General features: G+C 44.0%; 2 protein-coding genes and 1 pseudogene across 4 annotated transcripts; 1 reads left to right on the top strand and 2 right to left on the bottom strand.

Moving 5' to 3' along the window:
• Positions 1-9362: 9362 nt before the first annotated feature.
• On the bottom strand, positions 9363-52262 carry SPATA6L (spermatogenesis associated 6 like). 3 transcript variants are annotated; one of them, XM_044920404.1, is made up of 12 exons: positions 52224-52262; positions 47680-47817; positions 44889-44937; positions 41189-41230; positions 30114-30238; positions 25116-25193; positions 21556-21798; positions 18434-18536; positions 15627-15661; positions 14675-14874; positions 10685-10778; positions 9363-9452 (listed from the first exon to the last, which is right to left on the bottom strand). In XM_044920404.1, exons 1-12 carry the CDS (start codon positions 52260-52262, stop codon positions 9363-9365), a joined length of 1236 nt encoding a protein of 411 aa, XP_044776339.1. The 3 variants fall into 3 exon arrangements, with proteins under 3 accessions (XP_044776339.1, XP_044776340.1, XP_021550026.1); XM_044920405.1 differs by lacking the exon at positions 41189-41230; XM_021694351.1 differs by lacking the exons at positions 30114-30238; positions 41189-41230; positions 44889-44937.
• Positions 48066-51572, top strand: PLPP6 (phospholipid phosphatase 6). Its single transcript, XM_021694352.2, has one exon. The coding sequence runs from the start codon at positions 48129-48131 to the stop codon at positions 49020-49022; it is 894 nt and encodes a 297-aa protein (XP_021550027.1). The 5' UTR covers positions 48066-48128; the 3' UTR covers positions 49023-51572.
• An 8177-nt stretch (positions 52263-60439) lies between the features above and the next one.
• LOC110584383 overlaps positions 60440-60948 on the bottom strand; it is a 652-nt pseudogene continuing 143 nt past the window's right edge.

Below are 60948 nucleotides of genomic sequence, written 5' to 3'. Positions count from 1 at the left end.
AGCAAGGGGGTGGCAGAAAGTGGTAGAATGAGGTTGAGAGACAAAACAGACCAGGGTTTGGAAATTGAATCTGACACTCATTAGCTTTTCTGAGCCTCGGTGTCCTTAGCAAAAAAAAAGAAAAAAGTGGGCAGGAGGCCAAATGCCTTCCCCAAATAATGAAATGAGATGCAGATAATAACAGCCGGTACTTACCGAGACTTCCTTTGTGCCAGGCACTGACATAAAGTGCTTGCAATGTGCTAACTTCCCTCCGCTCAGGACAGTAACGTTACAAAGCAGATACCGTAACTGCCTCCGATACACAGACGGACAGACACACAAAGGGGCTCTAAGTCGTTTTGTCCCAGTCACTCACCCATTAGATGGCAGAACCAGGATTCAAATCCAGGTGTTCTCACTCCAGAGCCCTCACTATGGTGCCCTGGGAAGCACCTGATGCAGCGCTGGCAAACTGAGCACTCAACAAAGGAATGAAAAAATGAGGGAGCCCAGGCAGCAAGAAGGAAAAAATGCTTTATTCCACTTCTCTACTGGGATCCCAAGTCTCCTAAAGTTAGATGGTAAGGTCTTTACAAGGCTGTAGCTCTCCCTCAATGTTGCCCTTGTCCTGGCCTCCTCTGTGGAAGAACCTAGAATAAATCACCCGCCACACCCGTTCACGCTAAGCAGGACCGGCAGAAACACAGCCCCGCTGGTTCAGAAGCTTCCCAACCAATCACAACCCAACACGTGTCCTTCAACTCTTAACCTTAGCGCAAACACTCTACCTTGCCGGAGGTCTCTCTTCTCCCTCTTCCCTTTAAAGTCCTAATTCTGGGGGCGTCTAGGTGGTGCAGTGGGTTAAGCGTCCAACTCTTGCTTTCGGCTCAGGTCGTGATATCAGGGTTGTGAGATCGAGCCCTGCGTCAGGCTCCGCGCTGAGCACCGAGTCCACTTGAGATTCTCTCTCTCCCTCTCTCTGCCCCTCCCACTCATGCTCTTTCTCTCTAAAATAAATCTTTTAAAAAATAATAAAGTCCTAATTCTGGTAACTCGGCAGTCTGGCAGCCCCCAAATCCCCTTCACCATATCCGGGGCAGGCCCTGGTGGCCTTCAGTGCTGTCACCCTGGAGTTCCTGGTGTTGAAATGAAGGTTCCCTGACCCCCCGGCTCATGTGGCCCTCCCACACAGACAAAGCAAATCCAGCCCATACATTATGCTTACTGCCTGTCTCATGAGAGGCAAAGCTGTGGTCCCCCCAGAGCCACAGAGAGCAGCAAACAAACCCCAGCAGGTGATTCTTACAGGTAGATGAGGAGGGCTGATAGTAAACCATGGGCAACAGGGCACTTTTAAAATAAAGCTAAGAAAAATACATACTTAGGGGAGTGCTGGAGGATCACTCTAAAAGATACAGAATCCCCAGGGGAAAATTTCAGACTGGGATCTCCTTACTCTGCTCAAGAAGCTTGGACAACCCACCCACCCTGAAAATGACCCATTTGCACCAAGGAAAAGCTCTGGTCCTAGGCATGACGCTGTTTATGCCAAGTTTCCTAGCTCTGAAGGTGAAACTTAGCATAGGCTTTTCGCTCTAACGAACAAATCAGCTCCAGCTGCCCCGGGCCCAGCGTGCAGGGGCCGGTGGGAGCAGACCCAAGCAGCCGCGGGGTGAAGCACTTCTCATTGCCCACCAGGTTCCCAGTACCTGGGAGCTCCAAACCTGCATGTCCCCGAGGAGTGCGGGTATGGGTCACCTACTCAGAGGACAGCAGCACCAGTGGGACCACTGGTCACCCATGGACAGGAAGGCGTGCCCTTTCCTCAGGCTGCCCCCCGAACAGGCCAGAGGGCTGGAACTGATGGAGTAGTCGTGGCCATTATTAAGAGCAGCCGGGCACTCGGGAGCTAGGCTGAGCTTGCACACGTAACGCATCAATCCTTCAGTTATGCATTTAAAATCAACCACCTTCTTTTATGTTAAAAGTATTGTGTGCACTCTCATTTTTTAAATCTTATTTAGAATGCGGGGTCTGTAGGTTTCAGCGAACTTTGGGTCAGTCAAGCGACTTCAGGAAAATGGCCTTTTTGTACAGTGGCTTTTGCGTGGAGGGCCCAGGAGATTTTCCCAGAGCCTCTGCAAACCCAGACCCCTATCACACCTGCTTGGAAAATATGCTCCAGGCTTTGACAGATCTGCAACTGTGCAAGTCAAAAAAGGATAATAAACCAAAGCCAGACAGGTGGGAATATTTTATCATGTTTAAAGACACAGATCTTCCCAAAGAAATCCCAATCCATCACAAAATTATTCACATTCTTATATACCCCAAAAGCAAAATACCTCAACTGCAATCCTGGCCCCAAGGTGATTCCTCAAAATGGAAATAATTCCTTGAGACATAAGAAGGTAAAATAAGAATAAACAATAGCATTAGCGGATCAGAAAGTGAAAAAAAGACTGATTTGCAAAACAGAAACAAAAAAACAGAAAAGACTTTAAATAAGAATGGGCATTTAAGATCTTACACCTCAACTGAATCAAGGAGTTATGTTCAAACCATTTCAGAAAAACTGAACAGCGACTGTCCCGGCGTATATTTGAGCGGTAACTGACATGACATGGGATACCAATCCACTAGAACGGGATTCCTCGAGCGGCTTACGTCCTTTGTAAGTGGTTCTTTTCTGAGCCTTGTGTCACAGCCTTCATGTAACACAGTATTTTTTATTTTTAATGAGTACTCAACATCAAAATAACTGGCTATAGTCTCAGACACATCGGAAAGAGATAAGCAGGTGTAATCAAACATTTGTCTGTTTTCCGAATTGGATGAACTGCTTGTTGTAACATGCACACCTTTACTTGGCTGAAAGTCTGAGAAGAGAATAAATGAACTTTGTTTTATTGTTTTTGTAAGGTTTTTCTTCTCCTTTATTAATGTTGTTTTCCTAATTTACCTCCCAAACCAATTCCTGGGGTCATAATGAGAGAAGGAAATTTAACTCTCACTGAATCCTTTAAACACTAAAAGGGATTTAGGGCATGGTAGAGGAAGATGCCAAGTGAAGGAAAGACCAAGGCTCTCGTTTTCAGGCCCCTCGCTCTGGGCCTGTCCCTGCCAAGACAAATGCGCTTCCAGCCCCACATCATCCAGGCCCATCCTCCCCCTCCTCCTGCTCCCTCAGTCTGTGCGAGCATTTCACCAGGGTGCCCTTCTAACTCATTTTAAATCTGGTTTTGGCAGTCATATTTGCAGAGTGTATTTACTTAAAGTAGCTCTTTCAGAGAAATATTTGAGGAAGGTTTTGTTCCTCGTATAAATTTATTAAGCACTGCTGGAAAAAAGGTGGGAGGCAGGTAGGTGACAGAAGGAGTGGTTTTAAACTGTAGTCCAAAGAAACTAGTCTCCTCTTACAAATGTATCCTAGAAAGTGAGCCTTTGGAGCAAGATCTGAATTCTCCAGACATAAGGCTCCCTCTTCCTAAGTTTCCAGTGGACTTAGTGTAAATCAAGCCTAACACTAAAAAACAAACAACAAAAAACAAATTTACCAAAAAGAAAATCAGGTTGACAGTCTTTTTCTGGAGGATTTATCAGGTTATTCCTCTAAATAGCAGCTTCCTCTAGTTCGTGTAAAATCTCAGTTGAGGAAGGAAGGATGGAAGGAGGGAGGGAGGGAGGAATGGGGCGAGGGAGGAATGGGGCGAGGGAGGGCAGGAGGAGGGGGAAAGGAGGGAAGGCAGGGGATAGGGGGAGGGAAAGAGGGCAGGGGAAGGGGGGAGGGAGAGGAGGATGGAAGGAAAAATTTTAAAACTTTTCAAGAACACACCCAGTGGGGCGCCTTCGTGGCTCAGTTGATTATGCGTCTGCCTTCAGCTCAGGTCATGATCCCAGGGTCCTGGGATCGAGCCCCACATCGGGTTCCCTGCTCAGCGGAGATTCTGCTTCTCCCTCTGCCCCTCCACCCACTTGTGCTTCCTCTCTATCTCTCAAATAAAGTAAAATCTTAAAAAAAAAATCACCCAGTGCCACAAATGGGGAAGCACCTGAAAAGGCGTCCTGACACTTTCATTAGAATTCTAAAAAGTGCTTTCTAAATGAAAAAGCACCTGCCACCCAACTATGGTTATTTTCTAGTTGGAGCTCAAAACAAACACATCAACCAACTATAACACAAATTCTCCGACTTGACAAGAAAATATGAGCCCCACACAGGAAACACTTTAATCAACGACTCTTACCTGGGCACAAAAGACTGAGTACAGGGTTTGATTTGACAAAACAACAAAAACTGTTGTTCATTTCTCTAAGGACGTGTCAGTTGGCTCCATGAGTGAGTTCTCCGTGACGTTCCTCCAGCTTTCCTTCAGTTCCCCTTGTGAAATTGGAAATTTCACACACTACACGTGGTACAGAGAAAAAGGCAAACCATCAGCACCCAGGAGAAGGTGATGTCACTCTAGCTACTTGGCACGTAGCCCTACCTGGGATCCCTCGGGGTCTGAGCCTGCTCTACAGCCCCAGGGCAGGAGGAGGCGACCTTGGGGAGCAGGACAGAGCAGCTCCGTGACCTTGGGCAAGTTACCAGCCTCTTTGCATCATATCAGGATGAGGATAAGCCGAGTATCCACCTCTTAGTGTCCTGAGGACTTCACACAGTCCTCGGGTCGTAGTGAATGCACAGAAACTGCGCTGAGCTGTTAAGCATGCCCCCATCCTATTCTATGGAACAGGAACATATTTTTGAGCACAGAGAGAGTCAGTATAGGATTGGGGGGCTGTTCCAAGTCCCCCATCGCAAGGTGCTTGCAGCCGTCTGCAAGATTCTCAATCCTAAATGTGTATCGGAATCTTCCGAAGAACATCTATAAAAATACCCTTTCCAGGCACCACCCAAAGAGATTCCAATTAAATTGGTCCAGAGTGAGGCCCAGGATGAGAATTTTGCAGAGCCCCCCAGGTGATTCTAATATTCAGAGGCCCGCTGACCCCGGAATGTGCCTCGTGATCTGGGTGCACGGCCACCACCTGTGTGGTCTGTCGGCCTGGCAAGACCAGAGGTCCTGGGATGAAGGGAGGTGTGTCATTATCCACTGTATCCATCCCCCTAAGCCACCAAATAACAGGCCCCTCAGAAGCTGTGACTGAATCAGAGAGCCAGGGTCCCTGAGGTCGGAGCTGGGCATCTGTAGGCTGGTTTGCTTTTTGCTTTGGTTGTAACACAGATGAAGGGACCCCTGGGAGACGGGGTACCATGGCTCTTGCCTGCCCACTGGGGACAAGTGAGGGTGGAAGCCGTACCAGCCACTGTCTTAGGACCTGGAGGCCTTAATGAGCTGTGACAGAGCAGAAACCAACATTCTAATTATTTTTATCCTTTTCTGGTTTCTTTCTTGGTTTATTTCCATTTTGCTCCTCGTTGATTTGAGAGAGGTTTCTGTGCTACAATTCTTGTCTGCGTCTGAGGACATGAGGCCTGAGTTCCTTGGCCACCCTCCGGCTGGGGGCATGCCCAGGGGAGCGGCTCCTGCTGCAGGCCAGCCACGGTGGTGGGACACTCAGTGGGTCAGAGCTGGGGCCATCTGGTCAGTCTCTGTCCCCTTCTTGGGAGGGTTATCATAAGGAAAACCAACTACAATACAACGTTGGAGGAATAAGGTGCTAAGTGGAGGCAGGCTTGGGAGCAGAGGGCAGAGGGCCTGGGTCTGCCTGAGGGACCAGGAGGTGTCACAGAGGGGGGGTCCCTGCAAGCCCGTCCTTGAAAGCAGAGTCTCAGTGAGCTCATGCCAGACATGGGCAGTCAGCCCCCACCCTTGGTAAGGACCGTGACACAGAGACAATCCTTCCTTCCAGAACTAGGAATAATTCCGGTGGGGGGGGGGGGCAGGTAGGAAGTGGTTTATGGGATTTTTTTTTTTTGGTGGCAAAATTCACCTAACACAAAATTTTGTTTATGTTCATAAAATTTTAACCATTTTAAAGTATACACGGGATCATCTATTTTATACCAAAAGTACCAAGTCCCAAATCATCCAGAATAAGGAGAAATAGACGCATTCCAAAGGCCCCTCCCCCCATTCTTCCACCCATTCCCTTGTCAGACAATTAGATTCACTGTTTTGGGCTCAAGAATCACTGGCCCTTCTGGGGTAAGAATCTACTGTTTCATTTCCCCCAGTCTTGAGATCACTAGGAATCCAGGAGAGGGATGCCTGCTCAACAGCAAAAGAGCAGAAGTGGAAAAGGCAAGGGATAAGAACTAGAGCTGCAAGCAGGAGGGAGTCTTTGAGAAAAGCAGGGCCGGGGACAAGTAGTGGGAGCCCACTGGGTCTTCTGCAGATGCTCCTCTCCAGGGCTGTCTTCCTGACCTGTGGGGGGACCCTAGCCGTCCCATTTTGGCAGCTCGATCTTGCTGGTTTGGATCCTCCCTGGATTCACTAAGATACTCAGCATCCTTCTAATAAATGCCCTGTTTGCTTAAGACGAACCAAAGTCACCTGTGTTTCTTTTTTTTTTTTAAAGATTTTATTTATTTGACAGAGAGAGACACAGCGAGAGAGGGAACACAGGCAGGGGGAGTGGGAGAGGGAGAAGCAGGCTTCCCGCCGAGCAGGGAGCCCGATGCGGGGCTCGATCCCAGGACCCTGGGATCATGACCCGAGCTGAAGGCAGACACTTAACGACTGAGCCACCCAGGAGCACCCCACCTGTGTTTCTTTACAACCACCAACACTTCCACTAACACGGCCCTCTAGCACCCCTGCCTCACCATGAATGCATGACCCAAAATGGGAGGGGGGTGGGGGTGGTATGGAGAGCTTCCAGAGAAGGCCTACGAGCACATTCCAAACCACCGGGTGGGAACTAGTGTCATGAAGGAAACCCATTTTCTTTTTTTGCTTTGTTTTTTTTAAGTAAACTCCACCCCCAACATGGGGCTTGAACTCATGACTCTGAGATCAAGAGTTGCACGCTCCACTGACTGAGCCTATCAGGAGCCCCAAAGAAACCCACTTTCTAAGAGAGAAGTTACTCATTTTTTTTCTTCCCTTCTCTCTGTCCCCTCCCATCAGCATCCACGTATCAGCTGGTTTTATGTAACTTGATGTCCCCCATGCTGAAAGTCAACACAATTTGGCATTTGGCCATTATGTTGGCCATGTTCCCATTGTGGTCATTATGTGGGCTATGTTCCGTAAAACCGCCTAATAAATACCTAGATTACTGTTTTGGCAACTGGAGATTAAGTGGCCCAGAATCCATCCTTTCATCAACCAAGCAGAACGTCCTGAGGTAGAAGCCTACAGAATGGGCTGTTACGGAGCTGTCCTCCACATTCCTCGGTGCTGATGGCGGGGAGTCCTGGCCAGCCTGGGGGCAAGGCGGCTTGTGCCCTGAGGCATGAACAGCCCTTGAGCCAGACTTTCAGGAGCCTGACTGCATGAACACCTAGCATATCATCCCACACTCCTTCATGGCTTAAAAAGATTCGTGATGGTTGTGATGTTGCTAGGATGATGTTGCTCCATATACAACAGCATGGGATCCTCACGGGAGATGATCAAGGTCCACAGACCCTGCTCGGATCCAAAGGGCTCTGCTCTTTCTCCCCAGGGCTCCCCTATCACACCCTCTAGGTTTGGGGAGGCAATGGGATGTAATCGTTTAATAGCATGGTTGCTGGGGCGCCTGGGTGGCTCAGTCAGTTAAGCGGCTGCCTTCGGCTCAGATCCTGATCCCAGGGTCCTGGAATCGAGCCCCACATCGCGCTCCCTGCTCAGCGGGGAGCCTGCTTCTCCCTCTCCCACTCCCCCAGCTTATGTTCCCTCTCTCACTGTGTCTCTCTTTGTCGAATAAATAAATAAAATCTTAAAAAAAAAAAAATCACTCATGGAAGGGGCACCTGGGTGGCTCAGTCGTTAAGCGTCTGGTCATGATCCCAGGGTCCTGGGATCGAGTCCCGCATCAGGGCTCCATGCTCAGCGGGGTGCCTGCTTCTCCCTCTCCCTCTGCGTTTTCCCCGTTTGTGCTCTTGCTTGCGCATGCGCGCTCTCTCTCTCTCAAATAAATATAAATATAAATCCTTAGAAAAAATTAAAATAAATATAAATATAAATAAAATTATATTTATATTTATATAAATTATATATATAAATATTATATTTATATAATAATAATTTATATAATATATAATATATAATAATTTATATAATAAAAATTATATATATAAATATAAATTAAATTAAAATAAATATAAATCCTTAAAAAATTTTTTAATAAACAAAAAATAAAAGCAGGGTTGCTGAAGCCAGACCACCCAGATTCATATTCCTAGACATGCCATTCACTGGCCACGTGACCTTGAGCAAGGCACCTAAACCTCCCCATGCCTCAGTTTCCCTATCTGTGAAACGGAACTAATGATAGAACCTACTTCATAGGGGTGTTGTGAGAATTAGATATGAACTCATCTAATGCATGTGAAGTGTTTGCACCAGTTCCTGGCGCTCCGGAAGCACTTCATAAGGAAGAGCTATCATAATTCCAGGCCTGGGTAGAAAGGGACAAGAAGAGAACACCTCAGGAGTGACGTCACCCCACAGTATGGCCGACTGCTGACCACAGACCCGAATTCTACAGCTGCCTCGTCACCCCATTCCACACTCACTCACGAAAAAATATCTACTCGGCGCCAACCACAGTGGCAGGTCACGTGCTACAAGGGTGGTTGCAGGGTGGCAGGAGGGGGAGTTAGGTTCTCGCTCAGGGCACACTCCTGGCATATGGAGTTGACTTCATCTACGTTAAATGGGATTCCACTGCTGGGTGCCAAAGCTGGCTATAAACTAGTGAGCACGAGAGAGTCCCTGACCTTGAGAAGGTTTCATTAGTAGAAGGGGCAATCAACCCCTTATAAAACCATCAACCCATATACAAATATAAAAACAAATGGTGTCTGCTTTAGGAAAGAAAAGGGCAGGGCGCTAAAAAGGTATACCATGGAGGGGAAGGAAGTGTCCTGCAAAGTCATGAGACCAGAGGATAAAGAGAAGTGATCCAAGTAGGACCAGGAAGCAGTATTCCAGATAGAGAGCGTAACAGGTGCAAAGGCCCTGTGGCAGGAAAAAGCCTGTGTTCCAGGAGCTAGAAGAGGTATCATGACAGAAGAGGGGAGGCAAGGAGGGGAGAGACAGAGACTGGCCTGGCAGACCACAGACACATGTGCTATCGTTCTCCTGTGTGGTTTTTGGGGTCTCCGCCCCATCTCCTGCCCACCACATTTTCTAGTTACTTCATCCTGACAGCAGGAAATTATTTAAGCAAATCAACATAAGAAGCAGCACTTAAGCTGCTTACTTACATAAGACAGCAGCTTAAAAATATCTCTGTTCATGCACTGGGTATTCCTTCAGCGGGTAGCTTGGTCTTTCAGTGATATACTTTGCTTCAGAGACAGAATATTCCTATAACAAAAGCCAAGCCAGCAACTGTGTTACTCATAGTGTCACATAAATCAATGCTACTCAGATGCGTGGTTTTGCATTTAAAAGGCCCATGGACCCCATGCGTGCCGTACACGGGGTGTTTACTATACGCGTGTGCATGCAGATACTTTCTTCTTTCTTGTTCTTCTCCCTCCCTCCCTTCTTTTCCTTCTTTTTACATTTTAAAGGGATTCCCTTACTTGATTGGAAATTAACAAAGCAAAGCCAACGACTTTGCCAAGAGGAAGCAGAGTAATTTACAACCCCGACCCGTGAAAATCAATATTCATTCATAAGTGTCATCCTATAAATCTGGGCTATGCCTGTGTTTAAATAAGTCAAGACCAAGACGACCCCTTTGACCATGACACAGTATCCTTAAACCCAACCTAGCCGGCGCACCTGGGTGGCTCAGTTGGTTAAGCGACTGCCTTCGGCTCAGGTCATGATCCTGGAGTCCCGGGATCGAGTCCCGCATTGGGCTCCCTGCTCAGCAGGGAGCCTGCTTCTCCCTCTGACCCTCCCCCCTCTCATGTGCTCTCTGTCTCTCTCATTCTCTCTGTCTCAAATAAATAAATAAAATCTTAAAAAATAAAATAAAAATAAAATAAAATAAAATAAAAAAACCCAACCTAACCTTTGCTAACCTTTCATGGAATTCTTTTGAAATGATGACCGGTCCCTTGGCTAATGGCTACACATCCACAGTAGACAAAGTACTGGGTGTATCTATCTATGGGTTAGAAACCACACCCCACACGTCAAACAGCCAAAACACCTTATCCACTTTTAACATTTTCTTCCACATTGTAGCCTCACACAGACCACAACTTCTGGGGACCAGGATTCCTGTGCACAGTGCAAGGGGTTGGGCTTCGGGCCAGGGAGACTGTCTTCTCTCCTTGAAAGGATGGAGCTCCCTCTTGCTGCAGGACCTCTGCCTAAACTCGCTAGGACTCATCGCTCAGACGGAAGCTCCCTTGTGTCTTCCTCAGGGAAACCTGCCCTGATTCCCCACCGAGTCAAATACCCCCTCTCAGACACTCTCAGGACACCAGGCACCCTCCTTGGGAAGTGTCACAATTTTACATTTATCTCTGGGGTTACTTGATTAATGTCTGTCTCCTCACCCCACCCCCCAGCCCCAGACCAGACGTCCCAGTTCCCCTATGATTTTGTCAGCAGAGATTCCGTCGTCTCAGAAGCCCTACCTTGTGTAGGTGTTGCTGAGCTCTGTGGGGTGTCAGGAGACTGCACACCCTTTCGTGGGTCTTCCTCCACGAGGACTGAAAGCAAGGGTGGAACCTGCCCAACACAGGAAACCAGGGTTGAGTATTATGCAGCTGCTAAAAAGGATCCTTCAAGTACACTGTGGGTTGATATTTATAACTTAATAGCAAGAAGCAGCAGTAACATGCAAAATAGGATACATAGTGCACTGTCAGGGTCTTCATTAACCCTACGCATAAGATACACACTGACAATAAAAGCAACCACAATGTGAAGAATGGCTTGTGTTTGCCTGTGTGGCTGTGAGTGATTCTTCTTTGTACTTTACTGAGCATTTCAGATACTTCTCTCAAGAATCAATCCTGCTTTTATGCTTAGAAATTTAATCCACAAATGTTTAACACAAAACGTAACCCCGACTGTTTTCCACCGCAAGCATTGTATGTTTCATCTCATTTACTTCAGGCTGCTCAGACCCAAACTTAACCACAGATCATACCAGTGCCCTCTGGTTCCTCAGACGGGAGGCATCTACTCCCTTCCACAGCTCCCCCTGCCTGGAATGCTGCCACCCCAACCCCGACTCCCCACTCGTGTGAACCCCTACCCACCTTCAGAGCTCAGTCCAATCACTGACTGCTCACCAAAGTCCTTCCCAAGCCCCTTCCGGAAGAGGAAGTTGGCTACCCTGCTACCTGCACTTGGAGTCCATTTCCCCCTCGTTCACGGCACTTCACCAGTGACCCCTGGTCAGTATTTGCTTAATGTCTGTGGATGCCCCTAGACTGAAGCTGGCATGGGGAATCCTAGGTGAACGGCTCATCCCAGGGCCTCGTAGGTACTGAATACCACTGTAGGTATTTGATATTTCTTGAGTGACTGGATTCATCCCTTCATTCATTCATCTTTGGGAGGGGAGTGGGTACCAAGGCCTAAACTCTGAGACAGAATTGGCCATTTGATTATGAAAAACACAAATACCATTTTCCAAAGATTCCTAAAGAATTTTAGCAATGTGGATACAATCATTCTCTTTAGTTAATGTACGATAAACATTGGACAGTCCTGGGCAAGCCAGATGGCCTTTCCGTGACTGTGTTTTCCCTTGTCACAGTTGATCATGGCCTTATTTACAAATTCATGGTCAAATTAGTTCCAAAGCTCTCCATTTAGAGTGACTTTGGGCACACAGAATTTGCTGATTCATCAGAGGTAGAAGATACAAATCTGCTCTGCAGCCAGAGTTACCATCCTCCAGTCAAATGTGCTAACTCCTGAGAATGAACTTGCAAAAGCTCCCCACTGCCTTCCAACAAAACCCAAACTCCTTAGCTTGGCTTCCACAGTCCCTCAGACCCTCAGCCTTGGCACTCACTATTCCCCCAAGCTGGTCTAACTTCTAGAAGCTGCCAGTGCTCCGTGCCTTCTCACCTCCCATCCCTCCCCTCCCTCCCCTCCATTAACTCTATCAAAATCCAATCCGCATCCCTCAAGGCCCACATGGAAATACCACCTCCTTCATGATGCATTCCAGAAGTGCCTTCCTTCCTCCTCCTTTCTACTCTGATAACATTTGGTCCATACTATTCTTTTTTTTTTTTTTTTTTTTTAAAGATTTTATTTATTTATTTGACAGCGAGAGACACAGAGAGAGAGACACAAGCAGGGGGAGTGGGAGAGGGAGAAGCAGGCTTCCTGCCGAGCAGGGAGCCCGATGTGGGGCTCGATCCCAGGACCCTGTGATCATGACCTGAGCCGTAGGCAGACGCTTAACGACTGAGCCACCCAGGCGCCCCTGGTCCATACTATTCTTAAAGTTCCGCCTGGTAGAAAGCTCTCCATGCACATGTTTTTACATCCTCTGCTAAGCTGCAAGTTCCCAGAGATCAGGAGAAATGCCTTCAATGTTAGGGTTTCCATTCCAGGCTAGTGGCCTGGCTATCAATCCTGTTCTCCTCCGAGGCACTCTTCTACCCACAGAGATGCTACACGCCCACCACACACCCAGTTCCAACCCCAGGGATTCTGACTCAGTGGATAGCAGGCGAGTCCTTAGTGGGCCACAGCTGAAAATCACTGGCCGGCTGCATAAAGACACTCAAGAAAGGCTGGCCGCATGAATGCGTAAGCCGTCGCAGAAATTTATTTTAGAAAAAAAAATGAGGCCTTCTTTGATCTCCCTCTTGAGGAAGGGCCCCACCTCCTGCTCTGTCTCTCACCCACTTTTGGACCGTACTCCTGTGAACTGCATCTCACCAGCTGCCTCACATTCAGTGGCACGAGGGTGTGCCAGCCTCCCGGTCTAGTGCGCGAACCTCTGGCAAGCTGGGACGCGTCATGACCCCCATGACATTCCACCTAATAGGTGCTCAAGAGACGCAGCCCCAATTCAGTCCCTCAGAAATGCTCGCTAGGCTGATTATAAGGAGGAGTTTGGGTGATGTATAAAAACAAGGTACGTGGACAAAAGCCACGAGCTATCTCTGCTTCTGGCAGCAGAGAACCATTTTGTACCTGTAAGAGAATGGCTATTTGATCATCACACCCATTTTACAGAGGGGGGGGCTAAGGTCTACAAGGCTGAGTATTTCTGTGAGATCACAGAGTAGTTAGAGACAGATGAGCACTAGAGCCCAAGTCCCCTGACTACCACCAGCTGAAGGTCCTTTCCCGTCTCTGTTTAAAATCTTTACATCCAGAGGATAAGCCAGGAGAAGATGAAGACCAGGTAGAGAGAGGGATGTAAATGTCTTTAACCTCCTGACTCAGAGTGACAGGGCTGATTTTTAAAAATCTATTTCATGTTATTTTCCTCTAAAAAAGTAACTAATCAGGAATTCTCCATTCTTTAATAGATTTTACTAAAATATTTGATTTGGTTTCCTCAAGTCCATGATACAACATTTTAATATAAAGGTATTCTATCATTTCTACAAAACACTAAGAATTCACTGCCACTTTCTTAGTCTTAGTCAAACTTAATATAATTTGTATTAAAACTGCAGGGCTTTCATTGCATTCTGACTTTCATTCTGGGATATTTAGTCCCTTTGTGAGCAATCACGTCACTCTGACATGGGGCTTTCTCTTATTCTCATCACTAACAGTGCAGAGAAGAGCAGACTGGCATATCCTTCATTCAGAACAACTGTCTTAAGGAAGACAAAAACCATATGATCTCACTTATATGTGGAACCTAAGGAAGAACACAAACGAACAAGCTCACAGATACAGAGACCAGACTGGTGGTTCCCGGACTCAGAGGGTGAGGGGAGTCAAAGTGTACAAGCTTCCTATTATAAAAGAAATAACGGGGACATAATGGGCAGCATGGAGACTACGGTTAACACCATAATGCACATTTAAAAGCTGCTGAGAGAATAAATCTTAAGAGTTCTCATCACAAGAAAAAAATTTCTGTAGCTATGCATGGTGACCCGATGTAAACTGGATTTACTGTGATGGTCATTTTGCAATATACACAAATATTGAATCATTATGTTGTATGCCTGAAACTAGTATGTCAACTATCCATTTTTAACAACTGTCTTAAAAATACTATCTTCAGTGCCATTTTCCTGGAGTTAAGGTGACCAAGAAACCAAGAAAACATGTCTAGAAAAAGAGAAAAGACACCTACATGTTAATAATCTTTGGCTTTGGGTGGCAGGACTATGGGTGATTTCTTTTTCACTCCATTTGTTTTTTATGAAAGACAAAATGGATAGATAAATAGCATCTATGCCAAGTGAGCTGACTGTCCCACTTTCAACAAACATTCTGAGATACGCTTTCCACAGGCAAGAGAAAAGGCTCAACTCTTCCTTCCAGGAAGATTTAAAAACGAATAGTGATTTTTCATATCCCCAGCTGAATATCCCTAAGGAAGCAAAGGGATGAAGTGACCAGGATTTCCTCCTGCTAGACCACATCACACTCTTCAAGCAAATAAATGGGGGCTTGCCGCTGACCTTTCATCGCAGAGAAGGGGCTGATCCAGAAGAGGGCTAGGAGATCTGGAATGCTGGGAGGCAGCAAACGAAGCTTCCCCATGGAAATCGGCATCCCCTTGGTTACTGCAAATGGGCGAGGGTTTTCCGAACTTACTAGAATCTAAAGGTGATGATGATTCTTTCCTTAAAACAATCCGTTCATCTGGCTCTTTGATGACCTAAGTGACAATGTGCATTATTCTTTAGTTGTGATTTTGTTTTCGTATGCTGAATTTAGAGCGTAGGGGGTGGGTGGGATGAGGAAGGGGACGAGCTGATAGAAGGCCTGCCCCCCAGGGAAGCTCCCACTTTTGTCCTGCTGAGACAAAATGCTCAGAAGCTCAAGATCAAGCAAAGATAAGCAAAATTCTGCACATTTGGCATATATTAACAAGCCAAAATAAACTCATGCTCTGAGCTTTGATTTGTGAGCATAAGGGATTATCCGGTTTGGCAAAGATATAATTTTTTAAAATAAACTATTTAAATGCCACGGCATAAAAAGCACCATATACCCCATTTCTTTGCCTATATCTATTTTCATGTTGTAACATAGAAGTTTGAGCCTTCACCTTGACAAACCAATCAAACTTCAAGAGCAAGTGGTTTACCACCTCTATGTATTATGGAAGTATTCGTTTAGGAAAAAAAGCAGTAAGAATACCTACTCATAAAGTAGGTGTTGGGGCCATATACATGGGGGATTCATTCTACAGATGGAAAGAGCTTACGTGAGGGGAAACAAACCAACTAATGCAAAGCATTCAGCGGAGCCTGGGCATCTCTCAAACTCTGGTGAACCTACAGCAACTCCATTTCCATAAGCAGCACTTGCTAGAAATATACTTTCCACCACCCGTTGGGGAATGCACAATAACCGGCATTAGAAGCTGAAAATAAATCATTTTACAAATGCTACTTCTACAATTACCTTTACGTTAGCGGCAAGGCTGTCAAGAGAAGAAGCTAGAAGAAAGAGGAAGAGGTGTTTCAGTGACTCATTACTACAAATTACCCCTAAAACCACTGTTACATTTGTTCCACAGAGCACAGAAATATTACGCAGGGATGAATTATTAAAGAACTTAAATGCTCCCTCGTAAGTTACACTGTCAACTCTTACAAGTCCCTTGAGTCACAGCGATCCTATCTAGGAGTGTTTCTGTCCTCTTGAGGCCCAGTGAAGTTACATTATTAATGACAGCACACAGGGACGTGGGAAGGGCAAAGGAGAGTTTAAGGGAAGCCATAAATTCGGTAATCCTCACACAGCCTGGAAAACAAAACTCATACTGGCCCAGGTGCCCAGAGCCTGAAAGAAAACCGCGTGGCTCTCATAGAAACAAAATTCACCCACTCTGCCTCTTCTGCCATTCCCTTTCTATCTGCTTTACATGGATTCCTATTTAGGCAGGAAATCTCGAGCCTACTTGTCCAAGATAGAGACACATGTTAGGTGGAGACCATGAACAGACAAGAGCTGGGGAGAGCATAATGCAGGAAAAGTGCACATCATGATGAGTACCCTAAACAATCATAAGTAAGTAGACCTAAAGCCAGAGAGTGGTAAGAATGATTAGGAAGTGAAGTGATAAACACACACAGGCAAAATCAAGATTAAATTGGGTTTTTCCAAATTCGGAAAAAAAATAATGCTTCTGGAATGAGTTTTCGCAAGGTTATGTGGAGGCCACCGTGCCTGCCCCCTCTATGCTTGGGGCTTAGGCAGTGACAAGGGGCTTTTTGTGGATTGCTGATTCCCCCATGCCACTGGCAGTAAGAAGGAAGATACGGAAAGGGCTTTTTTAAAGCCTGGCAGTCATCGCATCCTCCAGGCATGCACGTGTGTGTGTGTGCGTGTGTGTCTGTGTCTTGTCCCAGAAGCTGTCTTCTTCCCAACGCCCAGCTGAGCAGGGCACTGGCAGTGCTAAGGCCCTCTTCAGCTATAACCACAAACCTGCCCGTTGCCTAGAAACCCCCTCGCCACCGTACGCAGCACTCCCTTTCACAGGGGGCTAGTCCTTGTTCTCTTGCTTCTCAAAGTGCAGTCCATGGACCAGCCACGTCATCACCTGGAAGCTTGTCAGAAAAGAGGGCTACCAGGCCCCACCCCAGCCCTGCTGAATCCGAATCTACAGCCGAACAAGATCCCCAGGTGATTCAAATGCACATTCAAGTTTGAGAAGCACTGTTTTATTCTACCTTAGGCCTGGATGAATGAACGGACAGGTGACCTAAGCAAAGGTCTGGCTTGGAAGCTACGGGGACTCCAGGGATCTGAGAAACCAGAGGTCTGAATGTCTTCTCTAAATGTAGGTATGCCAAAAAATGGGAGTGTGACCAGTGCACACTCTGTAAGCTCTCTGGAGCCTCACTTCTCCACCTGCCCAGATTAAGAAAAGACAAAGAGGCTGAGACCAATGTGATGCATGAGAGTCTCATCGTAACCGAGCCAGCATTAAGCCCGATGTGTCATCCCCGGAAAGGACATTTGCCATTGCTTGATTTCACCGTAATAGGGAAGGCAGTACTTTTATAGGCTACGTGGGTGATTTTTAACCCAAAGGACTTAAATTAAATGTCAGAGGTGATAAAGCACTTTCTGCTTCAAACCTGCACTCTGTCCTTAGCTGGCTACTAACAGTCACCATAACCAAGAGCACTGGTCTGAGTTACCAAAAGAGACCCTGCAGCCCCTTAAAAGTACAAGACTTTAAGCCTAACATAGGGAACCTGTTGTCAGGGATGGTCTAGGTCCAGTTCCACCAGGAGTCAAGAAAACGGGCCAGCATTTTGATCAAGTTCAGGAATGGATGAACTTCACTGCCATGACCTTCAGAGCTGACATGGTGCAGGGGGTTCAATCATAAGGTCAATGCCACCAAGGGATGCATTAACTCAGTGACTCTCAACATATGGTGCACCCAGGGATCTCCCCAGGGTCACCAAGAACTTTCAGGAGATCTGCAAGGTGAAGACTCTTGTAATAACACTAAGACATGAATTCTCTTTTTCTCATTATCTCACAACCATACAATGGAATTTTCCAAAAGCTACATGATGTGTCATGACATCACCACTCAGAATGGCTAACAGAATGTGTGCTTGTGTACTCCTGTATTTTACAAATTTCTCAGCTTCCATTTCTAATATGCTAAATATTAATAGATCTCATCCACATAAACAAAAGTGCTCTGGGGTCCTCAATAATATTTAAGAATGCAAAAGGGTCCTGACGCCTCCACGGTTGGGATTCCCTGCCTTAGCCACACTGAATCTCCCTTCAGGGAGCGTTGGCTCCTCTCCTCCCTGACCCGGAATCTTGTAAAGCAAATGTTACACCTCCTGATCTCCACCAAGCTCCCACTCTTTCCCGTCTAGAGAAACAGCAAGCCTCATCTGTGAGCTCTCAGTGTTCCCTGAGGGCGTTCACACCAGGACAAGCTGCCCCCTGCGTGTCCAGCCCAGCCAGGGCGCACCTGCAGCAGAGCACATGGGTGGTAGCATTACTCAGAGCACACTCCTTCAATGGTTAGGGAAACTGGGCAAGGGACAGCTTCTCATCTGGCTCTGCTCCGGGGGAGCTCCCATCCTGCAAACTCCACAGCTGGACGCTACTTGAGAATTAGGCCTCTGGTTTCCAGAGAAACTCAGGATGCCCCAGAATGAAAGAAGATTTAGAAGGATGCATTCGTTCCCACTGGGGAATGTACGGGGGGTAACGAGAAACTTAAGTACCTCTTCTCCCCGGAAAAGGCAAGTTTGAAAACTTAAGTTTTCTTCTCGACTTCCGGGACTGATACTCTGAAATATTCTCACCAAAAGGCTTTGCACTGTCCACCTGAAAGAAAGGGAAGAAATAAGATTTGAACCCACCATCGCTTGCGTTACCCTCTCCTCATTACCTGTAATGCCTTTTTCCCCCTCAACTGTGGGCCATGCAGGTAAGAAGAGGCTAGGAACAAATTAAATCACAGTCTCCATGCACGTTAAATGTTATCCCAACAAGGGAAGCTGTTTGTCCCTATTTCACTGAGGCTTAAACACGTAGGTATGGGCTAAATGTTAGCATAAAGTCGGACACAAATTATATTCTAACCACAGGTTCAGGGTCGAGCTCAGAAAAGAGCAAGTGAAGTTTATTTCAAAATACTTCAAAACAGGACAGAGGTTTCATGTTCCTAAACAGTGAGCAGTGCCGGCCTAAGTGGGGTCCTCTCTGAAGACAAGTGATTATCACCAGCTGACATTTCACCCATCCACACTCCCTTCCAATCTGAGTGTCTAGAACCTTGAAAAAAAAGAATAGTGGCAACTGCATTATTTTAATGAATGTGACCTTATTTTCCTGAATCGGATAACACGATCTGTAAGCAGGTCCAAACACTTGAAATAGGGACTCCTCCAGAATATTTATGACATAGAGTTGCTGGATTTTTTTTTTAACTTGTTTCTTTTCTTTTCTTTTTTTTTAATTTCAAGAAGGCAAGTGATAATGTTATTCTTCATCCTACTTTCAGAAACATATTGATTAGAATGTCTAGTCTTCACGACATTAGGCCCTCTAAATTTTAATGCTTCTACTTAAAGAAACATCACATACGATCAGGAAATCTGGCTAAATAAAAGAGTTAATATGTATAAAGCATTTAGAGAAGAGCATGGTACATAGTAGAGGTTGTACAAGAATTTGTTAAATAAAATAAATATCAAGCCAGTTTTATTCCCTACAAAGTCTACCAAGATTTTAAGATTATTTAGCCCAAGGGGCCTCGACTACAGTGTACTTCACAAAAATCTATTTCAAATGGAATGAAGCAGACTGTCCAACAAATTCAATTCAACAATATTTTTATAAAGCCATGTTTAAAGACTGGTTGCTAGACTTTTGCCATTTTTACCCAGGTGACCACAAGGAAAACAGCTGTTCTATGGTTTCTAGCCAAGTAACATCTGTTGTACCTACAAACCAGCTCTGCATACCGTCGTCCCAATCAACAGCACCCTCACTTCGGGGCTGACCATGCTTCATATCTTATGTCCAATGCATAAACATCACCACCGGTGACTTTCAGCCAAGTTATCAACTTGGCAAGAATATCCACAGTTAACTACTGGAGTTATAAGAACTCTTAGAGAATAAGTCATTAACCACAACGTGCTATAGGAAATGCTTTTAATGTAATAGTAACCATATACATATTGAGAAACTAATCTGTATATCCAGCATAATTACAACTTTGTGGGGTAAAAAAACTTATGAAATTGTAAAAAGTGAAAGGAAATGCACTAAATGAAATAAAATTTTTTAAATTTTTTTTTTTTAAGATTTTATTTATTTGCGGGAGAGACAGTGAGAGAGAGACAGAGAGCATGAGAGGGAGGAGGGTCAGAGGGAGGCTCATGACCTGAGCCGAAGGCAGTCGCTTAACCAACTGAGCCACCCAGGCGCCCCGAAATAAAATTTTTATTCATATTATGCTGGTAAGCCAATAGGTAATTTTTTTTAATTTTTCTCTATTTTCCATTACTTTCACAGGCAACACAATGTCAGGAGGCTAGTGTGATTACAGTTACCCGCTACTTCCTGGGGGCTAAATCTAAGATAGCTTTAAGGAAGGGCTTTGAGTAGGCACACCATTGCTTCTTCCTGCAGACACATTTGTCCTGACAATGAACAACAACCTCATTTTAAAAACTCAAGCAGTTTTCTTTAAAACGGAGGAAGCTGTCATTTTCTATTGCTACAGAGCACATGCCGGCCTTTGTTATGTGTGTCTTCTACCCGTCAGTTCGCTGATCCTTCTGGATAAAAAAACGGCAGGTTGTCACAATCAGGCATCACACTCTATTAATAATTTGCAAAAATTAAAAATAGGGAGGACTGACATTTACTGAGCAAGTCCTCTGCACGAGACATCTTTGTATGACTTTCCTGACAATGACTCTAGGCAGCGAACTTCATCTAATCATAGTTATTATTCAATTTGAATTCCCTCTTTAGGGGCACCTGGGTGGCTCAGTCGGTTAAGCATTTGCCTTTGGCTCATGATCTCAGGGTCCTGGGATCGAGCCCCGCATCGGGCTCCCTGCTCAGCGGGGAGTCTGCTTCTCCCTCTGCCTCTGCCCCTCCTCCATGCTTGTGCTCTCTCTCTCCCTCTGATAAATAAATAAATAAATAAATAAATAATAAATAAATAAAATCTTTTAAAAAAATGAACAGACGAATGGATAAAGAAGATGTGGTTCATATATACAATGGACTGTTACTCAGCCATCAGAAAGGATGAATACCCACCATCTGCATCAACATGGATGGAACTGGAGGGGATTATGCTAAGTAAAATAAGTCAGGCAGAGAAAGACCATTATCATATGGTTTTACTTATATGCAGAACATAAGGAATAATACAGAGGACCACAGGGGAAGGGAGGGAAAACTGAATGGGAAGAAATCTGAGAGGGAGACAAACCATGAGAGACTCTGGACTCCGGGAAACAAACTGAGGGTTTCAGAGGGGAGGGGTGGTGGGGGGACAGGGTAACTGGGTAACTGGGTGATGGGTATTGAGGAGGGCACGTGTGGTGATGAGCACTGGGTGTTGTTATAAGCGACTAAGGAATCGTTGAACACTACATCCAAAACTAATGACGTACTCTATGTTGGCTAATTGAACATAATACAAAAATATATAAAAAAAGTAATAGATAAAAAAATAAAATGTTTCTAGCTCAAAAAAAAAAATGAATTCCCTCTTTATTTAATATCACCCATTTGTTTTTATGGCCCAACCTTCTTGGATTTTATCCTCATTCGCACCTTCACCCTTCCAGACTCTGAAAAAAAATTTTAGGCTCACGTGTCTAACTACAAATGGAGGTTTGCTTCCCCCGGAGATTCTGATGTTATTTCCAAGGTTCAGCTGAGCTGGCTGGTCGTGAAAGCAGCGCCAGGGGGAAACGGGAGAGGGAGCATGGGACTGCATGCTTTGGGGCAGTCTGTTGAGATTACTCTCCTTTGGCGTCGTCTTCATATTATTTATGGGGCGTTTGGGTCCATCTGTTGCACATAAAGGCCTTCTTGACTTATTATATCTTTCTTCCTGAAACCAAAACAAGAAACACTGTTTTTAAAAATGGGAAATGGAGAAAAAAGAAAAATTCAATCAGAATATAACAGAATATAACTATATTGAACTGAACTTTATTTAACTAAGGAAGAAGACTGAACATCTCAGATTTGCCAAACACGAACTTAAAAAAGGTTATTCTCTCCTTAGTTTTTGTTCAGCTCAGCTTAACATCACTAGTAGTTATAACTCGCTGGCGTAATATATTTCAACCAGAAACAGTGAAAATTATTTGCAGTAGGAGAAAGTTGGAAGGTATCAGACACTCCTCCCTCATCATGATGATTGATGGGGGGGCGAATCTGGCCCACATCCGGGTCCAGCAATTTTTCAAGGAATTTATTATAAGGAAATAATTATGTATGTGTATAGCTACATTCTTTTTCTTTTTAAAAAAAGATTTTATTTTATTTATTTGAGAGAGAGAACACTAGCAGGGGCAGAGGGAGAGGGAGAAGCAGGCTTCCCGCTGAGCAGGGAGCCCGATGCGGGACTGGATCCCAGGACCCTGAGATCATGACCTGAGCCGAAGGCAGATGCTTAACCAACTGAGCCACCCAGGCGCCCCAGCTACAGACATTCTTATAACCATTCAAAAAATGAGAAATCAGCTCTACTGGTGAGTAAGCAGTTCCCACTCCGCTCCAAACCCACCTTGCTCTAATATTCAGCTTTAGGGTACTGGGGCAATCCCTTCTGCTCTTTTCAGGTGTTCAGTAGAGGCTCCACCACTAGGAGGCGCTAGAAGGAGGCTGCAAGCCGGGAGGAGGAAGCCAGGACTCCCACTCCCAGTTCTGCCTTCTATTCCCGCCAGCGTCACCCCAGCAACCAGGCTTCACCTTGAGAGAGGCACACGGTGCCGGTGTATAGTTTTCCCCCCATAACCCCAGACCGAGCCTCACCGTGCCCCCCTCAGACTTCCCAGCACCAGCCAGCCAGAGTACCCCCGCCCCAGAGCTTTGAGTCCTGCCCCACAGGACCCGCCCTCCAAGCTCCAGAGGCACCAGCAGTGAGCACTGTCCCTCACAGAGGTCTGAGTCCCATTCATCAGGGCCCCGCCTCTGAACCCCCAAGGAAGCGCCAAGCAGCCCCTCCCCACAGGTCTGGTCCCACCTGTGTGGGGTCTCTTCCTCAGGCTCCTACGTCCATGATGACCCCACCTCTTCCCCTGGTTCCCCAGCCCTAGGGATGGAAGCTGCTTCCTCTAGTTACTATGTCTGTCACTTCAGTGACCCTTTTACCCTTCAGTCCTTCAACCCCTGTTTGGCCTTTTTTTTTTTTTTAAAGACTTTATTTATTTATTTGAGAGAGAGAGAATGAGAGACAGAGAGCACGAGAGGGAAGAGGGCAGAGGGAGAAGCAGACCCCCTGCCGAGCAGGGAGCCCGATGCGGGACTCGATCCCGGGACTCCAGGATCATGACCCGAGCCGAAGGCAGTCGCTTAACCGACTGAGCCACCCAGGCACCCTGGCCTTTTTTTTTTTTTTTAAACATTTAATTAAATCTTTTTACTAAAAGAACAGGTGTGGTTTGTTTCCCTGACTGGACTCTGACTACTGTCTCAGTGAAGTGCCCAACAACAGGAAAACCACTGACCAAATCATGGTACGTCCATACAACAGCTAGCTATGAAGCCATGAAAAACTGCCTGGCGTAAGAATACTTAAGGATGTGAGAAACGGGGCGCCTGGGTGGCTCAGTCGGTTAAGCATCCGACTCTTGATTTTGGCTCAGGTCATGATTTCAGGGCTGTGAGATGGAGCCCCGCATCAGGCTCCACCCACAGTGTGGAGTGTGCTTGAGATTCTCTCTCTCCATCTCCTACTGACCCTCCCCCTGCTCGTGCTCTCTTTCTCTCTCTAAAATAAATAAATAAATCTTAAAAAAAGATGAGAACCATGTCCATAGCATATTAAATGAAAAGGAAAGATACCAAATTATACGCAGTATTGCATGATCCTAGTCTTTTAAAATTAAAATAATGTGTGTGTGTGTGTGTGTGTACTGAAGAATATACTCAAAAAAATGAGTCATGCCCATCCCTACATAATAAGAATGACAGGCAATTTTATTTTTATTTTGTCCTGTTTGCTTATCTGTATTTTCTAGTTTTCTAAATTAAATACTTTTGTTATAAGAAAAAAAAATGGTAAGAGCTATTACTTTAAAAAGTTAACACTTAATGGAAGACCTATATTAAGAGGCCAAAACAAGATTAAAATGGCGGAGTGGAAGAGAGAGACAGACTGAAAGATCACTGTGCACCCATATCAGACTGGAGAAAATAGTGGGTAAATAGGGAAAAACTAAAAAGCAAACAGTGCAGGGGCGTCTGGGTGGCTCAGTCAGTTAGCAACCAGCTCTTGATTTCAGTTCAGGTTGTGATCTCAGGGTCATGAGATCAAGCCCCATGTCCGGCTGTGTGCTCAGCGTAGAGTCTGCTTGGGATTCTCTCTCCATCTCCCTCTGCCCCTCCTGCTCATGCTCTCTCTCTCTCTCTTTCTAAGATAAATAAATCAATTTTTAAAATGTTTAAAAAAATAAAAAGCAGCCAATGCCTTCCTTAAAATTAATCATTTGCCTTCTATTATGAGTTATGATGCCCAGAGGATTGATGGCTTTGCACAGATTAGTGGCCCTTTGCATTCAGTACGCCTAACCCACAGCCTACACTTCCAAGGATTTTCCAAGACACCAAGCAAGATTTGGGATGACAAGCAAAGTACCTGAAGAAGCTTTACAAATTACATTCATTCATTTTCCATATTGTTCTACAAAGGATTTTAAATCATTAAAAATTATGTACAACAAGATAAAAAGAAAGGCCAAAAGCAATCAGAGTGACGGGGAAATTAGGGCTGAACATGACAGTGAAATGGAGGGGGTGCTCAAGGATGCCCCAAGGCCTAGAGGACCCACAAATACAACTCTCAGCTGCGGCCTCAGCAAAAGAAAGAAGGAACACCGTTACTCAAAAGATCAAGAGTAAAAGTCGTGAAACAATAACAAGAAAGCTAACCAGCCTACTTATGTCAAACTTGTGATTTTAGCTTTTATATCCCCTGTTCCACCAACTATACCATGATGAATACATGTCAAACACACTCACTCTAATGTGATAGGCTGAACAAATAGTCTGAATATAGAAATTCAAACCTAGTGATAAATCTCCAGGTTTCTATTCATCCAGTTGCCATCTAAACTTGGTAACCAAGTTTGCGCTGAAATTCTTTAAATCTGTGGAGAAAATTCATGACAGTCCTATCACTGGCTTCTTGGTTATACTTACAGAAAATCTGTTTCTTTGCAGAAACACTCGTTCTCTGATGGCTGTCCTTGTAGAAAACTCTATTTTGGGAGCAATGCCCTAAAAATAAAACAGCATAAAAGCAGCAAATAAAATTACTAGAAATAGATTCTTAGCCCACCCCATCTAACTTGAAAGCATGTAAGAACCTAATTACTTTTTTGTGCAGTTGGCATAATCCACACATATTACCTAAAATATATACGTAACAAATATATATATGATGGAATACTATTCAGCCTTTAAAAAGAAGGAATTCTGCCTTTTATGACAACATAAAAGAATCTAGAGGACATTATGCTAAGTGAAATAAGCCAGACACAGAGAGACAAATATGGTGTGCCTTACTTATGTGTGGGATCTGAAACAGCCAAACTCATAGAAGCAGAGAGTGCTGTTTGCCAGGGGCTGGAGGATGGGGGAAATGGGGAGATGGTGGTCAAGGGCACAAATTATGCAAGATGACTAAGTTCTAGAGGTCTATCTGATGTATAGCAATGTGACTATAGTTAATAATACTATAGTGTAAATTTGAAATTTTCTATAAGGGTAGATCTTAAGCATCGAAGGAAGGAAAGAAGGAAAGAAGGAAAGAAGGAAAGAAAGAAAGAAAGAAAGAAAGAAAGAAAGAAAGAAAGAAAGAAGGAAGGAAGGAAGGAAGGAAAGAAAGAAAGAAAGAAAGAAAGAAAGAAAAAGAGAAAGAGAGGGAAGGAGGGAGGGAAGGAGGGAAGAGAAAAAAAAGAAAAAGGAAAAGGCTAAACGAGTAATAATAAGTGATGGATAAGTTAATTAGCTTGATTGTGGCAATTCTTTCACATTGTATATCAAAACATCAAGTTGTACACCTTAAATGTATACAATATTTATTTGTTGATTATACATCAGTAAAGCTGAAAAATAAAACATATACACACAGCCTGGGTAGCACACAATTATGTCCCCATTTTTTGTCTGTCTGGTGTCACAAAGCTAGGGATCGGGAGAGCCAGGAGTTAGCTTGTTTCCTGCCTATTTATTCCTTCCTCTGCACGTTCATTCCTGTGCATTCATCTGGTCTGCAAAACAAGTTCTTACAGGCACAGCCTAGATCCTCAGCGCCTTTTTTTTTTTTTTCTTGGCCTCTAGAATGCAGTATGCCCATACACGTGGTAGGCCTGGACTGGGGTGACTCAAGATTTCTGGGCTTGCAAACACATGAGCCCTGTTGCTGCAGAGCCCGATGATGCAGGGGGGCATATGTCAAACAATGTACAAGACATATGGCCAGAGCAGCTTGACCTCCAGTTAGGAGACTGCACACGAAGAGGAGGGCGGGGGAGCTCCAAGGTCCACAGCGCGACCGGTGCAATCACGAGACCTCTTGCGTGGACCAAACCTCGGGTCCCCCGCGGCCCAGCTGTCCGAGCCTGAACAAGTCACCACGTGAGGCACAGACTGGTGCTGCTGTCTCATCGCCTCGCGGGGAGGCCATGTTAAGCCCTGAATGACAGTACGACAAACTGTAACTGTTCACATCGTGTGCTTGACTATATGCCAGATAGCGTGCTAAACACGACACATAGATTTCACCCTCGTGTGATGGGGGAAGTACTATTATCAGTGCACTTTACAGCTGAGGAAACTGAGGTACACAGAGACTAAGTAATTTACCCAAAGTCACAGTCACTGAGTGACCCAAGTGGGACTGAACCCAGACAGTCGGGGCCCACACTTAACCTCTGCACATGTGGCTGCCTGGCCAGCCTTCAAACCCCGCTCCAGTTTGCCTGGGGACGAAGAGGAGGAGGAGGGTGCTCTACCTGCAAGGAATCCACACCCTGTAACACATTCTTGTTCGCCTCCCATAACCTCCACTCCTGACAATGACTTCAGACCATAAGGGGGGATGTACTTCCTTTTTCACAGCAGTACTGATTTTAGTATAATAGATGAGAGCTGAAATTTACAGGCTCTCTCTTGCCCAGTTTCCTTAGCAACAGGAGGAGGGTGATGATGGTTAGGCCAACAAATGGATTTAACGGTACAATTTTTCTAGAATCACAGCACTAAAGGAAAAATGAAATTATTAACTAAAAGTTAATAATTAAGAAATAATAATATTCTTTCTGCTTACTTTACAGAGTCAGTCTTGACCTAACAGGAAAACAAATTACATTAAAAAGAAAATTCTTGGGGGGCGCCTGGGTGGCTCAGTCGTTAAACGTCTGCCTTCGGCTCAGGTCATGATCCCAGGGTCCTGGGATCGAGCCCCGCATCGGGCTCCCTGCTCCGCGGGAAGCCTGCTTCTCCCTCTCCCACGCCCCCTGCTTGTGTTCCCTCTCTCACTGTGTCTCTCTCTCTGTCAAATAAATAAATAAAATCTTAAAAAAAAAAAAAGAAAGAAAGAAAATTCTTGGGGCGCCTGGCTGGCTCAGTCGGTAGAGCATGCGACTCTTGATCTCGGGGTCGTGAGTTCGAGCCCCACGTTTGGCATAAGGTCAGTTTTTAAAAAAAAAAAAAAATTAAAATTAAGCAAAAAGCCCAAACAGAACAAAACAAAACAAAACAAAATTCTTGACCTTGCCAAGAAAAGGAGGGAGAAAAAGCTGTCAAGGTATCAAGTGAAATAAAATGAAATACGGAAATACCAAGAAAAAGTCACATTCTTGTGGAGGAAATAAATCTAATTCTTAATGAATTAATAACTTAAGAGAAAATAATGAAGTGAATGATCTGCCTCACCGGCACCTGTAATCCATGAGAGAGTCAGCCTCTTGCAGTGACCAAGCCCGACAAGAAAGCATGAGAACCCTGCTCCATCACTCACCAGCCCTGTGGCTTTGAGCACATTTCTTAAACTCCCTCTGCCAGCTTCCCCAACCATAAGACAGGAAAAGAATAGCAGCCACCTTGCAGGGTTAAGGAGGATGGAACAAGATAAGTCACGTATCAAACTCAGCATGATACCTGGCATCTAGGGAGAACGCAGCGAATGTCAGCCGTCATTAAAACTGTGGCGACTGGTTTTGTTTTACTTTCTAGAACATTTGAGAGAAATTGAGTTCCGCTTTCTTTTTACAAATGGTTTAAAACATAGTTTTCATAACTTCACTGACACTTTACCTCTAATATGTGAGGATCTTTCCTTGCGGTTTAAAGCCCTTTCTCTGATAACTACCTTCGTTTATGAATAACTATAAACACAACTTCCTATACGTTCTTCTTCCTATTTATGCTCATGAAGTTAAACAGAGACAACATTTGGGAGAAGACAAGAACGTGTGTTTCTCCTCGTCGTGATACCCAGCTGCATACCAGCCCCGTGTTTGCAGATGGCTTTGACTACACAGAAAACTCAGGCAAACCAAAGTTAATATAAAGAGTATCCCCTACTTGATTCTCACCAGTTTTTGTCCTTTTAGCGTCTGAAGAGCAATATACCAATAACTCAAGATAATAAAGGCAAGCCTTCTCACGAGTACCACGGATATAAGTGACAGACAAAGAGTATCTCTGAGGGGAAAAAATGGTGTCAGCGATCTTCACCAAACCGTCAAAGATTATGAAGGGTTTTAAGTTATGCTCATTAGCAATTCTGATGAGGCCAACTTTGGATGCATGTTTGCTGCTTGAAATATTAGAACTAGAAGTTCTGTCATCATAAACATCACAGAAACAAGGGTCCTCATGTTACATATTCTGCACTTACTCTCAACAAAACGGGAAGCGGTAACATTTTACGAAATTATAACAATAACGATTCATGGGGGAGTAAGAGAAAAGGTGATCGCCTATTAAATAGGCTTTTTAAATTCATAAAGCTGTGGGGGCATCTGGGTGGCTCAGTCATTAAGCGTCTGCCTTCGGCTCAGGTCATGATCCCAGGGTCCTGGGATGGAGCCCCGCATCGGGCTCCCTGCTCCATGGGAAGCCTGCTTCTCCCTCTCCCACTCCCCCTGCTTGTGTTCCCTCTCGCGCTGTGTCTCTCTCTGTCAAATAAATAAATAAAATCTTAAAAAAAAAAAATTCATAAAGCTGTGGCCCTTCCAACAGAGACCATCCAAGTAAGGTTGAGAAAATTGTCAGAGCTGCTGTGGGGTTAGAAACCATCACAGATACCAGCAAAATGAATGTCCTGAATTTGGGTTCAGGTAATGCCCGCAAAACAGATTGTTATCTGAATAACTACTGTGTCTTTTAAGATCCTTTAGTAGTATCTCTGTGAACCTCTGTCCCTTTCCTTGCCATTATGTGAAGACTCTTGACATCTGCCTTGGCTGACGAGAGCCATCACGAAAATAACATACCATAGGAAAACCCAAAACCTCGGGGCGCCTGGGTGGCTCAGTCATTAAGCATCTGCCTTCGGCTCAGGTCATGATCCCAGGGTCCTGGGATCAAGCCCCACGTCGGGCTCCCTGCTCCACGGGAAGCCTGCTTCTCCCTCTCCCACTCCCCCTGCTTGTGTTCCCTCTCTCGCTGTGTCTCTCTCTGTCAAATAAATAAATAAAATCTTAAAAAAAAAAAAAAAAGGAAAACCCGAAGGCTCAAAATAAATGAGAGGCGGCATTATTACTCTCACGATTCTATTTGCTTTCATTATTACTACTAAAAAATCGCTTCTCGGCCTTTTGGCTAAGATCAAGTGCATTATTACTACTAAAACAATAGCTACAATTAAATAAACTGGTATTAAATTTTTCCATTAGTCTACATTAAGAGGAGATGGAAAAGCATCCTTGTAAGTATGTGACAGTGTGAATAAGGCAATGATTTGGCCTGATTAGGTTAAGACCCCGCCCCCACCACCACCTCTCAGATCAGCAGTGGGGGGAATCAGTATAATTTGGTTTTTGAATGGGGCATCTAAACAGGGCTGCTACACAGGGGTACTAACCGAGATGAAGTGATCAGCCCAAGAACAAGCCCTGTCAGAAATAAAATGTCCAAGTCCCAAGAATCTCTCCCCACAGAAGTCCAGGCTGGGCACGAACCACTTACTGGAAACCCTGCAATCGTCTTCATGAGCACCTCCCTGCACATCCCAGGGAGCGAAGGTGTCAGCTTGGGTTCAGGGAAAAGAAAATCCCGTGTGTTTTCTTCATAGCAGGCCAACTCCTCCCACACTAGAAAGAAAGGAGAAAAGCCATAAGTAGATTTACATTCTCAAAATGATCTACATTCCTGAGTTTAACAAAATAAAAGCTTAGACAGGTGACAGCCGAGATGGCATTCAGATAAAAGTAGACATTTTGATCAAAGCACCTGTTATTCAAGAGGTGGAGTAGAAGAGATTTCTACTACTTCTTATCGCATGGATCATTTTTAAAAGCCTTCCCAAGTCATAACAGAGAAGAAGAAAACAAACTAAAGGATTGCTCCACAAAACAGAACAAAGAGAAAAATCTCTTTTCATCCCTCTGTCTGTCCATCCATCGATGCATCCACCCATCCTTTCCTTCAACCATGTTTTCTAAGGACACACCTTGGGCCAAGTCCTAGGGATAGAACAGGAACAAGGCAGACAATGCCCCGTCCACACAAAGGTTACAGCACAGACTGGGAGATGGGGGGTCAACATGTCCTCTGATGCAGGGATATCAGCATCCCCATGGCCCACAGAACAGCCAAAGCTGTGGTTCTTAGCAGGACTGGTACCAGCCACAGGGACATTCCCAAAAATTTGGGGGGACATTTCATGGGCAGGAACCAGAGGTGCTAAGATGTCTCGCAATGCTCAAGACACTCCCGCACAACATTCTAATGTCATAACAACATTCTTTCAGGTGAGAAGCTGTTTTATAATTGGCTGAGCCTGGAACCTCACTGTTACATACAAACACGGAGCACTTTCTTTGCATGATCTTAAAATACACTGAATTTTCAGCAATGCAGCTACCATGTAAATTAAGGAACAAATGTGTTCAGATCTCTACTGAGACCCTACTGCCTATTTTGAAAATCATGCCACATCTAAATACTTCCTTATGCTCAACGTTTGTGTACTGATACGCGTATTTTGTTTTAAACCATTTTCCTTTTATTTCTCCTTTGTTACAGCTGAAATATTACATTGTTTGCAGCGATTTGTGTAAGCTGGTTATAGTAACCATGAATGTTATTTCAGTATGGCAAAAGGGATGCTACAAAACACTCATTACCAAAAGAAGATCTCGGGTCTAAGAGGACTGAGAAGCTACCAGCAGGGCCCTCCTTGTCTACACAGCAGGTGCTACACCAGAGATTCCGACCGAGAGTGGACCCTGTACAGAGCACCGCCAAAAAAGAAACCATAGTCAATGAGGTAGCTTTACCATTTGGTGACCGCCATTTGATTTTTTTTTTTTAAAGATTTTATTTATTTTTTTGAGAGAGAGAGAGCAAGCACATGAGAGGGGGGAGGGTCAGAGGGAGAGGCAGACTCCCCGCCGAGCAGGGAGCCCGATGCGGGACTCGATCCCGGGACTCCAGGACCATGACCTGAGCCGAAGGCAGTCGCTTAACCAACTGAGCCACCCGGGCGCCCCCCGCCATTTGATTTTGAGAAGAACTCTGATAGGTGTATTTCTGGCACATCAGCGGGACAAAACACCTGACATTATCAAATGTGACGGGTTAATATCGTCCTACTTATCCCAGTCAACACAAATGCTTGGGTTCTCATAAGGATCGAAGTGCAAAAAGAACGCATTCTCTCTTTTTCATCACGATATCATGTCTTTCCACTCCTCTCCTCTCATCTCAGACATGCACCAGCCACACGGACTGATGATCTATCTTCCCCTCCTCCGCTACGTACGGACTTCCTCAGCCCACGCTGTTCCTTCCAAAACGTCCTTTCTTCCTTCCCATTCCAGGTGAAATCCCGTTCGTCTTTCAAGTCTCACTTTAAACGTCTCCTCATGTCTCCGAGATAACAGGTCCAAAACAGAACTCTTGAATTTTTCCCACAAGTAAGGTCTCCCTTAGCCTCCCATCAGAAGAACCAGTACCACATGCTTGAGCCAAAAATCTAGGATTTATCCTTGATTCCACTCTTTCGCTCCTCACATGAACCCATCAGCTAAGTCCTGTTGACTCCATCTCCAAAATAAATCTAAAATCTGTGTCCTCTCTCCACCCTTACGGCCACCAGGCTGGTCCCAGCCCCACCACCTGTCTCCCCGACCACTGCCACGGCCTCCGAGCTGGTCTCCCTGCTTCCACTGTCCTGCACTCAAACCTGTCCTCCACACACTGCCATGTTATAAATACATCACATTGTACCTTTCCATCTCCTTAAAACCTTCCAACGGGCTCCCCATCCTGCTAGAATAAAACCTAAGCATCTTATCCTGGCCTTCAAGACTCCGTGTAATCAGCCTCACCTAACCCCTCCTCCATCATCTGTTACCACTCTCCTCCTTGCTCATGCCACGTCCGCCCTGCTGCCCTTCCTGCTGTCCCTCAAACACACCAAGCTCGCCTCTACCTTAGATGCTTGCCCTGCGTTCTCCCTGTCGTCTTCCTTCCCCGGATCTCTGCATGGCTGGCTCCCTCCTATCCAATGAGGGGCCTCGGCTGAAATGTCATCTCATCAGAAGGAGGTACCCCAACCTAAAGGAGCCCGGTGCTCCCCACCACATTACCCTATTTCACTTTCTTCTTCTTTTTTTTTAAAGATTTATTTATTTATTTATTTGACAGAGAGAGACACAAGTAGGGGGGAGTAGGAGAGGGAGAAGCAGACTCCCCACTGAGCAGGGAGCCCGACGCAGGGCTCGATCCCAGGACCCCGGGATCATGAACTGAGCTGAAGGCAGACACTTAACCGACTGAGCCACCCAGGCGCCCCAGCCTATTTCACTTTCTACCCAAAACATACCGCGAACCAAGACTGGCGTCACACATGCGTTTGTGACCTGCTCCCGTCAGTGCTGGGAGTGTTACGTTTACTACTCCATCCCTGGCAGGGATGTCCCTAGAGGGTGTGAGTGCGGGGCAGTTACCAGCACGGGCCCCAGCCAAGACCGCCTCACCTGGAAGGGGGCCATTCTGCCAGTGTCTCTCACAGGTCCCTGGAGAGATCATTAAGGATGGACATTTTAAAGATTTTTTTTTAAAGATTTTATTTATTTATTTGAGAGAGAATGAGAGAGAGAGAAAGCACATGAGAGGGGGTAGGGTCAGAGGGAGAAGCAGACTCCCTGCCGAGCAGGGAGCCCGATGCAGGACTAGATCCAGGGACTCCAGGATCATGACCTGAGCCGAAGGCAGTCGCTTAACCAACTGAGCCACCCAGGCGCCCCATTTTAAAGATTTTTTAAAATTTGTTTATTTAGAGAGAGAGAGAGAGTGGGGTGGGGAGGGGCAGAGGGAGAGGGAAAGAAGCCAACTCAGTGGGGTGGGGCTCAATGCGGGGCTCGATCCCAGGACCTCAAGACCACGACCGGAGCTGAAACCAAGAGTCGGACACTCAACCGACTGAGCCACCCAGGCGCCCTTTTACAACCGCATTTCAGAGGCGGTCAGAAAAGAGAGGTGTCGTGCAGCCTCCTGGAGCTGCTTCCGAGCAGATGATGTGAGAGAACTTAAGGCTCTGCTTACATCAGGTGCTCAGTTAGCATTCGTTACCCTCTTTGAGACTCAGTTTCCACCACCGTGAGAGAAGGAGACGGACGAAAAGTCCTCTAAAATCTTTCCAACTCCTACCCTTCATTCATTTCTCAATCACTTCTTTTCCATCTTTTCAATCTCTTTTCATTCATACGTTCAAGAAATATGCACTGAGGACCTACCGTGTGCCGGCAATTCTAGATCCTGGGTGTTTAACAGGAAACACCATGGGTATAATTCCTGCCTTCCTGGAGCTTACAGTCCACAAGTGAGGAACAATTACACAAATGAATATACAATGTACATTGATGATAAAGAGGAAGGCGGGGAGGCAGTGGGAAGGTGGGGGGAGTTCTAAGATGGATCTTCTGCTTCATCCCAGCCTCCTTTTCATCAGTGCTCCTTTGACAGGCTCCCTCTGTAATGGGCATGACATCCCAACTCTGCTGGCCAGGGACTTCCTCCACTCAGAGACCTCACAAGTGCAACCTGAAAACGGGCGGTGATGTGACAATCTCCTCACCCATCACTAGCAACGAAACACAGCTTTCTACTGAGGCATGTGGTTCGGTGGTTAAGAACTGTTTCTAGGTTGAGACAGAGCTGGTTCAAACCCCTGCTCCACCATTTACCAGCTCTGCGACCAGGAGCAAATGACATAATCTCCTAGTTTCAGCTTCCTCTTCAGGAAAACATAAAAGTCATAATAGTACCTGCCCCCTGGGGCTACTGTGAGGGCACATGACATATATAAAGTGCCGAGCACACTGCCTAACATCACCTGCCATCATCGGACCGCTCCACGACACCAACCCAGCAGAGGTCCCAGCACCACACTGGTCTCTGGACATCATGTGTTTTCGATCATATGCTCCTACTCCAATAAACCCCTACATGCACGGTGTGATGTTCTTCACGCTGGGCTTCTCCTTTCTCCTTCCATAGGTTTTTGGCCAGCTCTTCTCACTGCGTCCAACATGACAGCTACCAAATCACGATGCGTGTATTTAGCAAGAATTAAAATAAAAATAAAGAGGCCAGAGAATCGGAGGCAGGCTCATCTCCTATCTTTGGAATCACAGGAATAAAGAGACTGAAATTGGAGAAGAGAAATAAAAGGCTAATGTGTCTCATTTCTCTCTCTCTCTCTCTCCCTCTCTCTCTCTCTCTCTGCTTTGGTCGTGTTCTGGAGTCCAACCTGCCACCCAGTGTAAAAATGTCTGCACAGCAAGGGGACGCTACAGGAGCCTCGGTTATAAATAATGAGCATATACACAGGCTGAGCGATTCTCAGAGGCCAAGGGAAATGTCTGAAAGAAATCACATTCTTACAGGCTCAGACTGGGACATCATCAATGCCGTCAGTGAAAAACTTTTCCCCCGAAAAAAGGAAAACAAATGAGCCTTCGAGAAAAACAGTCATTTTCGTAACAATGTTGTTTTGAAAAATCTACCGTTTACGGAGCATACCAGAACTGACAGCTTGCCCCGTGACGGAGTCTCATGTGGCGCCTTCTGTACAGAGAAGGAAACCGGCTCTGCGGGCAGGACGCACGTAGGATGCCACGCGGCAAAGCGGGATTTCAAACCCCTGTTATCTGGGGCAGGAGTTCTTCCACTCTCGATGCCTCGTGAACACCACTACGAAGCATCAAACGAAGTCTGACTGAGGGAATGGTGCCCACTGAGTTAGCAGTTTACAGCTGGATGGAACCCACGAGTCTCCCAGGCGAGAGGCTTTCATCTAAGAGATGGGTAGGAAGAAAGCTAAGCGCCCACTCAGACAGGATCAGCTGCTGCCCCCCTGTGTCCGTTCGCTTTTTTCCAGCTTTTGTAAACAGGAACCAGAGGAGTCTTCATGGCTTCTGAGCCGAATCCTTGGACATCACTAGCGGTAAAGCCATAGGCACATCGAAGGGACTCATGCCATTAACACAACGGTCATAACATGTCTTTTGACTATAGGTGTGTTGGAAAGCGATGTGAATAAACATCAAACAATAAAATAGTATCTGCAGCAAAATGAAAAGTGAAGGATTTCAGCCACGTGAAGGACGGGTCCCTGCGAACCTAAATGTAGCCCCTGTGACCCCACGGTGCTGCCTACATGAGACAAATCATTTTTGCTTAATTATCAAGCATCGAGGACCAGCACAGCAAGAGGGCTCACCACCACCGTCCTGCCTGGTGCCATGGATGTGATACCAAGAGCACAGTGTGGGGCATGTTCTGAGCACACCCTCAATACGCAGGCGTTGGACCCATTAGCGGACCGACCTGTAATGCATCTGAAGCTGAGCGAAATTATTTTGAGCAATTCTAATCTAATGCTACTAAAAATGACAATCCGCAATACAAGGACTGAAGACAAGAGGAAAATAAGTATCATACAGTCTCCATTTCATATCTGAGTAGCTTCTGAGTTATAACCTGTAGGCATGCACCCAGCCTTAAAGTTCTCCAATCATCATGGCATTGAACTACTCTCGCAACCTTCTCACAGGTGGATTTCTGGTCACATGAAAAACATATGGTAATCTAAGATATATCAAATATTAAAAAGCAAGTTGCAGACTATGTATATTCAACCAATATGTATACTAAACACACATATATTAAATACTAGATATATAGAGTACATTCATGTATACATACGTGTGTACATATAAATGTATTTTAAAGATTTTTTTTTTTTATTTGAGAGAGAGAATGAGAGAGAGAGAGAGCACATGAGAGGGGGGAAGGTCAGAGGGAGAAGCAGACTCCCTGCTGAGCAGGAAGCCCGATGTGGGACTCGATCCCGGGACTCCAGGACCATGACCTGAGCCGAAGGCAGTTGCTCAACCAACTGAGCCACCCAGGCACCCATAAATGTATTTTAGATTTCATTGAATACACCAAATGCATTATATATACATATATCTGAAAATACCTAAAAAGAAACACAACAAATTATTAGTAGTAATTATTGTCAGAGGTTGTTGACGAATGTGGTTTTTAACTTTTTATTTTATATAACTTTGTGGTAAATTTTTACAGTAGGAGTATTTAGGTATTGGGTTATTTTTTTTTAAGATTTTATTTTTTTTATTTGTCAGAGAGAGAGAGAGAGAGCACAAGCAGGGGGAGGGGCAGAGGGGGACGGAGAAGCAAGCTCCCCACTGAGCAGGGAGCCCGATGCGGGGCTCGATCCCAGGACCCTGAGATCATGACCTGAGCCGAAGGCAGACACTTAACCGACTGAGCCACCCAGGCGCCCCAGGTATTGGGTCATTTTTTAAAACTTCATGTAGAACTAAATAAGATCAAAATGGGCCTGCTTCTACTTCATTAACACCGAAATAGAACTTGTCAATTTGCATTGATATATGTTTGAACATAAAATAAGGCCAAATAAGAAAAAAAAAAAAACTATGGAAAAAAATTCAATACCTTGATTTCAGCCTATCACTTTTAGGCTGAAAAAAATTCAGTAAGAATTTCTGAAAAGCAGGTAGGAAGCATCTCTGATCTTCCCTCTGTTCTACCTAAGACAGCCCTGATACATACAAGAGTTCCTATCCTTAGATCCACAGAAAGTGGGGTTCTTCTCTGTTTTCAGGGTCTGCTTCTGCCAGTAGGCCGAGAGGCAGAAGAAAGAGCTACAGAATTCCAGGTCCCCTCAACTCCTCGGGGCCCGTGTCTTGTTCTAGGTACAGCCCCAGCTGGCAAAACTATGATCCTCATAAAAGCCTCCACGGCCACCTCTGCTTTAGCTCAGGAAGCTGCCAGACTCACTTTCCTTCTCCCATGTTCTTAAGAAAACGAAAGATTCAAACAATAAAATATCAAAAGAATACAACAAAACAGGAGACATACATATGCATTAAGCATAACTTATTAAAAACTTTGGTAAAAACATCAGGAATATATACCAAAGGGCAATGTTAACATCCAGACATCACTCTGCAAGTAATTAAAGGACACTGAAAATCACGTTATACAGAAGAAAAGAAAGAAAACAAATTATGGGAAAATGGAAATTTTTAAGAAGTAAATTTTATATTTTAGGTTGTCACAAATCATATCTAAAAAGGGGCCAACACATATAGTAAAATATATTTTAAAGAAATTATATACCGTGCGCCTGGGTGGCTCAGTCGTTAAGCGTCTGCCTTCGGCTCAGGTCATGATCCCAGGGTCCTGCAATCGAGCCCCATGTCAGGCTCCCTGCTCCGCGGGAAGCCTGCTTCTCCCTCTCCCACTCCCCCTGCTTGTGTTCCCTCTCTCTCTATGTATCTCTGTCAAATACATAAATAAAATCTTAAAAAAAAATAAAGAAAGAAATTATATACTTTGCAAACACAATAAATTCAAATGATAATATCTGGCATTAGCTAGGCTATGGGCAAGGGGCATGCCATACACTATTGAATACAGTAATAATGGAAACTTGCTGGCGATCAGTTTACTCCCAGGTGGCAAGATATGGATGTTCAGTCTGGTACAGTTGTCCCCCCTTATCCACAGTTCCGAGACCCCCAGTGGATGCCTGAAACTGCAGATAGCGCTGAATCCTATAGACGCTACCTTTTTTTCCTACACATACCTACCTACGGTAAAGTTTAACTTATAAATTAGGCTTAGTAAAAGATTAACAACAATAACTAATAATAAAATAGTTATAACAATATACTGTAATAACAGTCACGTGAATGGGATCTCTTGCAAAATATCTTATTGCATGTACTCACCCTTCTTGTGATGATGTGATTTGGTAAAATGCCTACGCGCTGAGAGGAAGTGAAGTGAGTGACTCAGTTTTTAGGCTACTACTGACCTCCTGACAATGTCAGAAGGAGGATCATCTGCTTCTGGACCATGGTTGTTGCCATGGGTAACTGAAACCATAGGAAGCAGAACCACGGATATGCGGGGACTCCTGTAATTCTATTCTTTACAAATATACCAAGAGAAAAAAATAATTTTTATAAATATGTGAAAGACAAAGCCTAAATGTTTAACAATATCAATTTAAGGATAATTATAATACTACAGAAAAACACACAGCTATTGAGAATGACAAACTACAGATAACAATGTACAGTGAAAAAGCAAAACCCCAAACGTTATGTCCCTACTCTTCATGGACTTATAAAAACACATAAGTAAATTGATGAAATTCTTTACTGCCATTAAAAATAATGACGTACAGGGCACCTGGGTGGCTCAGTCGGTTAGGCGACTGCCTTCGGCTCAGGTCATGATCCTGGAGCCCCGGGATCGAGTCCCGCATCGGGCTCCCTGCTCGGCGGGGAGTCTGCTTCTCCCTCTGGCCCTCCCCCCTCTCATGTGCTCTCTCTCATTCTCTCTCTCTCAAATAAATAAATGAGAATCTTTAAAAATAATAATAATAATGACGTACATCTATGCTTTTAGAAATGAAAATCCAACAGTGATCTATCACGGGAGAAGCCAAAAAGAGAAGAATATGTATGTGACACTATTATGTAAAAATTTTGTATCTAGGTGTTTTTCTGTCTGCAGAGATATATCAAGAAACATGTTCACCAAATTATAAAGGTTTTCTCATCATTTGGGGATGCTTTTTGCAACAAATAAAAACTGTAAAGCTATTTTCATTTTAAGGAAGAAAAAAGGCAAAAACCTGTAACAGCAAAGATCAAAAAAGAATTAGAAATGTTTGAGTCTTAAATATTCTCTCTCTCTCTCTCTCACACACACACACACACACACACACACACACTAAAATCACCAGGTAGGGACACCTGGTGGCTCAGTTGTTTAAGCATCCGCCTTATGCTCAGGTCATGATCCCAGGGTCCTGGGATGGAGCCCCCCATCAGGCTCCCTGCTCAGCGGGGAGTCTGCTTCTCCCTCTCCTTCTGCCCCTCCTCCATGCTTGTGTTCTCTCAAGTAAATAAATCCTTAAGAAAAAAAAGACATATGAAGCAAAGTTACCACAGAAAAGATTCCTCCTACAGTCCCACAATTCTAGCAAGCACTTTTTCTGTAAAGGGCAAGACAGTAAATACTTTAGGCTTTGCAGACCACATGGTCATAACTACTCAACTCCAGCATAAACAAAAGCAGCCACAGACAATATTTAAACCAATGAGCATGGTTGTGTTCCAATAAAACTTTATAGACAATGAAGTCTGAATTTTATACAATTTTCACATCATGAAATACTTAAAAAATTTTTTCCAACCATTCAAAAAAATGTAAGAACTGAAGACAGTTTGGCAGTTCCTTAAAAAGTTAAACATGGAGGGGTGCCTGGGGTGGTCAGTCGGTGAAGCATTTGACTCCTGATTTTGGCTCAGGTCATGATCTCAGGGTTCATGGGATCGAGCCCTGCGTCAGGCTCTGCACTCAGCATGGAGTCTGCTTGTCCCTCTCCCTGCCCCTGCTTGCATGTACGTGTGTGTGCACTCTCTCTCTCTCAAATAAATAAAATCTTAAAAAAAAAAAAAGTTAAACACGGAGGTACCATATGACACAAAAATTCTACTCCTAGGTATACACCCAAGAGAACTGAAAACATGTACCCACACAACAACTTGTACATGAATGTTGACAGCACTGTTACTCATAATATGCAAAAAGTGGAAACAACCCAAATGTCCCTCAACCAGCAAATAGATAAACAAACGTTGGTACATCCACATAAAAGCACATTATGCAGCCCTAAAAAGGAATGAAGTAATGATACATGCCACAACGTGGATGCACCTTGAAAACATGCAAAGTGAAAGGAGCCAGACACAAAAGGCCACATATTGTCTGAGTCCATTGACATTAAGTGTCCAGAATAGGCCAATCAACAGAGAAAGTAGATTAGTTGTGGCCAGGGCTATGGGAAGAGGGAATGAAGAGGGACTCCTAATGACTACGCGTTTCTTTTTGGGATAATAAAAATGTTCTGGAATAAGATAGGGGTGACGGTTGCACAACTCTGTAAAGATACTAAAGCAACTGAATTGTACACTTGACAACAGTGAAATTTGTAGTATATGAATTAAACATGGAATATATGAATCTCAACTTTTAAAAACGTAGAAATTTAGCTCACGAGTCATACAAAACAAACTGGATTTGGCCTGGGGCCTATAGTTTGCCAACCCTGTTCTAGCATCTAACACAGAAGAGAGTTTTGGGTATTACACACACACACATGCCCCATAAATTAGAACAAAGTCAAAGGCAACAACTGGAAAGAAACTGAGCCATGATTTTATTATTTGACGATAATTAGATAAAGTTATGAAAAAATAGAAAGTCAAATGCCTGCTTATGCTTACTGCCACCAAACCCATAAAGTTACTTTTCCAGGAATGGACAGAATTCAACAGACCGGTGGGGGAAAAAAGGGAGTGTTCTAGAAAGCACAACTTGTAAATACCAATCCCATTCTGTCATGCCAAAATCCTTTCCAAACAAAATAAGCTACTTTAGAAATGCATTTACTGGCACATTACCTGGAGGTACTAGTTGTATTAATTCAAACCTGGTTAGGAAGCCTAAAAGGGAAAAAATGAGATTTTAATACTTAAGAAAATTGCTGGAGCTGTTCATTAATTGCTAAGTTTAAGACTGCCATAACATCCCATTTATTTTAATAATAATAATAATAATAGGTGCCGTACCAACAATGATTTAGGTATTTTGAGACCCAGTAATTCAAAGGCATGGAATGAGAGTAATTGGTATTTTATGCCCTGAAAAGTGTTGATGAAATGAATGCAATATTTTCTCTCTTAAAAGTGTATTCATAAGGGACGTGGCTCAGTGAGTTAAGCGTCTGCCTTTGGCTCAGGTCATGATCCCAGGGTCCTGGGATCAAGTTCCACATCAGGGTCCCTGCTCAGCGGGGAGCCTGCTTCTCCCTCTCCCTCTGCTGCTCCCCCTGCTTGTGCTCTCTCTCTCTGACAAATAAAATCTTTAAAAAAAATTTTTAACATATTCGTAAGTCACTGACATAATAAACGACTTACCATTTTTAAAAATTCACAATACAACTGTTGTCAATTAACCTATATAAGTTTATCTTGCTTAAAACAGTATGCTCTCTGGGGTGCCTGGGTGGCTCATTCGTTAAGCGTCTGCCTTCGGTTCAGGTCACGATCCCAGGGTCCTGGGATCAAGCCCCGCATCGGGCTCCCTGCTCAGCAGGAAGCCTTCTTCTCCCTCTCCTGCTCCCCCTGCTTGTGTTCCCTCTCTCGCTGTGTCTCTCTCTGTCAAATAAATAAATAAAATCTTAAAAAAAAAACAACACTATGCTCTCTGACTATATAAATGAGACATAAAATATCACATTTTTTATACTTCCTGAGTCCAAAATGTATTTACAAATAGTGAGCCCATGTACAAAATCTATAAGGACAAGAATAAAATTCAAATCTTAATTTAAACATAAATGGTATAACAATTAAAATTCAATAAAGATAATTCCCACAAAATATGAGAAGTGAAAACATTTTATTTTATTTATTTTATTTTTTTTAAGATTTTTATTTATTTGCGAGAGAGAGAATGAGAGACAGAGAGCATGAGAGAGAGGAGGGTCAGAGGGAGAAGCAGACCCCCTGCTGAGCAGGGAGCCTGATGTGGGACTCGATCCCGGGACTCCAGGATCATGACCTGAGCCGAAGGCAGTCGCTTAACCAACTGAGCCACCCAGGCGCCCGAAAACATTTTAAAATAGGCAATAATGGTGACAATTATAGACACTTATAGTACTAATACTGTATGATATATTTGAAAGCTGCTAAGAGAGTAGGTCTTAAATGTTTTCACAACAAAAAAGAAATGGTATGTGATGTGATGAGTTTCTTAGCTAATGCTGTGGTGGTGATCATTTCACAATATATAAGTGTATCGAAACAACATATTGTATACCTTAAATTTACACAATGTTATACATCAATTATGTCTCAAAGAAGCTGGAAATATATGAAAAAAAGTAAAATTGTCCCTTTGTAGATTTATGAAAAAGATATGAGTGTATGAGGACAGAATTTTAAATGCCAAGAAACTTAACAGATAAGACAGCTTGTAATTTTAGGTTTTCCAAGTAGGAAAAAAGAATATATCTTTGCCAACCATCACTCCAATGGTAATGTTTAGAACTTCATTTGTCTCAGGCTCCAAATTCCTTACATTCAATTAATTCTCACCACATCCCATGTTCATGGATTGGAAGACTTAATATTGTTCAGATGGAAATATTCCCTAAGTGGATCCACAGATTCAGTGCAATGCCTTTCAACATCCTAGCTGGCTTCTTTGCGGAACTGACATGCTAAAATTCATATGGAAAGGAAAGGAAATCCAAATAGCAAAAACTGCCTTGAAAAGAACTAAGGTAGGGGACTCACATTTCCTGACTTCAAAACTTACTTACAAAGCTACAGTAATCAAAATTGTGTGGAATTGGCATAATGATAGATATATGGATCAACAGAATAGAGAGTCAAAAAAAAAAAAAAAAAAAAAAAAGCCCTGGGGTGCCTGGGTGGCTCAGTTGTTAAGTGTCTGCCTTCGGCTCAGGTCATGATCCCAGGGTCCTGGGATCGAGCCCCGCATCGGGCTCCCTGCTCAGAGGAGAGCCTGCTTCTCTCTCTCCCACTCCCCTTGCTTGTGTTCCCTCTCTTGCTGTCTCTCTCTCTCTGTCAAATAAATAAATAAAATCTTTAAAAAAAAAAAAAACCTTCATTTTTACACTCAGTGGACTTTGAACAAACATGCCAATACTATTCAATGGGGGTAAAATACTCTTATCAACAAATGGTACCAGGATGACTGGATATCCAGATGCAAGTTGGACCCCTACTTCATGCTATTTACAAAAATCAACGTAATATGCGTCATAGACTTAAATGTAAAAGTTAAAACTATAAAACGCTTACAAGAAAACATAGACATAAATCTTTGTGACTTGAATTAGGTAATACTTTCTTAGTTATGACATCAAAAGTGCAAATAACAAAAGAAAAACAGATAAAATTGAATTCATCAAAATTTAAAAATTTTGTGTTTCAAAGAACACCATCAAGAAAATGAAAAGATGATCCAAAGAATGGAAGAAAACATTTATCTATCATACATCTGATATGGGACTTGTCTCTACAATATACAAAGAACTCCATACATTACAAGTCCATTATATATTACAACTCAATAATGAAAAACCAAATAACCCAACTAAAATATAAGCAAAAGCTCTGAATACACATTTCTCCAAAAAAGATATACAGTCAAGAAACACATGAAAAAATGCTCAACATCATCAAACCACAATGAGATTTCACTTCATACCCACAAGGATGGCTAGCAATCAAAAGGACAGGTAATAACAAGTGTTGGCCAGGATGTGGAGAAATGGAACCCTCACATATTGCTGGTGCAATGTGAAATAATTCAGCTGCTTTGGTAAAGTTTCTCCAAAGATTAAAAAGAATTACCATATGACCCCACACTTCTATTCCTAGGTATATACCCAAGAGAAATGAAAATATATGTCGACAAAAAAACTTGTACACAAATATTCATAGCAACATTATTCATCACAGCCCGAACGTGAAACCAACCCAACTATCCATCAACCAATGAATGAATAAATAAAATGTAGTATCTCCATACAATGGAACACTATTTGGCCATAAAAGCACACGAAGTACTAACACATGCTGTAGCAAAGATGAATCCTGAAAACATTATGCTCAGTGAAAGAAGCCAGTCACAAAGGACCACATATTGTATAATTCCATTTACATGAAATATGCAGAATAAGCAAATCAATAGAGACAGAAAGATTGGTTAGTAGTTACCTAGGGCTGGGAGTGATAAGGAAGAATGGGTTTAAGGCTTCATTCTGTGATAAAAATGTTTTAAAATTAATATGGTGATGGTTACACAACTGTGTGAAGATATAAAAACCATTTAATTGTAAATAAATTAATGAGCAAACAGAAGTGTACCATCCAGTAAGTCCCCTCTCTATCCAGAAAAGAGTCTGCAAGAGAATGAAAAACATGATTCAAATTTGACATAGCCTCTCCTGAATATAAATATGGATCAAACATGGAAATATTACAACATAGAATATAGTAGAATTTTATATCTGTACACACAATTACATACACAGCAGTTGTTTTGTTTTGTTTTGAGAGTACCTACTTTCTAAAATGTCTGCTACAGCGCCAGGATCTATGGCATTTTCAAATACCTGCAGGAAAAAAAAAGGTGAAAATAAATTTTCAAACATTTATTAATATACGCTTATAGAAAATGTAGATTATATTCTTCCAAATAATTAACACATGCCAATTCCAGCCATATAATATTTTAAAATTCAACAGGAGTATCTTTAACAGGTATGTGGTTAAAAGTTCAACGAATGACTGTAGAATGAGAACACAGTACCAAGTACAAGGAAAATCTGAGTTAGCTGAATCTACCACATGCTCCAAATGTCATCAACTTGACCTAGCCCTACAGTTTGCTGCTAAAAGCACATCTGGCGTCAAACCTCAGAGTCTTGCTTGGGTACCTAGAAATACATTCTGCATACCACAGACACTCACTAAATGATGTTAACTGAATAAATGACCTTAGCAATTGGTTGTGCTAAAAAGGAACGTAAGTAAAAATTCTATCTATGTGTAACACAAAAGAAAACTAGGCACTATAACCCATACTCCTACAGAACCCAAAATAACCAGAGCGAGGGAGAGCCTCATAAGCTTAAAGTATATCGTGAAGCGCAAGACAAATGGGATATCTGTCCAGCCAATGCCAAATCTGCTTATTTTGTCCTTGAGCTGAAGGGTCTGGGAGAGGACTGAGATTTTTTTTTTTTTTTTTTTAAGATTTTGTTCATTTATTTGATAGAGAGACACAGCGAGAGAGGGAACACAAGCAGGGGGAGTGGGAGAGGGAGAAGCAGGCTTCCCGCCGAGCAGGGAGCCCGATGCGGGGCTTGATCCCAGAACCCTGGGATCATGACCTGAGCAGAAGGCAGACGCGTAACGACTGAGCCACCCAGGCGCCCCAGGACTGAGATTAAAAGCGGAACACGCCCTTCTCCCTGAACTCTGGAAGCCACTAAGAAATGAAAGTTTTCATCAGAGTTTGATTCAGGCATTTAAGTTCTGATTTAAATGGTGTTTAAATTTAAGCATGGTTAACATCTGCTCTCGATCCAAAGCCAGCTCACCTTTAAGTACAAAAGTGGAGGCTATCCCCTGTAATCTATTTTTGTCTTACTGACTTAGATTTATCAAGCAAATGCAGGTGAGGGTTTTTTTTTCCCCTGAATTATTTCAACTTGCATCCCTTCACTTCATCCATGTCTACGGATTTTCTCAACTGTGATCCTGGGGAGTAACTGCTCAAACACAATGTGTCACACATTCTTGATGAGCAATTTCTTATTTATCCAAATGTTTTAGAACATTCAATTCTGGGTTACACAGCAGGTCCAAGGAGGAGAAAATGTCTTTGATACTTGCTGCAAGTATTTGCAGCTAGAGAATGGAACAAATACAAGAAAATTGGATGGAGCCGGGTGGGAGAAAGCTGGAATAGGAACCCGAACAGCTCACACACAAGGGCAATATTTCAAAATTTTTAAATAACTGCATTTTATAAAAGGAAAAATGCTCCGTGATACATGTTTGACTAGCAATCTTCAAATGCACAGCTTTGCAACAGAGCAGTAGTGGTATCTGGAGTCTAATGTCTCCGAAGTTGATCCCCCCTTTTCTACAAGTCAAGGATGTTGGACTAGATGACCTCCAAGGTCATTTACGGAATTATCATTCTGTGCTTTTGTGATTTTTGTATCCTTGTGCTTCTCTTAAAAGGGAAGTCTTTTTAAAGTCTTCTATAGAAGGAAACCTGATAAACTAATAAGAATATTCCTAGGGGGAAAAATAGACTGGATTTTCACCACCCACTTCCTACCACCACCAGTATCTAAATAGTAGAAATGGGTTCCTCTGGATTCTGACTATATGTCCCAAGGTAATACCCATTTATTCCTCTCCTCTCTTATCCAACCAGTTTGGTAGACTCTATTTAAATTTCTGCTGTGATTTCCAAAAACATTACATACAGCCCTAGCCTTTTAGAAAATCAGTCCTCATCTCCTCTCCCAGTCTCAGTTGGAAACAGGTCATTTTCTGGGCAACACCATCCAGACCTTTAAAAATGATGGGCTCTACCTTATCTAGCCTTCCCATACTCATCCCCTCCTCCAAAGAGCAGCTCAGCGATATTGTTTGGGGGAAAATCATTAGACTTATCAAGGTTAAAACTGATTCCGCCTCCAAATTCCAAAACGAAAACTTCAAAGAACTGTGCATGATTCATAATAATGAAACTAATATTCTAAATTAAACTGGGAAGAAGGTTGTAATGTTCTATTAATATCATGTTCATATTCACTGGAATAGAACCTAGCCTTTATCACTGTAGCTAAATAAACCAGGGACGACCCAAGAAAATTCAATAAATCTGAAGAAGCTTGTTTTGTTACAGGATTTCAGATACAGGAATCTTACTAATTTGAATATAGTTTTTTTCATTATTTTTCTGAGTCTACAAAAGTTTGTTTCTAAGGTCCACTGATTTACTGATAATCCCTGTCATAAATGTAATGCAGCTGCCTCTGACACCTCCAAGAACATTCAGAAAATGCTCTCTCTGCTCCAGTTAGAAAATGCCATGGGAATTCCAAGAATAGAAAGCATCCACCAGGGCATTTAGCGCTAGGTTGACAGAACTTGGCTCAGACCTCCAATGCAAAAGCAAGTCCTCCAACTCTGGTTCTGTACTGCTCTGAGGTGCCTTCAAGTCATTTTTTCTTTTAAGAAAATGTACAAAATAACTTTATAAGACCCATTAGATGATCTCCAGACAACAACATTTAAACTTCTGTATTTGGCAATGAGAAAGTCGAGATCACCTTTTCAAACCTCATGCTCTGCTGAATCATAATAGGGAACACAGAGGGAAAGCAGTCGGTCTCCAGGTATTGATTTAGGAGGTACACCCCAAGGTACACATCTTGCTTGTCAGGAAGGAACACCCCTGGACAAGAAATCTTAAAAACAAAGAAAAAATAGAGAAGAGGGTTTGTTTGGTGTTGTTTTTTAAACGGAGCTCTGTTTTTCCTGAACTCCCACCCCCGCACCCCTTCACCTGGACCTCCCACACCTCCATCTCCCCCTGTCCTCGCCTTCCTCAAGTGCAAATTCCAGCTTCCTCCCACGTCTCCGCCAGGTGTCACAATCGTCCTCTCGCCGGCTCCTCTCCCCGCCCCTCCGGGATGGCAGTGCGGAAGCGGAAGAGGCTGCAGCGCCGGGAGCCTCTCGCTAGGCCGGTCGGCTCCTGGGGTCCGGGCCCCCCGCCGCGATGCCGAGCCCCCGGAGGAACGCGGACGGACGCCCGCTGGCCGCCTCCGCCTCGAGCACCAGCAGCCCCGGCAGCCCGGCCCACGGCGGCGGCGGCGGCGGCGGCGGCAGCGGCAGGTTCGAGTTCCAGTCCCTGCTCGGCAGCCGCGGGCCCGGCGCGGACCCCACCTGCGCCCGGCTGCGCGCGTCCGAGAGCCCGGTGCACCGCCGCGGCTCCTTCCCCCTGGCCGGGGCGGGCCCCTCGCAGGCAGCCCCCGCCCCGCTGCCGGAGGAAGACCGCATGGACCTGAACCCGTCCTTCCTGGGCATCGCCCTGCGCTCCCTGCTGGCCATCGACCTGTGGCTGTCCAAGAAGCTGGGGGTGTGCGCCGGAGAGAGCTCGTCCTGGGGTAGCATGCGGCCCCTTATGAAGCTGCTGGAGATCTCGGGACACGGCATCCCCTGGCTCCTGGGGACCCTCTATTGCCTGTCCAGGAGCGACAGCTGGGCGGGGCGCGAGGTGCTCATGAACCTGGTCTTCGCCCTGCTCTTGGACCTGCTGTTGGTGGCCCTGATCAAGGGGCTGGTGCGCAGGCGCCGCCCGGCTCACAACCAGATGGACATGTTTGTCACCCTCTCAGTGGACAAGTACTCCTTCCCCTCGGGCCATGCCACCAGGGCCGCCCTGGTGTCGCGGTTCATCCTGAACCACTTGGTGCTGGCCATTCCGCTGAGGGTGCTTGTGGTCCTATGGGCCTTCATCGTGGGCTTCTCCAGGGTCATGCTGGGGCGGCACAATGTCACTGACGTGGCTTTTGGCTTTTTTCTGGGCTACACGCAGTACAGCATCGTGGACTATTGCTGGCTTTCGCCGCACAATGCCCCGGTCCTCTTCGTACTGTGGAACCAACAATGACACCATTTCGTTCATTTATGGCACCAGGAGATCTGAAGGTTTCCACATGCGACGAAGCCGGCGTAAACCAGCAGCAATCCTGCTTGTCCCTCTAAGGACATTTCAGGCTTCTTTTGGGATTTCAGGTGTCATTCCGTCTTGATGGGTTGCTACTCTGGAGAACATGCTGGCCATTATGACCACAGCCATATTACAGAAAGCAAAAAAAAAAAAAGCCCTCTATTATATATTTATTCAACAACTTTATATCTCCAGGACAACTGCAAAGAAAACAAGCTGGGGTGATTATAATCCTGCTGTTTTTAAAAAGTTGACAAAAGTAAATTTGGGGTTTTGTAGTAATCCTGTAAGTCAACATATCATTTGTAAAGTGAACTTTGAAAAAACAACAACAACAACAACTATGATTCTGTCAATATACATGCAGATGAGCCACCTACTAATCCTAGTTCTTTTCCTGAGGTAGATTTTAAACAGTATTTTAAAAGTCTAGGACAGGTTTTTCTCATTTATTCCCTGAAAATCTGTTGCCACAGTGTCTTCTTAATCCTGATTTTCTTCATAAGCTTTCTTAGTATATTGTCTCTTCCATCTTTGTGGATTGGGTAGTGAGAAGAGAGATTATAGTACATATCTTGCTTTCCTTTCCCTCTACCTCCTCAAAAACCCTTTAAATAGATATTTATTTCCCATTACTCTCTAATATTATCTTTTTGCATTTAGAGAACAAGCCAAGAACTTACTTGAAGAAGAAACACTTAAAGGTGGGCATATCTACAGTGCCCACGGAAATGGAAGGATGGGACTATGACCGAATGCTTAATTCTGTTGATGACAAATAGCATGGCATGACAGAGGACAGAAAAGCTGAGGATGTCAGGAACTAAGAGGCTGGGGGTGGGCTTACCACATACTATGTCAGTGGGCCAGTACGGTGGGAGATGGGGCTCTGCTGCCCGTCATCTTTACTGAATAAAGAATAACGCTCCTCTACTTAGGTAATAGGAAAATAACTTGGTTCTTGGCAGTGCAAGGCCATAAACTTTCTTATATGTATCACAAGGATGACCCTGTATATTAAAGTTTTTCATATGGAATTCTATTTCCCCGTATACAGCACACTTTAGGTAACAGTATTTAACTTGAAATTCATCAGGGGAGCCCACTGCTATAGCAGGCACAAGGCATAACTAACTCCTAAATTTCCCTTTACGTTGACCTTCACATTTAAAGCAGTTTATCCACGGTGCCTCCCCAAATCACAAGACCAAAGACCACCAAATGCAGGATGGACTCTGCTCATTATTCTTTGAGCAGGGAAGACCAAGAAGGGGATGTGCTTTAAATGCTGTTCTACCTGAAAAATAAGAACTTTTGAATTATCTCTGGCACTGGTGTTTTCAGATAATGACGGATTATTTTGACATTTATAGAAAGAGGATTATGGCCTTTCATCTGTCACATAGAGGGGCACACTGGAATCTGGAGAATGGTGTGACAAGTGGGCTCTGATTGGGTAGAAGTGTGAGCTTTCTGAGTGTGAGAGGCACCCGGAGGAACTCCTCAAAGGAAAATAAAATCACTTGTATTCCCACAACATCCTGAACACAAGACTACCTCTTCTCTTGCTGAATCAGCCAAACTGTAAAGCTCTAAGTGATTTGCTTTATTGTTTAATCTTAGATCTTTTGTTTTAATCCGGCAATATTCAGGCCAGATCTTTTTGAAAGCAATGATATTTCCTTTTGCGGTGTTCACAAGTCTGAATATTGGGAGCTCACAGTTTTATCTTCTGGTTCCTGGTTTTACTTCTGGAATTCCCTGTCTTAGTTTGGGGACCTGAGTTTGCAGGCTTTTAAAGCACAGATCAATTCAACTGATGTCTCTGAAACACTTTAGAGTAGAAAATGATTTTACTGTAAATTAATTGTACACTGAGGAATGCCTTTTAAAACTGAAAATAAAATTAACCAATAATGTTGAATGAAGTGAGATGAAAACTTGTTCCATTTTTGCCTTGATGGAAGACTGCTTTATCACTCAGCTTCTCAAGAATTCCTTCCCCCTACTGCAAAATTTTGAGGGTCGGCAGCACTCGATGTAGCACAATTTGATAGAGTCTAGTCCTATTTGCTCTCAGCGAAATGGGAGAAATCCAGGACATTTTTGTCTTTCAGAACTGCATGTATCATGAAACCACAGCACTTGTCACTGTATGGAGGCTCACCAGATTTTCCGTGGCCATAACTTACCGATGATGTGCTCGTAATCACGACCAGCAGAGAAGCCCCTATAGCTGGGAGGTAAAGCCGCATGACAGTCTGTCACCAACTACGGATGGAAGGATTGGAACACAGAAGCTGAATTCGGGGTAGTGACTGATCCCAAACAGGAACAATGAAGTCACTCTGCCACAGCACCTCACTTAGGCTGGATTCAGTGGATAATTATAAAACAGAAGTGTTGACTGATTGACCCCTTTTGGAATTAGCAAGCCAGAGCCATCTCTAGGGGAAATACTTAGAAAATATTCAATTAGGGGATGCCTGGGTGGTTCAGTCAGTTAAGTGCCTGCCTTTGGCTCAGGTCATGATCCCAGGGTCCTGGGATGGAGCCCCAGATGGGGCTCCTTGCTCAGTAGGGAGCCTGCTTCTCCCTTTGACGGCTGCTCCCCCTGCTTGTGCTTTCTCGCTCTCTCTGACAAATAAATAAAATCTTTAAAAAATACATATTCCATTGGTTCACAGAGGTGGCAAGTTATCAGGAAGTGATTGGGCTTTCTGAAATTGAATTCTTCCCTTGTTATTTAAAGGAGGGTTGTTTGTTTGTTTGTTTGCTTGTTTGTTTGTTTTATTATTATTTCACAAATCTTTATCCTGGGGAAAAATAAAATAAAATTCTTCTTGGACTTAATGCAGGATTATTCTAAAATAACAGACAATTTTAGGATAAAGCTAACAAACAAGTCCTTTAGGGGGCAAAAATGTTGAAAGAGGTTGGGCTGAATTAAAGGTTAAGAAATCAGGGAAGACCAATGTAGAGCTCTTAGGGACACAGAGGTACGATCTGCCCCAAAAGATAACGATGATGTGTGTGCGGTGAGGCGGGGAGGAGGTGGTGTACGAGATCGCGACCATTTAGGAGCCCTGGGGAAAGAGTCTGATTTGGAGCGAGGAGTGGAGGTTCGCCGACTTCTCTTACCGCCCGGATCTGTAGTTCTACCACCACTTCCAGAGGCATCGTTCCCTGCGTGGGCGAAAGGACTGGAATGAAAAGATCCTTTTGTGCTGAGCCTTGGACCGATTTTTCTTAGCGTAGCTCACTCCCTGGGGCAAACGTTCCCAGCAGCTTCCCCTGGCCCCAGCCCCCTCGTCCCCCCATCCGTCCCCACCCCGGACTCAGCCCAGGTCCCCCCCACCCGGACGGGTCTCACGGTGCGGGAGCTGGAGCCAAGGCTTCCAGAAGGCGGAAGCGTGGCGTTGCCATGAACGCTCGAACGCGCCACCTTCCACCTGGAACGCGAGCGAGGCTCGGCGCACGCGCAGTGCCGAAGCGGGCTTCCCGGGCTGTGCGCGGGCCGCGGCAGGACCCGGTGCCGCGCTGGTGGCTGGGTCGCAGGATGGTGGAAGAGCTCCAGTTTCCCTCCCCGTCACCTCTCTTTATGGCCCCCGTCACTATGTTAAAATGTCTACAGGGTCCATTCTGAAAGGGGAATATGATCATTAGCTCCGGTATCATTTAAGTGCTTCCCATGTTTAGTAGCTATGTGACCAATGAGCCTTGGAATTTTTTTAACAATTCCAATTAATAGAGTAGCCTGTCCCTGAAAGTACTCTCCTGCTTGTGAAATGTTATGTCCTCGTGTTTGGTTTGGAAAACATGGCCCCCGTCAATAATAAGAAACCAGCCGTTTCAATCTCAGACTTATCCTTGTATTTCTATTTGGCAATGGAAATATTTGTCCGTCTCTCTTTTCTGACGTTTAGTTAACCTAAGGCAAGCAGGGAATTACGTTATCTCCCAGTGGTTAATAGTTAACAGTGGTTGCCAAAGGCAGGGCCACACTAAAAACCATCGGAGGTGGCAGGCAGAGGAAAAGCTCTTAACCAGCAGGGGAAACTGCATTTTTGTCCATTCACTGTATTTGATAGACCAAAATGAAGGAAAGGAGGAGGGAGTGGCTGCTTCTAGCCAATCTGAAAAATCTGGGAGGGTCAATGCTGTCTCTGGAAAGAAATCTGAAATTGTGATGAGTCATTTATTACTAAACTATTGGAGGTTTCTGCATTTGCAGGAGTGCAAGTGCACAAACATGTCCTGAGACAAGAATTAGGCATTCACTTTGGTAATTGGAGTTCCTTTCCCTGGAATGGAAAAGCTCAGTATGATGAAGGGGGGTATATTGTGTCCTCACACAATCCCTGTTGCTCTGTCTGTCTGCATACCAAGAGGCACATAGGTGTATGCTTGGCTCCCTCCCATATCCAGAGAACTGATTTGTTGGCTCACAACAGCTTGCTGGTACCCAGGCGAGTGCAGGGATTACAGGAACAGGACCACTGTTGACCCTCACAGGTAAGTCACCAAAACCAATGCTAAGTCATCAAGGAGTAACAGCTAAAACAGATGAATAAATGAGTGGACAGAGACATAATGAAAGGGAGGAACCAATCTTTATTGAGAAGCTGCAAAGTGCTAGACCCCTTGCATATGCTAATTCATCTCCACAATAACTCTTGGAGGAAGGTATCATCTCTATTTCACAGATGCAAGATCTGAGGCCAGACAGCCTTTTCCCCAAGGCCACACAGCTAAAGGGGAACAGGACCACACTTGAATCCAGGTGTGCCCTACCACCTCATGGCCCCTGCGGCATAGAAATCCTATTGAATCATACAGACACACCGTCCCATCCTGTGCTCTTACTAGTCTTAACTGCACTCTCCTTGCTTGGCTCCTCAGGTTGGATACAAGCCCTTTTCTGGTTTCCCTTCAACTCTCTGGCCGTTCTTTGTCTCTGTTCATCCTCCTCTACCTGGCTATGCAATGTTTCTAGGTCCTTTACTTACTCTATGCCCTTTACCTATGGTGGCATACAAACATATGTACACAGATCTACATATTTCACCCAGGCCTTTCTTCTGCTCTCCCTGACAAGGAAGAATCTCCTGACTACAAATCCATGTGTCTCTTCTTTGTAGCAACTGCCACAATAGCATTTTCACACTTGTTCCTGTGATTGTTGATTATTTGTCTTCATAAACTGTTAGTTCTGCATGGCTAAGAGTTCATATTCTAAATACCTAGCATAGCAGATGCTCAATAAATATCTTTGAAGAGATGTTAAATACAGAGATGGTCAAGCCAGTCTGTAGGGTTCAACGTATGGGGGTTAGGGGTCTCCCTCATGTTGGAGGAGGTCATCAAGAAGACAATGACCACGGGTTGACCCACAAGGTGGACCAGGGCAATTGGAAGCTCCTCACCCCCCTCCACTGTCCTTGAGTGTACATTCTACCCACCATTCTCACAACAGGAGTCGTTTGAAGAACACAGTCCTTGAGACAGCAAAATGCTGTTGAGACCATCTGGATGGTATATGTGACTGAACCCAGTTAAGTCCTCCAAATAAACTTCTAGGTTTCTGGTGGGTGGGTGCAGAGCTCTACTCATCTTGTGGCTGCCTAAGACAAGCCTCCTGTGTAATTTCCCTTGCATATTAAAACTGTCACCTACTGGGGCACCTGGGTGGCTCAGTCGTTAAGCGTCTGCCTTCGGTTCAGGTCATGATCCCTGGGTCCTGGGATCGAGCCCCGTATCGGGCTCCCTGCTCGGCGGGAAGCCTGCCTCTCCCTCTCCCACTCCCCCTGCTTGGTGTTCCTGTTCTCGCTATCTCTCTGTCAAATAAACAAATAAAATCTTAAAAAAAAAAAAAAAAAACTGTCACCTACTAATCTTGAGTGGCCTGCCTCTTTCTTCAATCTCTCACTGTCTTCTAGATCTAGGAGCCATTTTCAGATTTCACCCAGGGAAGCTCCTGAGTTTAGGAACCAACACCATTTCAGGGCAGACTAAACCTGCAGAATGAGAAAAGACCGGGTACAGCTACTACTGCTAGTCTGCCCTGGAGGTATTAAATGAGTTGATGAGGAATATTTACGTTCTGTTAATTTCACTCACCATGGTCACTTGAGCTACCATGGAGATGTAAACGTTTCTGCATACACAATGCCTCTGGCCTGTCTTGCAAAGTAGTGAATCATTGAGGCTGCCATCTTGGTGGCAGAAAACAAATCCCACTGACCAACTTCTATTCCCATAGCGTTTCTGCAGTGCAGGCTGGTCAGCAGTGATATCAGCCCTGCAGAAATGACACCTCGGCACTTCCTGCTCACATCCTAGCCACTGCCAAAAAAAAAAAAAAAAAAATGGCCCAATCCCACATGGGAATTTTCCAAAGAGTTAATTAGCAAAGAACAAAAGTGTAACAGTCAGATAATTACGGTTGCAAATTTTCCATTTAACCAAAAACATGAATGATAAGACACGAAATTGTAAACATTCCTCAAATAATGTAGAAAGGAGTGCTCATATGAAGAAGGAAACTATTTAAAAAGAGAGAAAGGGGGCACCTGGGTGGCTCAGTTGGTTAAGCAACTGCCTTCAGCTCAGGTCATGACCTGGAGTCCCAGGATCAAGTCCCACATCGGGCTCCAGGCTCAGCAGGGAGTCTGCTTCTCCCTCTGATCCTTGCCCCCTCTCATGCTCTCTCTCTCTCAAATAAATAAAATCTTTAAAATAAAAAATAAAAAAATAAAAATAAAAAGAGGGAAGGCTCTAATGGATAAAAACAAGACAAATTTATCATTTATTATTTTTCATTTTGTGGGTCAGAAATCCAACACAGATCTCACTGGGCTAAAAGCAAAGCTAGAAGCAGGGCTGCATTCCTTGCCTTGTTCCTTTCTTTGTTTTTCCAACTTCTAGGGGTCACCTGCATTCCTTGGCTCCTAGCTCCCTTCCTCCAACTTCAAAGCCAGCAAATTTGAGCCAAGTCCTTATCACACTGCCATGTCTTTGGTTCTCTCTTTAGGGATCTTTGTGATTACAACTGGCCCATCCAGATAACCCAGGATCATTTCCCTATCTTAAGGTCAGCTGATTAGCAACTTTAATTCCATCTATAATGTCAATTCCTCTTTGCCACAGAAGATAACATATTCAAAGGTTCCAGGAATTAGGACATGGATAGCTTCGGGGGGCTCTTATTCTGCCTACCACATGTAACCTCTCTAGAGAGCAACTTGTTAATGTCTATCAAAATTTTTCATTTGACTCAGCAGTTCCACTGCTAGGAATGCGTGTGTATGAATATACTTTCACACATACACAAAAATACATGCTGCAGCATTATTTGTAGTTAAAAAAGATACTGGGGCAGGGGGGTGTGGGTGCCTGGGTGGTATAGTGGGTAAAGTGACCACCTCTTGGTTTCAGCTCAGGTCGTGATCTCAGGGTCCTGAGATTGAGCCCCACATCGGGCTCCCTGCTTAGCATGGAGTCTGCTTCAGATTGTCTCTCCTTTTTCCCTCTGTCCCTCCCCCCCCAAAATTAATAAATAAATCTAAAAAAAAAAAAAAAGATACTGGGGACACCTGGCTGGCCCAGTCACTGGAACATGCAACTCTTGTTCTCGGGGTTGTAAGTTCAAGCCCCACACTGGGTGTAGAGTTTACTTTAAAAAATAAATAAATAATATTTTTTAAAAAATTAAAAAAGATACTGGAAACCACCTAAATGTTCATTAAGTAGGGGCAGATTCAATCAATTATGCTTAAGCCTTAAGATGGAACACTATGCAGGGCGTCTGGGTGGCTCAGTCGTTAAGCGTCTGCCTTCGGCTCAGGTCATGATCCCAGGGTCCTGGGATCGAGTCCCGCATAGGGCTCCCTGCTCAGCAGGAAGCCTGCTTCTCCCTCTCCCACTCCCCCTGCTTGTGTCCCCTCTCTTGCTGTCTCTCTCTGTCAAATAAATAAATAAAATCTTAAAAAAAAAAAAAGATGGAACACTAGGCAGCATGGAAAATGAATAAAGCAGAGCTGTACATCATAGCAACAAATACTCTCTAAAATATAGGACTAATGGGGGCAAAAAGCCTGGAACAAAAAAATGTGTCAAGTATGCTGCCGTTTGGAAGAGACAGGGGATACGATATGGGCATACATGCTTAGAATATTCCTGAGAGGATACACTAGAAACTGCTAATAGTGGATTCTTCGGAGGAGGGGCCCTAGAGTAGAGAGAGAGAAGAAACTTCCTTTTCACTGAATATCCTTAGGTACTTTTCGAATATTTTTGCCAAGTATTTGCATTATCGAGTCCAAATAGGAAAACAAATCAAAACAAGTAGAAAACATAAAACAATAAAAAGGCTAAGTCTGGGTAACTAGGGATTCTTGAGCTTTTGGGGTCAGCATCCTATATACTGCACGCCTTGAAAATACCCTTTTAAGTGTGGTTGCTCTTCTGCTCCCAGTGCAGTGTGTCTTATCCCATGACCCCTGGCCATCTCAGGGGTCCTAAAGCCCCTGAAATAATAGGCAACGTTTCCTGCATGTGTATATGGGCATTTTTCTGGGAAGAGAGGCTGTCGTTTTCACCAGAGTCTGGAAGAGATAGAGTTAGTCTAACCAAGTTTTAGAACCACTGTCCTGCCCTCTATCCTGACATCAGTTCCTTTCTACAGTACAAAGAAGGGCTTCCTGGGTGATCTGACAAAGCAGAAGGTAAGGCAAGAGGAGCTATTCTCTGCAGCACTTTCATGCCCACTTACTAGAGCAAATTGTCTCTCCAAGGGAAGCTGTATTCAATAGTAAGTGAAAAAGACCTCAAGGTCCTGTTCTGGCCCATGAGTTTATGTCTGGACTCAGACTCATTTTTAGGCCTACAATCTTTTGAGACAGTGAATTATTCATTAGCAAATGTGAACAACACCAACAGATTGAGTTTCCGAAGTGAGCTGTTCATTAGCATTTGTGAGATGCCTGAAAAGAAAAAAAAAAAAAAGATCCAAGTACAGGAAACAATCTGGATTATTCCAGCAATGATGCATTTTCAGATCACTGATTTTTCTTAAAGATTTTTATTTATTTATTTGAGAAAGAGAGCGAATGAGCAGGAGCAAGGGGAGGCGCAGAGGGAGAAGCAGACTACCCACTGAGGAGGAGCCCAAAGTGGGGCTCCATCCCAGGACCCTGGGATCATGACCTGAGCTGAAGGCAGATGCCCGACTGACTGAGCCACCCAGGCGCCCTGATTTTTTTTTTTTTTAAAGCACAGACCCAGAGGCGCCTGGGTGAGTTGCCCAACTCAGTTTCAGCTCAGATTGTGATCTGGGGGTCATGGGATCAAGCCCCACATGGAGGCCTCTGTTGGGCTCCACGCTGGGCATGCAGTCTGCTTGTCCCTTTTCCTCTACTCTGCCCTTCAATCACTCTCTCTCTCAAATAATTTTTTTTTTTTAAAAGCACAGGTCTAGCCTTGAGACCCAAGAAATAATTGTTTTATATCTGCCTTCTCCAAAATCTTTCTCTGAAATGTTAACAGTTTAGTTTTCCCACAGTTTGATATCCAGAAAAGTTTGCCTTTCTAACTTTTACTATGAAGGTATAAAAAAGCTCAATGAACAATGCTGGACTCTTTCCTTGATTCTCATAAACTGCATAAAGATGAAGTTTATATTTTTTAAGAAGTTAATGAACCCACTGATTAATCTTAACATCACTAAAGGTGGCATCCTGTCTCCCTATGTGATTCACAAAAAGGACCTAAGAAACACTTATGCCAAAAAGGTAAGGTTGAATCTAATCAAGCCGCTTGAGCTGCACTGTCTAATAATACAGCTGCATATAGCTACTTAAATTTAAATTAACTAAAAGTAAATAAAATAAAAAATTCATTTCCTCATTCACACCAGTCACATTTAAAGTGTTGAAGAGCCACATGCAGCTAGTGGCTACACTAATGGGTAGGGCAAGTAGAATATTTCCATCATCATAGAAACTTCTATCGAACAGTGTTGCTCTAGAGCTAACTTCACTTAAAGGAAATATGGAGGATGGAGAAACATGTCCGTGACACCACAAGGAAGCAAACAGATGTACTGGAATGTGCGACATTCTGTAGAACAACTGACCACTTAGTCTGCAACAAGTCAATGACGTTAAGGGGAAAAAAAAAAAAGGGAAAGGGTCAGGGAAAATGCTCTATATTAAATAATACTTCAGAAATCTAACAATCAAATGTAATATGTAATATGTAGCCATCATTGGGACAGGACCTTGATTCAAACAAACCAACTTAAAGAGAATATTTGAGAGTATTGGGGAAATTTGATTGTGATATGGGCATTAGATAATACCAAGCAATTAATTTTGATAGGTATGATAATGTTGATAATGTCCTTGTGTTTATGCAAGGCAAATATCAACAGTGTTTAGATATATGTTTACATATTAAAATATGTAGTAGTAAAATGATCTGATGTCTAAGATTTTGTTTTCAAATGCTACAACAAATGAATAAAAAGAATGGATAAGGCAAATGCAGCAAAATCTTCGTAACTGTTGATCTGGGTGATGGATATATGGTGTTTATTATAATTCTATACTTTCATGTATAAACATATTCATAATAACAACTTAAAAATATTTAACATATACTTAAATAAGAAAAACAATCATGGCCTTATGTGAACCTCCTTCTGTCCTAAAATAGCCCATCAAGAGGACTCTTAGTGGTATCACTATGAAATGCCCTTCAGTAGAATTCTTATAGACACTTAAAGAGAAAACATGGTGGATTTATTTACCTCAAATGCAGATTAAGAAAATTATTGAGATACATAATACTTTCCAAGTGATTCAGAGGGAAACCAACTTAAGGAAAAAAGAAGCACTGTATTATAAGAATAGTGGCCTCTGCATGAATATCCAAAACAGGAGCTGTCAATCTGAGTATTTCTTTAAGTGCACATACTTCTTCAGAATTTTCCCCAAGTATCAGGAAAGCATCCAAGGAAGGAATTAAATTGCAGTTGAACAGCTTTTAACAATCTTGAAGTCATTTGGGATCTGGACTCACACATGGGATCTATTTCACAAACTTTATTAGAGCTTATGAGTCAGACTCATATGTTACTCTTTGGCTTCTACTTTGATTCACTGGCTTTTGGAGGCTCAATCTTACTTAATACCACACAAACCCTTCCATAAGGACTGCCCTTGGGCGTTCTGGACTACATAGTCCATATCCTTTCATTTTAAAGTAATTTCTGCTCAGGAAAACTAATTTGCTCCTTTGAGTGTCAGCTGACTAATTCTATGTCCATGGGAGCAGTAGGCTAATTATGACCCAAAGCAGTTTCCTAGGAATTATATTTATGATCCAATGTAAGAAAATAGAAAAGAGTCTGATTTAGCTCCAAGACTTGTAAAAAGTATCCACTGAACTCAAGCGAAGGATTTAGGCCCCCAAGTCAGCAATGGCTAAGATGATGTCATTATATCCACCCTTTATTCTCCTACAAAAATATATCTCTTTGCATTTCTTTTTCACCCTTTTTTTTTAAGGTTGTTGTCCAAGGTTTATTGAAGATATTACAGCACAGCAGAAATATTCAAACGGCTCCACGTGGTGTTTTGAAATTCATCCCAAGTGCAGGCTGAGTGACCTACAGTTTGGACAGACTGCCAAAGTCCAAGAGTTTCAACATTTCCTTAGTGTCAGGATCTCCTGATCCAGGGCTGAGATCTCGGGCATGTAATTATCCCTCCTTTCTCTCTCCTCCAGCAGCTTGGTGGAGATTACTCTCCCTGGGCCCCTCTGAATCTGCTTCATCAGGTGTGTGACAGAGCCTGTGATCTTG

Source organism: Neomonachus schauinslandi, chromosome 13 (assembly GCF_002201575.2).
Source record: "Neomonachus schauinslandi chromosome 13, ASM220157v2, whole genome shotgun sequence".
Lineage (NCBI taxonomy): Eukaryota > Metazoa > Chordata > Mammalia > Carnivora > Phocidae > Neomonachus > Neomonachus schauinslandi.
The sequence above is the reverse complement of the archived record's forward strand: the minus strand, read 5'-3'. Positions and strand labels throughout refer to the sequence as shown.

Excerpts from the sequence above, each read along its gene's own strand:
- PLPP6 (XM_021694352.2), top strand. The coding sequence starts at position 48,129 with ATGCCGAGCCCCCGGAGGAACGCGGACGGACGCCCGCTGGCCGCCTCC.
- SPATA6L (XM_044920404.1), bottom strand. The coding sequence starts at position 52,262 with ATGCCTCTGGAAGTGGTGGTAGAACTACAGATCCGGGCG. Across the intron at positions 30,239-41,188 it reads AATACAACTAGTACCTCCAG|TGTGGGAGGAGTTGGCCTGC; the intron begins GTAATGTGCCAG and ends CTTTCTTTCTAG. Across the intron at positions 15,662-18,433 it reads GCCTTTTCCGGGGAGAAGAG|CTTCTTCTCTTGACAGCCTT; the intron begins GTACTTAAGTTT and ends TCTTTCTTCTAG.